Source organism: Peromyscus maniculatus, chromosome 5, assembly GCF_049852395.1.
Source record: "Peromyscus maniculatus bairdii isolate BWxNUB_F1_BW_parent chromosome 5, HU_Pman_BW_mat_3.1, whole genome shotgun sequence".
In the NCBI taxonomy this organism is placed as follows: Eukaryota; Metazoa; Chordata; class Mammalia; order Rodentia; family Cricetidae; genus Peromyscus; species Peromyscus maniculatus.
Window position 1 is genome coordinate 52,901,799 of NC_134856.1, and position 62,099 is coordinate 52,963,897.

General features: G+C 46.9%; 1 protein-coding gene across 2 annotated transcripts; it reads right to left on the reverse strand.

The window, feature by feature from the left end:
* Nucleotides 1–3,055: 3,055 nt before the first annotated feature.
* Nucleotides 3,056–58,904, reverse strand: Mbtps1 (membrane bound transcription factor peptidase, site 1). 2 transcript variants are annotated; one of them, XM_042277767.2, is made up of 23 exons: nt 58,717–58,904; nt 46,632–47,118; nt 45,183–45,440; nt 41,052–41,255; nt 40,078–40,188; nt 39,641–39,750; nt 36,499–36,615; nt 35,789–35,856; nt 31,469–31,571; nt 28,988–29,139; nt 26,691–26,852; nt 22,882–23,026; nt 19,834–20,022; nt 18,809–18,981; nt 17,372–17,487; nt 16,558–16,714; nt 15,688–15,812; nt 14,944–15,021; nt 12,545–12,685; nt 10,508–10,639; nt 8,645–8,771; nt 5,344–5,474; nt 3,056–3,883 (listed from the first exon to the last, which is right to left on the reverse strand). In XM_042277767.2, exons 2-23 carry the CDS (start codon nt 46,792–46,794, stop codon nt 3,687–3,689), a joined length of 3,159 nt encoding a protein of 1,052 aa, XP_042133701.1. In that variant the 5' UTR covers nt 46,795–47,118; nt 58,717–58,904; the 3' UTR covers nt 3,056–3,686. The 2 variants fall into 2 exon arrangements, with proteins under 2 accessions (XP_042133701.1, XP_042133702.1); XM_042277768.2 differs by lacking the exon at nt 19,834–20,022 and having other exon boundaries at nt 58,717–58,903.
* Between the last annotated feature and the right edge of the window lie 3,195 nt (nt 58,905–62,099).

Genomic DNA, 62,099 nt, shown 5'->3' on the forward strand with positions numbered 1-62,099 from the left:
TCACAGGCAATGCCGCTTTTCGTATCTGTCTTTTCTCACTCACGTGTGTGTTTAAGGTTTATCACAAGGTAGCATGAGGCAGAGTGTCCCTCAAGGCTAGTCTGCCATCTCACCGTCTACAGAGACTCTGCCTCGGCTGTAGTAGAACTCTGCACATCTATAGCTTTGACTCAGCCGCTTCTGGCCACGTCTAGGAATGGGGCTGCAGGGTCTCACTACTGCCTCAGACCTTCCAGGTGGATTAGTACACTGGGGGCAAGACCCCGGAACTCCAGTTTCCAGGCCACTCCTCTGTGCCTTCTAGGCACCAGGGAAAGAAACCAACCTTCTACTAGTATGCACTAAGGGGGTTATTTGAGGGGTAAAAATCAGGAACTTCTCTGGAAACCCCTACTTAATCCACACAGGGAAAAAGGACAACCTCCTGCAATGTGTGGCTCAGCAGATCAAAGGCCCAGTCTCCCTCACCTCAGTGGGCTTCCTTGCTCAGGCCAACCCAGCCCAACCTGAGGACAGCAAAATACTGCAGGCTGTAAGCAGCCTCGGCAGGCCTGCCCACTTTAACTGGTGCCCAGAGGTGAAGGCTTGGCAGGTCCTGTGCAGCTGATGTGGACCAGGGTCAGCTTTTGGAGGTACCCAAGTTCTCATTATTGCATGGGCCCAGTATGGACAAACGTGAATGTGTCAAGTCTGGATTTGGGCATCCCACACACAGAGAACAAGCATGGGTTCTAAGAGCACTCTGGAGCTGGAAGGGCTGGGCTTGAGGTATTCAAATGCCTAGAGAGCAGCAAGGGAGCCAGTGTTGGGAACAGTCTCCAAGGTGAAGTTTGCCCACGGCCAGCAACCTGGTTGGTTCTGCGGCAAGCTTGCTGGCAACAGCTATGCACAGGCAGGAGCAGTCCATCCCACAGCCACATGCTGTCATCAGAGCCGTGCTAGTCCCATGCCCGCAGCAGCTCCCCTTCACGTCATCGTGGAGGAGGTGACACTGGCCCTGTTTCACACAGGAACCAAAGCCCAGAGGCCTTACCTGCAGTCATGACAAGCGGCAGAGATGGGATCTGAACGGGAGGATTTCATATTCCACACTTCCGACTCGTTACCCTGAAACCTATGCTACCTAAGATGGGGCCGGACTGCCTGGGCCCCCCTGCTCTGCTGCCTCAGTCCTGGCCCTTCTCATTCCTCTGCTCTGCGGAATACTCACCCCAGAGGTCCTCTGAGCCGAGGGAGGATTAGTGAGTCCATACCCTTGAGAGTGACAAGAGGCCCCACATTAACCACTTTCCCTTGGGCAAGCAGGAGTTACATGCAGACACAGGGTCCTCTGTGTGCTGATAGAGCCAGGACTGCTTGTGACATTGTGAAGTACCTCCAACAGGGATCCAGCACTGCATGGGCCTTAGTAATACCTCCCAGACCCAACAGCAGCCATGAGAGCAGCTACGGTTAGGAGTGACTCGAGATCTGCCAAGGGCAAGATACCCAGGCAGTCCTGCTCTTCTCTCCCCAGACTTCCTTCTGCCCACGACCCACGGCAGCCCTGGTCACAGCCACAGGTCTCTAGGCAGCTGCCCTCAGCCATGGTGTACAGGGATCCCATGGGAAGCTGGGACTCAGCATGTTTAAAGAAGCAATTGAAGGAAGAAGCCCAAGTCTGACCAAAATTCATAATGTTCACGCTTCATCAAGAAAGTGAAAGGCCACTTCAAGTCTGATAAGGAGCTCCTACCTGGACATGGAAAGAAAGTTCACAAGTCAGTAACAAAGGTTCAAATGACCCATTAAAAACCAAGCACAGGCTAGAAACAGCATTTCTCCAAGGAAGATGCACAAATGGTCATTCCAGCTCAGTCTCTGGGAATACACAGAGAAACCACAGGAATGCCACTGCAGCACTGGGACCACAACAGCAGAGATAAGCACGGGCCAGGGCACAAAGACGACAGGATTCACACCTCCAGCAAACGTGTCAAATACTGCACGCTCTGGGAAATTGGACAGTTTCTCCAAAAGCATGATGGCATCATTCCTAGGAAGACAAACATGCTCGATCACCAGCACATGAATGACACTGTCTGTAGCAACTGGCAAGTGGTCTAGCCACAGCAGAGTCTTCAGCCATGAAAAGGAATGCCTCTGACACATGCACCACGAGTGAAGCTTGAAGACAAGACACCAACAGAAGGAAAGCAGCAAAGGACCACACGATGTGAATTCATGATAGAAACCACCACAACAGGCAAGTTAAAAAAAGCAGGCTGGCTGCAGGACGGGGGTGGGGGTGGTGGGGGGTGGGGGGTGTGCTGTGGGATGTTCTGTATGTCCTGTGGGAGCCCATTCTCAGGTTCTTTGTGGCGTTACCCAGCAGGTCCGTATAGAGGATGATTAGGACCATGGGCCTGAGTGCAGGTGTTTGAGATGGTCTGCACTTGGTTGTGCTGGGGGATGGTCTGTATGTCAAGTTGCTCTGATTGGTTAATAAATAAAACCTGATCGGCCGTGGCTAGGCAGGATAAAAGGACAGAAAGGCAGAAGGAGACGCTGCAGCCGCTGCCATGACCAGCAGCATGTGAAGACGCCAGTAAGCCACCAGCCACATGGCAAGGTATAGATGTATCGAAATGGATCAATTTAAGATAAAAGCACAGTTAGCAAGATAAGGACAGTTAGCAGGAAGCCTGCCACGGCCATGCAGTTTGTAAGCAAAATAAGTCTCTGTGTTTACTTGGTTGGGTCTGAGCGGCTGTGGGACTGGCGGGTGACAGAGATTTGTCCTGACTGTGGGCAAGGCGAAAAAATCAAGCTACAGGGGTGTACAGGCAGCTGCTAACAGGCCTAAGCTTTCTTTGGGAGTGACAGGAATGTTCTGGAGTTAGGAGTCAAATGGCACTGGCCACACTACCTAGTGAGAACACTGGAGCTCATGGGAGCATAGCCCGACATGGACATTTTTTACAGTGTGTGCACCAGCTAAGCCAGACCCCTCTCAGGGTTGACAGCGAGAACAGGAAGGTGGCAGGGGTCTGGTACACAACACGTTCCAGCTCTGTAAGGTTATGCATATTTATTGAAAATTTCCTTCACCAACAATGGTGAATCAAGACCCCAAATTACAAAACATGATGGCAGTTGATACTTATAAAAATAAAGCAAAGGCCTGCACTTCCCAGATCTGTGCATGTTCCCTTCAGTTCAGTCTGTCCTCTCATCAAAAAGGTCACGGAATCTGACTCCTTAAGATGTCACTGCAGAAAACTGCACTCAACTGACAGACAAAACAACAGGTTTGCTTCCAAACAGCACAAGTCTTTAAAGTGACTCTCCCCACAATAAATATAGAAAATAGCCTGGAACAAGCAAGTCTTCGCTTGGTCAGGGTTGCAAGCTTTATGTAGAAAGTGTGTCCCGACAAGCCCTTCCAGGCTCTGTGTCTTTGGTGCACTGTCACGGGGCCTGACGCCACCGTAGGCTGAGTTACTGAGCACCTCCTGTCAGAGCCTAGCAGTGAGGTACCTCAGGATGTACCTCAGAGATGCCTGGGGAGAACACACTAACCCAGCCGCAAGCTGGAGATGGGGTTCCTTGGAAACAGGCACCTCCCAGGATGCTCTTCTGATGCCCTGTGTGGCCATCAGAGTGGTCCAAGGCTTGTTGGCGTCTGTGGCTGGCCACTGTGATGATCACACTGACGGGGTCCTTGGTGGGTGGGTCTGCTGTGCAAGCTGTGGTCGCTTTGCTCTGGGCCTCCTCCGCTTTGGCCGGCTTTTGGCTTTGCTGATCTGTACCACAAAGAAGGCCAGGGCCACCATGGCTCCAAGGAAGGCAAAGACAGGGATGGTCTGGCCCACCTCTTGGTTGTAGCGGCCAGGCATGATCCCTGCAAGAGGACAGTCATTAGTCAATGGTGCCACAAAACTAGAGCTACAGTCTTTCTGAGAATCAGTTCATCAGAGACCAAATGCTGACTCTATTAGCTCAGCTGGTAGGGCAGACATCACTCCTGAGCCAGAGTTAAGGAGCCCAGGCTGCTAACCATAGTATTGGTGAGAGTCACGGAGCTTGTATTTATCAGCTGATCCCAAGCATCCCTATGTGTATGGGGGAGTGGTATCTCAGACTGTTTAGCCTCCTGGCTTGTGGGTGGCAGGGCAGGCCTCAATCCTATCACAACCAGCCTACCTCAGCAGGCCCAGAGTTTCCCAAAGATCAATGGAAGACATACTAGTCTCAATCTAGAGGAGAAGAGGACAGTGCTGGAGTCCTACTAGCTGAGGAAAAATAAGCAAGGCAGGGAGGTACTAGAGGCCTGTTGGTCATGTTCCCTAGGGGGCAATTCCTCCTGGAAGGGCCATCAGAGAAGCCTCAGACTAAAAGGCAATGATTCTGTAATGAAGGGATGCCAAGGGCTCCAGAGCTGACCATCATCAGCACACCCTATGACCTATACACTTCAGGGTCTTGGCTTCACCTCATGAAGTTCCCCCAGTTAGCCTCCGATGGCTGGGATACCTTTTCCCAGCCAATTCCTGAAATCCAGAGAAACCCTCCTTTGGGAGCTATAAATCCCTGAGGAGGCCACAGGAGTTTCCAGAATAAAGGGACCACACACACTCAGTTGGAGGGACCTGGAACCAACCTGGAAGTCTGTTCAGGCCAAAGGAACCTGGTACAGCTCAGGCAAGCGACAGTCCAGCTGTCAAGACAGGCCATGGAGGACCCAACGACCCCACGGGCCAGCATAACAGAGAAACCCCATAGAGAAAAGTTGTTTCCTGGAGCCCATAGTCCATACCTGCTTACAGAACTTCAGCAAAGAGTACCCAGATTACTGTTGGATAACTTAGTGTGCCATGTAGCAAACACACTAAAAACTGCCATTTAAAATCTGTACAGAGGAGCTGGAGACAGGGCTCAGTGGGTAAGTGTACTTGTTGCTCTTCTAGAGGACCTGGGTTTGAAGGCTTCCCAGAACCACATGGTGGCTCACAACCATCAACCTGTAACTCTAGTTTGGAGGATCTGAAGAGGGTGTCTGACTCTCAAGGGCACCAGGCACATTGTGGTACACATACATACATACATACATACAGGCAAACACTCACACATAAAAATAAACGTTTTAATTAAAATGTGTATATAGAATTTTCTAAGAGAAATGGCATCTTCATCTCTAGACCTCTTAGCCTTGCCAATTTGTACTACAAAGGCAGCCAGGACCACCACAGTTCCCAGGAATGCCTAGGAAGGCAGGAAGGCCTGGCTCTCCTCCCTGGCGAGGGGAAACACCTGGAAACCCACAGCAGGATCTAGCCCAGAAAGATGCCCTTGAGGACTCACCTCCAGGAATGTCCCAGGCACCACTTTCTCCAGGGGACAAAGGTCTCACTTGAGGGCGATTCGATCGAAAGTTGGGTAACACTACTTTGTCCAGGTCAATGGAGAGCAGCTTCTGATGTTTCCAAAGATTACTTCCGGGAATAGATTAAAACAAAAAAAAGATAAGTATCTGTCCTCACCTGGACACTTAGCTGATACACAACACACCGCAAGCAACATACTGGTCTCAACATACTGGTGAGACCCTCCACCTTGGATCACCTGACTGGGAACAGAGCAACCAGAGCAAGTGCCTGCTTCCAGGTCCTGAGAAAGGCAGAATCAGATCCATGCTCTGAGATCAGTGCCTGAGGAAGCGCTCTCCCGGGGACTTATAACACAGCCTCCCAAGCCCGTTTCTGTTCAGCACTGGCAACACTGCCAAGCAAGGCAAGAGGACAGTCCAGGCTGGAGCTCTGGAAAGAGCAGAGGATAAGGTGTCATGGAAGGCCTTCCTTCCTTCTTTCTTTCTTTTTTTTTTTAGGCTCCAAGTAACCACAGCTTGCTTTCTGGATGCAAAGCAATACAGTGGAGGAACTCCACAACAACCACACTCGGGAAATGGTACCAGACCAACCAGCCTGGTGGACTCAGACCAGCAACCGCAATGAGAATAGGACAGATTTGCAAATAATCAAGAACTGAAGAACAGGTGAGCAGGAAACACCTGCCTGCCTGGGGTGACAACCAACAAAACGTGTGCTGGAACTGTGGGCACTCAGGTGGGAGTAAGGCACTGCTCATCTCTGTTTCCTCTTTAGGTCTAAGGAACTCGGTTAGGCCAATGCAATTAGAGCTGAAGATCACAGTGGCTGATGCACTCTGAACAGCAATGCGCAGCCTGTTGACACCTTGGGGAGAGCCAAGGACACTAACAGAAGGAAGGTATCTGAAATGAAGAACTCCTAATCTTCCTGTGTCAGTCCACCTAGAAGTTGTTGACCTGTGTCTTCTTTACTGTAGCTGAAGAAAGGCATAGGCAACCAGTCCCAGCGGCAGCGGCAGGCGTGAAGCTTGTCACTGGAGGGGGTGGGGAGAGACCACCAGTGGCTTCGGCTGAGCACAGCTTGGCCAGCTCCCACAACTGCAGCCCCGCCTGTTTTGGGTGACTTAACGCTACTGCTCAGGGTCAATCTGTCTGAAAAGTTAACTGACAAAGACATGGGACCCGTGGCGTCTTAAGCTTTCCAAGTGTGTTGCTAAGTGGACATTCTAACAGTGTCCTACGTCCTGGAGCTTCCTGGGGGCTGACTGGACTTTCTAGTGGGGCACTGACATAAAAGCACTCATGTTACCACTGGAGTCTCACAGCACACTGATGTGATGGAGGGAGGGTCTGCCTTGAGTCAATGTTCCCACAGCAATGACACCTAAGGACACCTGAAGCCCAGCCAAGACCTGGGAAAAAGCCTCACCTCACAGAGATGGGAACTTGCCCTTAGCATAGCTGATGGCAATCTGCAGCTGTCTAACACAGACACAGAATCTTCTAGAGATTCAGAATATATCCCGATCTAAGTCTCTGAAGACTGCGAATAACTTCCCTCAATCTGTGACATGTGAGATAAGAGAGCAGCTCGGTGGTGTGGTAAGGAGAGGGATTGCTGAGAGCAAGTCACAATTCAATTCCAGGAGCTGAACATTATCAGCACCCTGGATGGACTCAGAGAGGGAGGGATTATCGGATGCGGCCAGCCAGATACCAAGGGTGCTGTTATCTATCTCAGAGCCTCCAGTGCACACTGGGGAGAAGAACTGGGCTTCTGGCACTCCAGCTATCACGGCTGCTCCTCAAGAAGGCACTGCGGATCATGTCTAGAATATAAAGTCTGGTCTGAATGCTAAGATAACAGAAGCTTCTAAATAAATAAGGATTCAGATATGGAAATATATTACAAGTTTTAAATGATGCAAGGTGAATGAAATGGAAAAGTACTCTTCAATTAAAGGTTCGGGAAGAACACTGCTGCTAAAGGCCAAGTGATATACGTAACTTTCTGTGGGCGAGTGCACACGAGTGCCGGGGCCACTGGGGCACAGAGGCCAACAGTGGTGCATCCCTCCCTCTCTACTTATTTAAGACAAAAGGTCTCTGGGCTTGCTGCTCCAACCAGACTGGCTGCCGGTGAGCCCCAGACACTCTTCTGTTCCCACTCCTCAGCACTGTGGTTACAGGTGCATGCTGCTATGCCCAGCTTTTTTCTTTCATTCTTCTTTCTTTCTCTCTTTCTTTCTTTTTAAACATGGGGTTCTAGGGAATAAACTCAGTGTGTGGCAAGTACTTTACTAAGCCATCTCCATGGTGTCAACTTTCTTGCTTTCTGTGACAGCTATTCTAAGACATGGTCCTTGAGCAGAACCCTGAGGACCTGCACTCGTGGAGCAGTGAAGTATGCAGGCGATCATAACAGGCCAGGCTGTCTCCTTCTCACAGAATGGGTGGGGGTCCTACCCTTGGCTAGGCCACATCTGTCCATCACTGAACCAAGCATAGTGGCAGCCACAAAAGGGGAGGAAGGAGGGAGGTGAGAGATTGTTTTAAAGGAAGCCTATGCCAGGAAGGGTTGAGAGAAGCACACACCTGCCCTGCAAGGGTATGTCTGCCAGTTAGCTCTGGGACACCAGGCCCAGTTAACTTTGCTCCATCTTGTCCTGCTTAGGCAAGATGCCAGAGAGAGGAAGTTGAAGGTGCAAGCTGGTGAGATGGCTCAGCATGGCCTGGCTGGAGGAAACCGCAGTGGTCACTCAGGGCTGAGAAACTGAAGAGAATGAGGCAGATGAAGATGTCAGGTGAGAGACAGAGGGGCAGAGCCACACAAGGCCGGCCACACACGAGTGCAGCACCTCTGGACAAAAGCCACAGCTAACGGCAGGCCCTTCTGGCCGGGCCACCATAGCAGAAGCCACACCTCCCAGGAGCGCTTCAGTGCTGGCTGCAGGAGAGAGGCATCTGCACTCCACATACAACATTTGGACAGGGAACACAGATGCAAACGACAGACCCCGCTGCAGCCTGAGCCGAGCTGCTGCTAAGACAGCACGTGGCGGGACCCCAGCTTCCTTCAAAGCACTCGACTGCAGGACACCACCAAAGTACGTTTCTAAAGATCAATCTGGGGTTTCTCATTTCCACAACTGTCAGAAAATGACAAGCTAGACTGGATTATTCACAGTGATGTCAGCAAAACTGCATTCTCTCCTATAAAAAAGGAATGGGTCACAGGCCCTGGGGATCAGGAGGAAAGCACAGGCAGACACTGACCTGGGCGCAGTCTCATTCAAAGGCTGTGGCTTGGCCCATGACAAGTGTGGACAGGCTGGAAGAGGCCGAGGTTTCGGGTCTCCCAAGTGGGCCTCAAGAACCTTGGAGTAGCGATGAAGGTGGTTTCCTGAGGTCAGCAGCAGCAAGGACAGAAAAGGTGACCACCATTATAAACTACAGGGGAGAAAAGGGGCTTTCTGCCAACAGCTGTAGTCTGTCAACTCCCCCACCTGCTTCAAGACCACACCTGACAGGAAGCCTGATTCCCCTCATCAGGGTCTCACTGGCAGTGAGACTATCAATCACACATATAAGGCCACCAAGGGCAGTGCCACAGAAAAACCTCTCTTCTGGAATACTTAATTCTCTGGCAAAGTAAACAAACCAATTACATTTCTAAGTTTTACTTTTTTTTTTTGTTTGTTTTTTTTTTTCGAGACAGGGTTTCTTTGTGTAGCTTTGCGACTTTCTTGGATCTCGCTCTGTAGACCAGGCTGGCCTCGAACTCAGAGATCCGCCTGCCTCTGCCTCCCGAGTGCTGGGATTAAAGGCGTGCGCCACCACGGCCCGGCTGGTTTTACATTTCTTAAATCTGTGCCCCCCACATTGCAGCCACCAGCTAAGCTACTCACTGCTACAGGGCAAATGAAATAGGTGTCCCACATCCAAGTAACTTTTAAAGCAGCAGACTGAAATGTATTGTGAAAATGAATTTTACCTTTTCTACTTTGTACGTGTGTGGAGTATACACGTGTGTGTGAGTGTAGAGACCAGAGATCAACGTTGGATGTCGTCTTACTCTATAGTACTCTCATGGAACCTGGAAGTCACAGACTCTGCTGGCCTGGCTGGCCAGGGTCTTATCTCACCCGAGCTGGGGTTACAGACATGCTCCATGCACTCAGTGTTTATGAGGCTGCTGCGGGAGGATCCAAACTGAGTTCTCTGCTATCTGGCAAACACTCTGTCAACTGAGCCACCTCCCCAACCCTCCTTATATTTTAATGTAGCTGCTGGGATTTTTCTTTCCCCAGTCTTGGCTTTCTTTATTTTGAGATGGGGGTCACTATCAACAGGCCAGTCTGGCCTCCATTTAGTCTCTTCCCATAATCACCCAAGTGCTGGGATTACAGGCATACAACACCATGGCTGGCTGCTACTATAAAATTCTAAACGACATCTGGGGCTCACAGCCTTCTGCGAACAGCACTGCAAGGAAGAGAACACTAGGTTCTGTGAGTCCATGAGCACCAATCCACACAGACCCTGGAGCAGAGAGCTTTAGACTCAGCTCACTCACATGGACCGAGTGACCTGAGGTAACCGCTGCTTAACCTCTCTGCCTCCTGTCTCTTCACCCGTACACCAAGAACACTAGCTCTTTTCACAACAGCATTCGTGAGCTAATCCTTACAAAGTACGCAGCCTGGCACCCGTGCCCAGAGAGCACTTGCAGATGCTGGGCCTTGGGGACAGAGATGGCTCAGTGGCTAAGAGTGTTGCTGTCTTGCAGGTACCAGTTCGGTCCCATCACCTATGTTGGGCAGCTTATAACTACCTGTAACCCCAGCTCTATGAGGTTCCAATGCCTTCTTTAGGCCTCACAGGGCACGTGCACATTCCTCTCATGTACAAAAATATTTTAAAGGATGCTGGACTCCAGGAGGGCACCTACATACAGGGCCCATAACGCCTATCCATCCTGGGAGCAGGCGGATGAGTCCACAGCTGTGCTACCAGCAAACCCTGAGAAAACTCACCACTCTCACTGAAGGGCGGGTCCCTGCACTAGCAAGTAGTACTGTCTTGATGCAGCACTGAGCTGGTTCAAGTCCCTGCTGAGGCACTGTGAGAGACACTCACCTTCCATCCTTTCAGGAGGGGCCAAGCCAGCTCCGCTGGGTGGGCGCTGCCGGTTCCCTGAATGGCTAAGGCTGGGAGGGGTCACGCCATATGATGTGTACTGAAGGAGCGCATCCAGAAGCCAAAAGCAGTCTGCAGAGTCAACAGGCACACTACTTAGGATCCAATTTGTAAAATGAATCCCTCCAGGAGAATTGAAGAACACTAGCTCCCATGAAGAGGGGGCAATGGAGGTTCAGAAGTCAGAAGTTTAGGTCAATGTGCAGCTGATACCCTCACCAGACTCTCCTACTCTTGAGAAGAATGCATGTTCCATAGGCAGGGTTCCGGCCCACCCAGGACAGCTGCTCCAGTGCCAGCTGACTGTAGGTGGAATTTACTCTATGTCTCAGGGCCCTGGGCACCTCAGCCCCACTGTGACCGGTTAGGACTACCTGCCTGAGTGTCATACAGCTCCAGACAGCTCATGGGCAAAGACAGAACAGTGTTCATTCAGAGATGGCAAGACCATGTGACACCCACTGAAAAAAAGAATAGCCTTCACAAAAGGAGCTCCAAGGACATGAGCTGCTGCTAAGGACCTGAAGTCATCCTGGGAACAGGAAATCGGTTTGAACTATGAGGGAGCAAACATGGAAAGGCGAGTTTAGGATTAGAGGAGAGGGTCTATTATTTGAGTCAGTGGTCCTAACCAATATGGTCAATTCTTTTCTGGACATCTCAGAATCCAAGTCTGAGAATACAAGAAGCTCCCACTCAGAGCTGCACAAAGCCCCCTCCTAAGGAGGCTGCAGATGTTCCCATCCCAGACCTGGTCTCTCTCTGTCCACTCCCTCCCTCCTACCCCCTATTTACCCAGCCCAAGTCCCATTAACACCTATCTGGACCACAGCAGCTTCATGAGTGGGAAAGACTGTTAAGTACTCTACTCTAGAAAGAGCATGCACTTCTGGCCAAGTGCCAAAAGTCCCCAAGGACCCAAAGAGCCGCCATCTGAAGCACATGAGCAGGCACAGACAGTCCCTTTAGGCACTTAAAATTTTAATAAAGACTCTTAACAGGAAAGCTCGGATCCTAAAGAGAATTTCTGTGGAAATAAAACATTAATCTCCTATCTGCTGTGACTTTAAACCTTATTTCTGGTTTTAAAAAAAAAAAAAACAAAAACCAATCATAGTCTAAGGACTTACATAAGCCACTGAAATCCAGTCAACATCAACTGGACATTGGGGAAAGGTGCGGCATCTGGCATGTGCCTACGGCCCAACTGTCTGAGCACCCTGAGGTAGAGCAGAGTCCGAGACGAGCCTGGTTTACCAGCATCTTCCCAGATCAAGACCTGCAGCGCTGTCACTGTTCCTTCCTTAAAGGAAGAAAATGAAGTCCACACCCAAGCATATGAGCAGCATACTTGGAGGATACAAGAGACAGGCTGCAAAGGAGAACTAACTCTGCCTTCTTGCTTCCTGTCCTCGAGAAAATGACAGTGGCCCCTCACTGGTAAACGCTCTCAGCACTCCAAACTCTCAAGTCTTAGGGGAGAGCAACAAGCAAGGCCTCCAAGATGCATGCATGGCTGGGAAGAGAGGCCAGACCAAAGAAACAACAGGACGTCACACAACCTAGCAGGAAGCCTGAGAAGGGCAGAATGTGGGTCACCTAGGTTAATGGACTCTACTAACAGGTGACATTGATTCATGCCCATGAGATGGGAAAACAGAGGTGGATACTGAGGTCTGTAGAGGTTTGTGTAGCCATGTGTTAGCCTTCAGGTATCTGCAGAAATATCCCAGCAATCCAAGTACCTGGTAGGCACATGCCTGGCTCCTGTGGGCAAGTACTGTTTATTTCTCCAGCTCTGGCCAGCGCCTCTCCAGAGACAAAGGAAAGAGAACCATGTACCCAAATCATTAAGCCTGTGTGCTGCTTCTTCTCTTTTACGGCCATGCTGGGTTTGAACTCAGGGTCTTGTACATCCGAAGCAAGTGCTCTACCACTGAGCTGCAGCCCCAGCCCGCCTGTGTGTTCTTTCCTTACCCTTCTGTCTGTGACTGTCATCCAGGCAATTGGAGTCTCCATACAACACGATCCGGCCTCCACCCTCAGCAGGAATCTGATAGAGCCCCAGAATGGGAACATTTTCAACAACTGCTGTCTCTTGTTTTAAGACCTCCAATCCTGCAGTGAACAACAATAGCAGAGAGAGGTCTCTGAGGGATGACTCATTTTCTAGTTGCCGCTTGGCCTGAGATTTGACCTACCTGACACAAAACCAGCAAAACACAACATTCAATCAAGACAGTGCAAATCTTCAGAACGGGGAAGCAGTGTTTTAAGCATTATTAATTTTAGTTTTAACAAAATCCAGCTCTCACAAAACTAGTGTCCACAAATGCAGCCTCTACTGACACCTCAGACTCTATGCTGTATTACAGGAGTGGGACAAACGCAGCTAACTTTTAAAATGTGTGTCCTTCCACATGCCACTCAGACGTAAGACTTGATGAAGCACACACCTTACAACAGCACCTCTGACCTGCCAAGCAGACAGCACATGAAAATGTTTAATGAATCAAGATATAAAAAAGTACCAGTGCCCTGGGCAGCTGCCAACAGCGTAGCCACATTAGTTTATGCTACGTACACTTAAGTTTACCCTACCAGGTGCCAGATGCCATCAGAATTTGAGACTGTGCCTATGGCCAGCTGTTATATGCCTCACCTCTGTGGAGTGAAGTAAGGGGTTTAAGAGGACATACCCAGATGGCCATGGATGCACTTACATTTAGTCCCAAGCTACCTAAGAATTTTGTTATTTTTTTCCCCTTTGCTTGCCCCGTTTTCCTTTTTTGGTGATACTGGGGCATGAACCTAAGGCTGGGTAAGCACTCTACCACTGAACTACACCCCACCCCTTTTCTTTCTAACTTTTGATCTGATGGGGTGTCCTGCTAAGTCACCCAAGCAGGCATCAAGCTTGTGGTTCTCCTGCCTCAACTGTGTCAGTAGTTAGGAAGACAAGCCTGTGTCACCTTGCTCAGCTTTGACTATAAGGCCTTTTCTGCTCTAACATGACATGCACCATCAACGTACTACCTTTTATATCCAAAGACTATCCAAGTTAACACCAAGCAGTTGACTTTTTAGACTATGCTAAAACACAAAATAAAGTATACATTATTAAATCTACTTTTGCTATCTCCTTTTCCCAAATACTGGACTATAGGAGGCAGCAAACAAGCTAGGAGGCCATCACTCTTACCCCAGAAGCGGCAAGCCTGTGAGAGCAGCATTTAGAAAGCACTGACTTACAATGAGCTAGGCCAAGGGGCTGAGAAGATAAAATCTGGTGCTTCAAGTGTCCACAAACAGTTGAAACACTGTATTGTATTTTCAACTGATAAAACTGTCTCTCGGTTACAGAAAAACAGCCATCTTGACGGTGGTGTGGCTGGTCACTCTGAAGACAGAACACAAGCTGTCACATAAGGCACGTCAGTCTCCTGGCACTTAGCACAGATGAGACATGTCTTACAGCTTGGAATCCCAGCTCTGGAGTGACAACCATAGGAAGAACATCCTGTGGTCCTGTCCTACTGTCCTGAACCTAACTTTCAAAACTAGATGTAGCCTGGTTTGTCCCAGCAGGTGGGTTCTGTGCACTTAGCAGACTGTTACCCACACTAGGGGCCTGGCCCAGACTTGAGGGATGTCTGCTATGAGTAAACATAGATAAATAGCAATGCCCCCTGGAAGGGAAGATAGTGTTTTTTGTTTGGTTTTGTTTAGTTGTTGGGTTTTTGTTTTTTGGGGGGTGGGGTGGGGGTGGGTTTCCAGACAAGGTTTCTGTCTAGCCCTGGCTATCCTGGAACTCGATTTGTAGATCAGGCTGTCCTCCAACTCACAGAGATCCATCTGCCACACTGCCTCCTGAGTGCTGAGATTAAAGGCATGTGCTACCTCTGCCTAGAAGATAGTGTTTCTAACCTGAATCTTCATCAAGCTAAGAACTCTCAAAGCCAACAAGACTATGCTATAGCTGTGCACCAATCACAGAAGATCAATCCTTAGACTATGACCAAGACAATGTTGAGCTCTGTCCTGGAGAAACCCCATTTCCTCTGCAGACTACACACACACATTCAAATTATCATCAAGAGTCTGTTTCGCTCATTTTGGAATCCCCCAGAGTCCATGTCACAGTAAACAAACACTACTACAGAGAGTTTTAGCAGGAAGCAGAGCAGAGGGAAGGGAAGGCCCGGACTACTAGTGGCATTCCTAACGCCCAACAAAGCATGCGGAAGTGGGCTGCAAGGTGCACACAAGGATGCACCGAACACCACTGAACCAGACACGTCAGAAGAGTGAATCTCTGGGAGAGGGAGAGGGAGATAGAGGACACTAGAGGCCTGTGACCAGTATCCTTTCTTTACCTTGGTCCTTGAAAGTCTGTGTGATCACGACACCATCTTCTGGAAACTTGGCGATGCTGCACCCCGACGCATAATACACTGGAAAACAATTGCTCACCATTAAGGGAGCAGAAATGCCCAAAACTCGACTCTCTGACCCATCATGCATTTCAGACCTGGTCTACATCACTTACATTTATTTTTAAAGGTTTTTTTTTTTTTTTTTTTTAAAAAAACCTGAAGAGACAAATAGCTATTGCCTGTCCACTTCAACTAGAAGTAATCACTTCAAACTTCAAGTAAAAAATGCTGGTGACATAGTTTAACAGATTTTTAAGAAACATACAAATAAGCTTTTTTTTTTTTGCTTGTTAGAAACAGGGTTTTGCTATATATTCCAGAGTGACTTCAAACACCTGTCTCAGGCTCTTGGCTCCCAAGTGCTAGGATTTACAGGCATACCACCATGCCCAGTTTATGTGGCAGTGAGGATGGAACCCAGGGCTTTGTGTAAGCCAGGTAAGCACTCTATCAACTGAGCAACATGCCCAGATCTGATGGGGACTGAACCTAGATCCTTGCACATGCAAGATAAGTGACCACTGACCTACGGTCCCAGCCCTAAATGTGCTTTTTGAAGACATTGACTATGTCTTTCCACACTACAGCTCATTTATGAGTGCCATCTCTCCTTCAAAAGCATGTAGCTCAAACCCTCACCCTTCTGCCAACTGCATGCCTCTACACACAGACACAGAGCCTTACTGTCATGGTTTGCCAGGGCAAACTCCCCTTCATAAAGGCCGTCACTGAACCCCATGTTCCACACAGATAGCAGCTCATTCAGAGCTGGGATGTTGGCTCCTCCAGTATCTGGCATCCACCACTGCCTGTAAAAGTGGCAGCGGGCACAGAGAAGGCAAGAATTAAAATCCTCCCATACACTTCCTCTTTCCTTGACAAAACATGGTGTCTTCTGTCACAATCCAGTCCACACATGCATAAAAGTGTCAACTGAAACAAGCTGTTTGGTTTGAGAAATATATAAAACCTACTGCTCCAGCAAATGTATAGAACACATTCAAGCTTTCTTTCATGAAATTAAAATCAGAACTTCTCTGGCATGCAACCCAGACAGACCTAGTCTAGACTTAGCCAGAACCAGAGAAGGAGAAGTGAGAAAGGAGGATAGACATGCCAAGGAAAATCCGTAACACACACACACACACACACACACACACACACACACACACACACACACACACACACACACACACAGCATTTATAGCATTCTAGCCCTCGGCAGCTGACTACACAGTTCTGAGGAATTCTTCCGTGGGTGCATATCCATTTTCTTATGTTCAGTCTGAAGGATGCAGGACAGAACAGCATGAAACAGAGACCAAAGCACAGGTATCTGGGCTCAGCAAGCAAAGACAATGACCCCCTAACTAGCACTGAGTCCAGAAGCCTCCGTCTTTCCACAAGGAGCTTTCTGACACACAGACAAGAGCTTTCTCCACCCACACCCACTACCTAGAAAGGCCACCCCAAGCTAACACAGTCGCCTAAGAGCTTGCTGGGGACTCTAACCCCAAAGCCATCCTGCTCTGCAAATGCCAACTGCAACTGTACCTCGTGTTCTCGTCGTAAAACTTCACTTTCCTCATGACCGACGTATTGTACCAGTCACTGAAGACGACAAGGGAAAGGCCATTGTCCACGTCCCTCCTCAGCTTGGCGATCTCCTCAGGGAAGTACTCTTCTTCACTGTCCACCATAAGCAAAGTGCCTGATGGAAGAAGCGCTGCAGTTTGAGAACTGTCCCGCCAGAGAGGCAGAAGACAATTCAGAAGCGACACCTGTCACTGGTGTCCTCCCTACGAGTCTGGTTGGTGCCACCCTGCTCCACTCCAAAGGGAGGTGAGACACACAGCCGGGGCCAGCAAGCCACGAGGACCGGCTAACTGTACTCTTGGTTTTCATCTGTGCTCAATGTAAAGATTTTTCATTACTTTAGGAAAGATTAATGTACAGTGATAGCATTAATTAAAAAAAAAAAAAGACTGGGCCAGTGAGGTGGCTCACTTCCACCAAACCTGAGTTCAATCTCCAGGATCCATAAAAAGGAGAAAACAGATTCCTCCAAGCTGTCCTCTGAGCGCGTGCGCACACACACACACACTAAATGTAGTAAAAATAGTTAAAAAAAAGAGTTTAAAAAAAGGCTACAAATTTCTGTTCACAACCAGTTTCGTACTCAGCTGAGAATTCCAACTATCACTACCTAGTGATTACGAACATCATGGAGAGCCTCGTTCTCCACCTCCACTTGGTCACAGAGCCTATCCTGGGCTCCCTTTATCTGCCCATCAGTGAACGTTGTGGCAACACTCAGCACATATATGTATGATGTGGGCTGAAAGACCTGGCCAGCAAGGCTGCTCACCATACTGTGTGGCATCAAAGCATGTAAATGGGGCACCGAGCACCTCCACGAAGTAGCCCATGCTGCGCAGATGCTGGTACATGTCCCTGAAGTTGGTGTGGACATGGTCGCCATTCCTGAAAAGCAACAACCACAGCGGTCAGTCAGATGACTCCTCTCCACTGGTTACCACAGGAGGCCAGAGCTGATCTCAGGAGTGGAGCCCAGGAGCCAGCCTTTCCAGGACTGCATCCTTTGGGTTAGACAAGCTAAAGTGGTAACAAGAGAGTGCATGGCATGTGCAGATGATAAAATGATGCCGAGACAAGGCTTAAGATGTCCTGAGCAGTACGTTAGAGGTGCACACTAACTTGTTAGGAGCCACCTGCATGGAACAATCCCACAGGGACACACAACACAGACTGGTGCACTCTGGCAGGTTAAGCACATGATTCCCTATCACCTTGGCTTGCTTTCCTTTCCAAACATGCTCAATTTCCCTGCACAGCTAGATTAACTGTTTAAATGCTGGCAGAAAAACCCAGAGCCCATTTCCTCGGCCATGCCCACTTGACAGGTTCCTGTGCAGTCCCTGATGTCAGTTTCCCCTATTGCTATCACTTGTCTGATTGGACCCACCACCCTCCCTTTCAGGAAAATGTTACTTTAAAAGGCGAATCTGGAGCTAGAGATAGCTCAGTGGTTAAACTGGCTGTTTTTACAGAGGTTCAATTTCCAGCACCCACATGGCAATGCACAACCACTTCCAGGGAATCTGATGTCCTTTTCTGACCTCTGCAGGTAACAGGCATGTAAGTGGTGCACAGACTTACATACAGATAAAACATTCACACATATAAAAGTTTAAAAAAAAAAAAAAAAAAAGACAAATCCAACCCTGTAAGAATTTTGGTCAGGCAGGGTATAGTGGCACACACCTTTAATCCTGGCACTCAGGAGGCAGAGGCAGGCCTGAGGAGGAGTTCGAGGCCACCCTGGTCTAAAAATTTCAGGACAGCCAGGACTATACATAGAAACCTGTCCCACACTTTCAAATGGAGCCGACAGGCAGTAGATGGACAGGCTGAAGCCAGGTGTGGAGAGGGCCTTCTTTCAGGTGATCATGGTGGCTGACGTAAGCCAGATGGAATGCAGAGAAGCAGTAAGAACAGAACCAAGACTTGTCCAGAGGACAGGGACAACACCCAGGCCTCAGCCAGTCAATGGAAGGCCACACACACACGGGAGGACAGGAGGACAGAGCCTGACAGTGGGACTGACCAGACTTGCCAGTTGACTCAGTGGTGGACTGGGAAATAAGACAACAGAGCATGACGTCAGTTTCTGCTACTCAAGTGTTGTTTAGAGAAGTGGTTGTCTTCACAACACGGCCCCAAGAGTGATATGAGCAAGGACACAGCCCTAGGGTGACAGGATGCAGGCAAAGCTGCTGCTCACCAGTCTAAAGGATCATTCTTCATCCGCAAGTTGTCCCTGGGGAAGTAGCCTGGAGGGTAGCGGAGGTTGTGATACTGGTCCCAGAGGACTCTCTTGCTCCGAGGAGGGGTGGGAATGATCTTCACCTTAATGGGAAGCTTCACTGTGGAAGTATGCTCAGCACCATTTTTTGACTAAAAAAGAAAATGGATAAAACAGAAACTTGAAATGCACTCTCTTTCTGAAAAACTCTTAGTTCAGGTTTTAAAACATTTTTTTCTTTTTCCTCTTTTGTTTTTGAGATAAGATCTCAAACTCAGGGGGCTGGAGAGATGGCTCAGTGGTTAGAACACTGGCTGCCCTTCTAGAGGACCTGGGATCAATTGCCAACACCCACATGGCAGCACACAGCTGTCTGTAACCTCAGTTTCAGGGGACCCAACACCCTCACAAGGACATACATGCAGGCAAAACACCAATGCTCAAAAAAAAAAAAAAAAAAAAAAAAAAAAAAAGATCTCAAACTCAGGATCTTTCTGCCTCAGCTTCCAGATGCTGGGATTACATACAACAGTACCAAACTGTGCTCACGAAGCTTGTTTCTATTTACCAATCTAACCCACACAACTTAAATATAAGAATATATGACAATAACCTATGTTCATATGTTACAATTAATTCTGTTCAAACTCAAGAACTGACTTAAATTCAGGCACTTTGTTCCCTAAAAGCCACTAGAGCAACAAGACCAACCCTATATTTGTTTCTTGGGAGACTAATTTCAGACGCACTAATTTTGAGCTTGAAATTAGGCCCAAGAAGGTCCTGTCTGCTGAGACAACAGCAGAGCAGAAGCACAGAGTGGGTTAAACAGAGCTGCTCTGGAGGCCTGGGCCACGGTTCATGGCCTATGAGGCTAAACCAGTCAACCTCGTGGTCCATTAAATGGAGACCCTCGGCACTGAGGCTGCCCCCCACCTCTCCTTCTCCTGGCAGGAGCTGGTGAAGGGTAAAGAAAAACAAGCTACTTCCTGGTGTACCCTTACTTCCATCTCTGCTGGGGAAGCCACCGTGATCATGATGTGGCCCTGCGCGATGCCTTCCCAGGAAGCTGCCTTCTTGGTCACAGAAATGGAGATGGCCAGGTAGCCTGACCAAGGCCATAACACCGAGGAGTAGGAGAAGGCTACTTCAATGTTGTCTCCATTCTGTGGTAAGTAGGGCCGCCACTCAGGCTGCAGGAAAAAGAAAGCAGGCCAAGGGTGAAGTGAGCTGTATGGATTGCAAGTGAACTAGCCTGGCTGTTGAGGACTATTTCAGTGCACTGGGGTGGAGTCCTGGACACAAACATGATGTCAGCAGTCCACAACACCACTGCTGTGGATGTTCTACCAGGTTATCAACTCCACCATTCTCTAGGAAACGGGGTGCACTTGTCAAGAGTTCTCCAAGAACGTGCATCAGATGAAGAGAAGTAACACAAGCACAGACCCTCAGACTTGTCCTCAGAGAGCCACACGACTAAAGTGTCACAGAGGCCAACTGTCACCAACCAAATCCTGCAGCTAGTGAGGGGCACCTGGAGGAAGGGCTGTGCACTGGCTGTAGGTACTGCCCTGCTGTGTAACATGCACACCCCACCACGGACCAGAGGAGAGAGGAGAGGCAGGCAAGAAGAGAGCACCTAGAAACCATACAGACCTAAGTCACTGACGCCCTCACAAGCCACAAAGCTTACAGAGCCAGGGCAGCTGCCAAAGTGACTCAGCATAGCTAAATAAATAAATAAAGTTCTGGAAAAGAAGCTCCTGTAGGACACACCACCACAAATCCCAGTTAATAGCTACTCTTGGAGCTACTGGTTGGCAACTGAGAAAAAAAATTTAACTTCCATCCATCTCTTATGCAACAAACACTAACTGATGAAGAAACTTAATGTTTAATCATATAAACAAGAATTAGTGTAAACATAAAACTGACTTTATCATACCCCTGTAGGGGGTTATAATTTTTCAAACAACAGAAAATAATCACAAAATATGAAAGTTCAACTATATCAAAGTACAAACCTTTTATAGAGGAAGTGAGAGTTAATAAAACAACCACAGTAAGTCATATCAGAGAACAAGAAAACCGGGAGTGGCATAGCGGGGAACACTATAAAAACCATAGCAACAGCCGGGTGGTAGTGGTGCACGCCGTTAATCCCAGCACTCGGGAGGCAGAGCCAGGTGGATCTCTGAGTTCAAGGCCAGCCTGGTCTACAGAGTGAGATCCAGGACAGACACCAAAACTACAACAGAGAAACCCTGTCTCAAAAACAACAACAAACCCATAGCAACAGCTATCTTTCTAAGATACAGACACTGTAAGAGCAGCAGGGAAACAAACCTCCAATTCCAGTAAAAACTAGGAAGGAAACACAGAGGGAATTGGCACTGAGGGACGATAGATAATTAGTAAACACATGCAGCGGTACCCAACCCATATAGTTGTTTTACAGTCTTCCCTAACCAGAGCACCTACCTCTAAAAAACTCCCCCTCCCCACCACACACATACACACTTAAGAAAAAAAACTGGCAACATCCATACTCTGGAGTATCACTCAGCAATAAAAAGGAGTAAATCACTGAAAGATGCATGAGGAACCTTGAGAAGATTTCAATGAGAAAAGCCAGTCATAGCAGAACACACACACACACACACACACACACACACACACACACACACACACACACACACACACACACACACGAGTCCTATAGTGTGAATAGTTCAGAGCAGACAAACCAAGAGATGAAAAGCAGACTGAGCCAGGTATGGTAGCGCACGCCTTTAATCCTAGCATTGGGAATTAGAGGCAGGCGGATCTCTGGGAGTTTGAGGCCAGCCTGGTCTATATAGCAATTCTAGGGCAGCGAGGGCTACACAGAGACAAATACAAAAATGAAAAAGGAAAAGTGCAGATTTATGGACACAGGGACGTGGGGTGGGGGGTGAGGGGAAATTGACAACGACCACGAGGACAGAGTAAATGCTGATGGGTGTAGTGTTTTTAGGGGTGACAGGAATGTTCTTGGATGCAGTGTTGACGTAGTTGTGTGACTACTAACAACACACTGACAACTGAAAAGAGCCTCATGAAATATAAAACTGAGAAAGCTATATCATCCAGTGCAGGCATGGTACAGGCAGCCATCAACAGCAGCAGCAGCAGCAGCAGTCTGGTGGACACAGCTCTCTTGCAGAGATTTGGTGTCTGCACCAACAACTGCAGTACGTCCACACCCTGACTCAAGAGTCTCATCTACGGACCACACACCAGAAATAACTCATAAAAGAAAACTCTGTGTGTAATAGCAAAATATTTACACAGAAAAGCCACACAACTGTTCAAGCAAGAGCACACAGTGACCAAATGATAACCCAACACCCCATCATGCTGACACACACTGACAATACACTGGTGTATTTTCATATGCTTACAGTGGAAAAACTAAAATAAATTTTTGCCCACCACACAACAATAAACGTGACATCCTGTTGAAATAAGATCTGGTAAAGAATATGTTTTAAACAATAGCTGGGTACTGGAGGTAGAAGTCAGTTTTCTATGCTTTCTCCTCTATCCCTTATCACTGAGTGATATAAAGGCCTAAACATGAGGGCCTGTTCATGTTCACTAAGGAACAAAGTCATTTTCATCAGTCAGTGGCTATGAAAACTAAAATGTGCTCTGCCATTCAGGAGTCAAAGCCACAGAATAAATTGAGGCTCTGACTTTCCTGTATAGGAGCAGGTATGACTTTCTGTATGAGAAAGAGCTGCCCACCAACTCTCTGAAGCGTAAGCAGGGGAAAGTAGCAGCCCCTCCCCCTTTTCTGAGACAGGGTCTCACTACGTAGCACTGGCTGTCCTAGAACTTGCTATGTAGACCAGGCTGTCCTCAAACTTAAGAGATTCATCTGCCTCTGCCTCCCAAGTGCTGGGACTAAAGATGTGCAACACCACACCCAGCTCAGCCCTTTCTTAATTTCAGGAGGGATAACTAAGGTATACAAGTCTGGGCCATGTCACACAGAGGAGTTTCACCTTATCCACAATTCTTCCTGTGACTCCCATGCCATTGAGGATGGTGACATTAACGATTGTTGGCATTCCTCCATAGTAGATGGGCTGGGAGCAGTAGGGCCACATGTAGGGACACTCAGTCAGGTCGATGTAGCTAGGACTCAAGCTGAAACAACGAACAGAGTGTTAGTGTAGACCACATCAGAAAGCAACGGGAAGCAGGCAGCAAGCTGGGCACAGGCAGTACAGTGGAGCTGCATACTGCAGGGCTGCCCTGGCCAGCACTAGGGTGTGCCCACCGTGCAGCTCCCCGACTGCTGGAGTAAACAGCGCAGATCCATAGGAAGCACCTCCCGCCTTCGGTAGCTAGGGGCTCTGTCAGCTGCTATAGCAGCAAACCATGGACTGAAGTTGCAAGAAGCTTTCTTGTGCAGAAATCCACCCACGTACCTATGCAGCCTGCTGCTTGGTCAAAAAGCCAGCTCTATAGAACCCTGCTTGGGGGCGGGGCAGGAGGGGGAAGGTGGGAAGCCCAAGTCTGGATTCCTCCAGATTCCCTGCTCACCAGCTGCCTTCCTCACTTACAGCAGGTCCCTCTGTATTCTTGCTCTGCTGTACCCGACACCCTCAGCTGAGACCCATAAAACCTTCCAATAAAATGCTGAGCCTGGAGAGGTTGCGGCCTGGCTGAGATGGCGCAGAAGTGCTGACACAATGATGCTGCACTTCCTTTCATTCCTAGTGTCTGAAATGCATCTGTGTCAGGTTAATACTATTCCTAGCAAGCATTGGTGTCAGAGATCTGTGCAAATGTGAAGACACACAGGAAGTGGATACGGCAAACAGACAGTGGGCATATAGCTCTGTACTGTTTCATCTATCTCATGATGGCACACTCACCTTGAACATATGTGGCAAACTGAATTACTGCATAAAATCCTAACATTATCTTTGTGTACATGTTTTCATGTTTAAGCACGTATGGACACCAGAGGTCAATCTCAAGTGGTGTTCCTCAGGATAGACGGATGTTCAACTTGTTCTGTAGGGTAGGATGTCTCACCAGAACATTAGTCTCATAGATTCAGCTAGACTGGCTGACCAGCAAGCTCCAGGGATCTGCCTGATTACGTGAGTGGGCCACTGCATTTAGCTTTTATGTATCTATTCTGGGGATTGAATTAATGATCTCATGCTTGAATAGCAAGTAGTTTACAGATTGGGCCATATCCCTAGCTTCCCAAACAACATCTTTAGGGATATTCTGCCATCTATGGAGAACTATAACCAACATTTACATTTAGCCATTCTAATAGATACCACCTAGTCTCACTCCTAGTGGCTGGTTGTACGGTTATCTGAGTCAGTAAAAGTACTTATTTTAACTGCTCCATGAACAGTTTAAACCAATTAGCATCATTCAACTAAGAATTCCTAAGCAAGCACAATTCAATACCCCACAAAGAAAACAGCACACCAAGCAGCACTGTCCAAGCAGTGGTAGTTTCAGGAACGAAAGACTGATTTGATGTCAGGAAGTCTAAACTACAGGCTCTTATTGATGCTGAACAGTCTACAAAACTCTAAGCATGGTCTTGGTGTGAAACAATAGAAAAAACCAGCAACTAGAAAATCCTACCGTGATAACACCTACACCGAGTCCCAAAAGCAGCACTGACTATAGTGGTGAAACACTGAGGAGCCACGTGGGGATGCCACTGCTCCCAGCCAAAGCTATCAGCACTTCGCTGGAGACATTACCCGGTCCAAGTGGACAGAACAGTCAACAAAGGCTTTAAATTTTTAAAAAAGTTTTAATTATGTATTATGTGTGTGAGACTATGTGTGGGTATGTGTGCCAAGTGCAGGTGCCTGCAGAAGCTAGAGGCATCAGATCCCTCTGGAGCTAGCAATTGTCAGACACCCACTATGGATGCTAGGAACCCTGCTCAGGTCTTCCGTAAGAATAGTACATATTCTTAAACACCGAGCCATGTCTCTAGCACCAAAAAAGGCTTAAGAGTTGGTAAGAAAGACAGAACTACCTCTGTTTCCAATTACATGATATATTAGTATATCTGGAAAACTAGAGAATCAACAAGCAAACTGAATCAAGACATAATTCACAAGACAGCAGGATATTAAATTATAAGAATTATATCAACCAGCTAGAAGCTGTAACTAAAGAGAAACGCCTGGCAATCGTGACAATAAAAAGATTAAACACTTAAACTTACCAAGCAACATGTGAGACCTACAGGAGGAGTGTGTAAAGCCTCTTGGGAGACACAAAAACCTTGAATAAATGGCATAGCCATTATGAGCAAATACTGGGACGAGATGTCTCAACAGCTGGAGCATTGGCCGTTCTTTCAGAGAGCCAAGTATGATTCCCAGCACCCACATGGCAACTAACAAAGGTCTGTAACTCCTGTTCCAGGGGACCTAACACCTTCTTCTGGACCCCACAGGAACCACACACAGGTGGTGGACAGACATACATGCAGGCAACACACCCATCCACATAAAATAAAAAAAAGAATGGTTTTGCAAAGGTCCCAAGTTTGGGTCTCAGCACCCATGTCAGACAGCTCACAACTGTCTATTAACTCCAGCTGCAGGGGACTGGATGTCCTCTTCTGGCCTCTGTGGGAACTGCACTCACATGTACAGCACCTCCACTCTCCACAAACACAATTAAAAACGTATTAATACAAACCATCCCTCTTCAGCTGATTTAAACTTGTAACCCAATAAAAATGCTAACAAGCTCTCTTATGGAAAGCCAAGTTACTATGAAAAGCCACACAAAGAAAAAAATCTCCAAAAAAGAGCCAAGAAGATGAACAATGGGAACCAGCCCTCCTGCACATAAAAACACAAATAGAAGCCCTCAACAGAACAGAACAGAGTGGCAGTGGCATATGGACAGAGCAGTGAACTGGCACTCAGAGCCCAGAGACAGGTCCAAATCTATATAAAGGTCAAATGAAGGACAGAGAACAAAAATATTCCAGGGGGTCCTGGACCAGAAAGGCCTGTGTGGGACCCAGTATACAATGTTGTCTAGGTGGCACTCCAGACTGGGCAGCTGAGCTGGTGCCATTAAGATGCCAACATTAGGAGAAGTTGGGAGGAGAACTTCTGGGTTCTCAGTACTATTTGTGAAACTCTGATATAAATCTAAAATCATCTCAAAATAAAAGGTGAAAAAAAAAGTTTTGGTGAAAAACAGCCTCAGACCAATCATGAGAAAACAGAAGATAAAACCCACTGGAGACAATCTGTAATGTAAGCAACCAGCTCTTTGCTCCGGGAGTCAAAGCAGAAATGACAAAACACAAACAGACTGCAGGGGCCAGAGGCCAGGCTAACAAATGACCATGTAGGGCCCGGAACCCCAACAGGACAAAGAACACAAGGGTAAGCACAGAGTCTGAGTGGCTACAGAGACCTTATCTACAGAGCCAGTGCCACACATGACTTCAAATAGTTGTGTCAGGTCAGCTAAGCTGTTACCGTTCTCTCGTCAGAGAAGCTGAGCGAACATGATAGACAATTTCATTTTTTGCAAATTTTCTGCAAACCTAGGTTGTTTCAAAATTAAAGAAATGGAAACCATTCTTTTTGTCACATTCATTAAGGTAACATAGTGTCACCGTGTCAAGAGAAGCCAGGTTTTTTGCAGGCAGCCCCTGGTAGAAGCAGCTCTCATCCTTACAACTGAGTGTGGGGGCCATCACTCCCAATGTCAGGCTACTCTTACATGCAGAGGGGGCCCAAGGGCCCAGTATAGGCAAGCCCTACTGAGGATGCCAGCACATACCCACCTCGCCTGTGGTTTATAGCTGCTGAGGATCTGATAGGCTCGCAGCAGATCCAGCTTGCCATGGCCTTGCTCAAACATGTTGACACCAGGAAGCCTCCGGGCTGATGCAATCAGGGCTTGTTTCACACTGGCAGGATTTACCAGCTCCCGCTTCTGCACTGTGCTGGGGAATGAGAAGCAGTATTTGCTCACTTTTCTCTTAGTGCAGAATGAAAACCAAACTGCCTCCAATCTGCAAAAGGGCCAGCATGTAGCCTGCAGTTTGTTCTCTATCTAGCAGGACTTCTGGTCCAGTGGAGCCAGGAGATGAGAATTCCATGAACTCCACAGGTCCCTGTGTCAGGCCTGACCACTCAGTAAATCTCCACACAACTTTTCTCAGCAGTGAATTTGTAGGCTCATGCCTATTTATACAAAATGAATGAATAATAGTTTCCTGATAATCTGAATAAATCGGTCACACAGGTTACAGAAGGCAAAACCATCAAAGAGGTGCAGGGTCCCCAGAGAGGGACACCAGCTGGCTGGCTGGGAGATGGAAAGGAACACAAGTGGATATTGGAGAGAGACCCAACGAGAGGTGGGCAGGAGTGCACGGTGAGGGAGGACCATTGCCTCCAGTGCCAGTCCTTGTCTTTGGTTTGGGATTTGGAGGCCTGAGGCCACTGTGAACATGCCATCATTAGACTGCACCTCAACACACTAACATGTAGCCTTGTTTGGCCAGCTTGGCTCACTATAACTGAAATGTTCATGTTTTCTTATCTATGTATCACATACAAATAAGTTTTAGTGACTAGATTGTGGGGCGGTTGGCAGGCAAAAATGGAAAATTTACTTTCCACTTAGATCCCTAAATATTAACACAGATGGAAGCTGATCTGAGAGGCAAGCAAGTTTTTTAATGGGTAGCTAGACAGTAAGAGACAGCAGGACAAGCTCTTCCTGAGGAATGAGAGTACTACTAGAAATTACAGGTCAGTAGACTCCACTTCCTCACTGAGCAGCATCTACCACACCACAGGCTCCTGTACCCACAACTGCTGGACTACCACAATGGCATCTGATGTGGAGAGGTGAGGTGAAGGTTCCCTCAACGCTGAAACTGCTTGTGTTGAGAGCTGCTACTGGGAACAGTAAACACAGCCTCCTCACCTTCCCACTCACTTGGCAGAGACAGATGGGCTTTACAGAGAATTGGGAAGCCCGGCTTCCTGCTGACAATTATGTGACAGGCAAAAGCAGACCAGTATTTCCTGCTTCTAGAATCCACAGTACTAGAAACAAGAGCCCGCACAGAGCCCTTCACTCAGCACATAGAAAAGCGAGAGTGAGTCTGTCAAGGGCAAGGCTGCCTGCCTCTTCTGCTGTTTCACAGGGGAGGGAAGCCCTGTTTCCAGGAAGCACACACTTATTTCTGGGCGGTGCTGTCACTTTCAAAGACCTGCTCTGACTTATAAGGGAAGATCAGGCAAAAGACAGACTGTTCCCATCAACATTATTAATAACACAAACCAACTTGCAATTTGCTTTGTTATAAAATGAGCACAGAATACAAATTTCAAATATGTAGAGGTTTGCGTTATTACAATATGGTCCCTCAACCAAGACCTCAACTAGAGAAGGAGAAAGCCTGGCGTCAGGGGATGCAGGCATTCAAAGACACAACTGGGAAGAAAGGCGACGGCCCCTCTGGGCACGGCCAGGCAGGCGTGCTTTAGTTCTGGTCTACCACATTTCAGAAGCTGCTTCTAGTTTCGTCACCTGCAGGAGGAAGGGCCGAGGACTAAGCTCCACTCCAACTACAGATGAGATTCAACACGACAGAATGCGTGGCACAGACACTCATCAGTCATCAAGGAAAGTAGCTGGCTGTCAGGACCTAAGTGGCTTCACAGCTCCTTAGCTAAGAGCATGGAAACAAAACGTGAGGTGACGGCTGTTAACTTGTTTCAGCAGAAACCAGTTATTCTCTGTGTCCCATGACAAAATGGTATATTGTTAAATTTGCACAGAACTTATTTAATAAGAGAAAAATATTTCTTGCTAAGGAAATGGGGTTTCGGCAAGGAAACTTGCACACTGTGTTCTTGCCCGACACACACATATTGCAAGAACAAAGCCCAGCCCATCACACAAACACATCTCCATCACGAGCCTTGGAGGGCAACAGATACGTGCCCTGCCCTGCAGGGCTTTCTGGTTTACTCCAGCTTCCGGCCAGCACACAGAGGGGATCCTGCCTCCTGTGGGGGATGAGGGAGCAGAGGAAGCAAAGGTCAGCTGTGTGATACTCACCTTACTAACAAGGTGACAGCCCCAGCAACCACTGGAGAAGCGACACTGGTCCCCGAGAGTGCCCGGCAGCCCCCTTTCACACCGGAACCCCGCACTCCGGCACCATAGGTGACAATGTCAGGTTTCACACGACCATAGCCTCCTGGTAGTTCCTACAAACAAGGGTAGCTTGGTTTCTTCTCACATCTATAGCCCTTAGCCATGGAAGGTTATGTGTGACTAAAACCAGATAGATCGTCGTCCGAGAAGATACTGGTTTGAGTCTGAAATACACAGTGAACTGAAAACAAGCTTTAGTGGTAACACAAAAAATAAAACTGCTTTAGTATGTTCTGTAATACTAAAATTAGCCAGGTGGCAATGGTACATGCCTTTAATCCCAGCACTCAGGAGGCAGAGGCAGTTGGATCTCTCTGAGTTCAAGGCCAGCCTGGTCTAAGAGGTTCATGAAAGCCAGATTACAGAGAAACCCTGTCTTGAAAAACAAAAAACAAACAAAGAAGTATAATACTAAAATAACAAAGAAAAAAAGTAATTTTGCTGATATTTTAATAACTGCTCAGATCAGAAAGCAGTCACTGACTTGTCACTGAGAGAACCAACAGCCTGCTCTACCTTCTGATAATCTAAGTAATACATCAGAGAACTAAGAAAACTAAAACTGAAAAATATTTACAAGTGTCTTCATAAAGAAAACCAGCATGTGGTTATGATTTGCTATTTCAAAGGGTAAGGCATCACTGAAGACAGGCATGCCTTCAGACATCAGTCTTCAGATCCCTAAAACGTGGGCCTGTATGAAAAACACAAAAGGATTTTAAACTAACTTTCTCCCCTACACCCTTTTCTATGGATTTCTAGACATGGTTTTGCTGGGTAGCTCAGACTAGACTTGACTTATTTGTAATCTCTTATTCTAGTCTCCTTAGTGCTGGGATTACAAGTATGTGCCACCATGCCTGGCCAAGAATACTATATTCTGTTGAGAAAAAGTATACCTGACCTATTTGAAATGAAAACCTTTTCCAGTCAATCAGTCATAAAAGGAGTGTAGAAGCATGGGCAAAGGGTGAAGACACTGTTTGCCACAGCTTCACAGATAACTCAAACATTTCTTGGTATCACTGAAAAATGAGCCCTTGAGGAAGGCCACGGACATGGCACCATGTACAGTTGGTAAAGGTACTTACCCAGGGAGCTACAGACTGATGCTAACAGATGCTCTGTTTTCTTGCTATCTAACAGCACAAAGGACATGCTAGGGAACACAAAGAACACACAGCAGAGTGCAGGCCTGACTCAGAGTAGGCTCGACCAGACAGAAGTCAAGGCAATGAATAGGTCAGCTCCAGAGAGGGCATCCAGTGTGTGAGGGACAGAGACTAGCATCTGAAAGAGCCCACACTGTACAACAGAGGCTGGCATGGAAGATTAGTCTATAGAGTGCTGTGGAGGGTGGGGTGGGGACAAGGCCTAAACGTTCCCAGGAAGCTGTGAATCTTTCTGGGCCCTTCTTGAGATCTCCCAGAGCTCAGCACAAACTAGAGCAATGAGACATGATCTGACCCCAAAGAACACTATGAACAGGTGCTCCCCAGTCATCTCTTGAAGGATAAAGCAACTGAGTGCTGCTCTGGGGAACCTCTAATTTTGAACCAAACTGAGGTAAAGGAGGGTGAAGTGATACACAATCATATCCCAAGCAGCTCAATCACTAACATTCTGATACTGATTAATCACTAACACTAGGGACAGTGAATGCAATGACTGTTGGAAGAACAGACATTAACTATTCTCACTGGGTTTTCATTTTCACTTTAGTGGAGTCTGGCACTTGTCAGCCAGTGTTCTCCCATGGAGCTAAATTACCAACCTTGGAATTTACTTCTTAAGGCCAAAGATCTATCTGAGCTTGTATTGAGGAGAATCGCTGTCTTTCTCGCAGTTTAGACAACTGAGCCTGAGTCTACCTCACCTACATGTGAGCTTCAGAAGACAGTGAAAGATTGGGACTGGGAAAGGCCCCTCAGAATCCACCCAGGATCTGCATGGCAGCTCAACTCACTGGACTAAGGTGGCGAACACCAAAGGAGCCTGACCTCTTGTCCTCATGGGGGTGGGTGGTGGTGGTGGTATGTTTGCCCATGTGCATGCGCGTGTGTGTGCACGTGCACATATCCACAGCCCGGGCTATTTTTCTGACGGTGCACTAACAAATACATGTCAGAGCTGATAGACCAAGGGCTCCGTGAGTCACATTAGGCTAATATAGAAAAGCATACCCAGGGCTGGGCAGTGGGGGTGCACGCCTTTAATCCCAGAACTTGGGAGGCAGAGCCAGGTGGATCTCTGAGTTTGAGGCCAGTCTCGGCTACAGAGCAAGATCCAGGACAGGCACCAAAACTACATGGAGAAACCCTGTCTCAAAAAACCAAAAACCAAAAACCAAAAAATAAAAAGAAAAGAAAAAGAAAAGCATACCCAGGTAGTCATTCCCCTGGAAGAAAAGCGGGCGATGTTATCTTCAAAGTCAATGCCACCCACTCCAATCACATCCATCTGATCAGCAGGGTTATTCAGAGTGCTAAATTGAGACATATAAAAGAGGAAAAAAAAAAAAAAAAGGAGAAAAATAATTTAAAATGAATAATTCAAACCAGGTCAAGCACTCTCAGAAAAATTTAAGGCAATATCTTAGGTTCTTCTGTACAAGATATGTATAGCTTTGACGGAAGGCTGTTCCTCAGAGCTGTCCTGTGAAATGCCACATTCCTGTACCTTCACGCGATAGCCTCTTATCTGGAAGGTCATTTGTTTCTTCTCTCATTTTCCACCTTATCATGCACAAATGGGGCCTATCTTGAGGATTTCTCCTCCCTGGATTCCCTGGATCTGTCCTGGCCATGGACTTCCCCCGAGCATACAAATCAGTTTCTCACTCACCTACATGTTCCCACACCACTTTGGAGTCGATTATTCTGCCTCTTTCATCAGAACAGATACTACCTAAGATGAGCCCAGATCCATAGTTGTGTTGCTACAGTCAGACCTACTGTATGCATGCCACTTCCTTAAGAGAATGTGAGGATAGCTACCGTCACCCTGAAATCTTGAGCCCTTAGATGACAAACACATGCCAGGACCTCATGGCAGTAGTTCTGCACAAAAAGTTATAGTAAAATGACTAACAAAAGGTTTGGGTCCTAGCCAGGCATGGTGATGCATACTTTTAATCCTAGCACTCAGGAGGCAGAAGCAGGTGGATCTCTCTAAGTTCAAGGCCAGCCTGGTCTATACAGCAAATTCTGGGCCAGCTAGAGCTGTCTAAAAAGATTTACATTTCGAAGTCAAGGTGAAGCTGGCTGGAAAGCAGGAGCACTTAAGAACATATGCAGCTCCACACATGACAGCTCTGCTCCAAGAACCCTGACAATGCTGTAAGCACAACTGATTCCCAGGGGTTTCAGGGATGTGCAGCAAGAGTCTAGAGCATGTGCTTTCAGAGGCTCAAAGCACACTCAGCCAAGACTACTCTGTAACCAAGTAGCCACTCAGAGGCAGCAGAAAGGCTTCTCCCCCAGTGATGCTGCTGCACATCTGCACATCTCCATGAAGGTAAGTAGCAGAGACTAACAAAAGCACATGGCAGAACCTCCTACTGAAGTCAACAGAGGATCGCCATTTCCTACCTCCCTCCATGTGTCAATCCCCAAATCTTAACCTTTAAGAAAATACGGGAGGCACCCAGAGGGCCAAGCCAGGAAATAAAAGAAGCAAGAAGCCCTGTTAGGACTGCAAAGGAGAGTGGCTACAGCTGCAGACTAACTTTCATCAGTCTCAGGGCCAAGGGTGCAGGATCCAGAGATCCTGGTAAAGAAAATAGGGGCTGCCCACCTCACTTTCAGGGCATGCTTCTGTCCTCTGACTGGCACTGGGAGCACTCCTCCCATGCCAAGCTGTAAAATGGTAACTTTTCATGACCTAGGACACAGGGATGGGCCACATGCCACTTGCCACCACTGCAGAGAGAGAAGATGCCCAGGTCTGTGAGTACTCTGAGCACATCAACAAGCCTACACAGGGCCACTCCTCAAGATTTTCCTTCTCAGCTCCACTAACTTCCCAACTCTCAGCTCAGAAGCTCTCAGAGGTGATGACTCACTACAACAGCAGCGGTTCAGGCAGGGCCTGTGTCAGAATGTCAGAACAGCACAATAAAGGACAGGCAGTATTGACAGGAGAACCTTCAATTGCTTCTACTGGAGACACAGGTGGGAATCAGACCCAAGGAGGATGTGCACAGGTCAAAAAGTTCTGGCAAAGAGCTGGCAAGTTGCCATGTTTGCAAATTAGGTGCCACACCTGTTTTTGTACACATAGCTTTAGTAGGACATGGCCAAATTTATCCATTTCTCCATCTCCCTGCTGCTTTCTCATCACCAGGGTAGAGACCTTCTGACCACAAAGCCTACACTATTTAGACTCTCTGACATCTGAGGAAGTTTGCCAATCCCAGCTAGAGTATCAGAGAACAATGTGTATTTGCCCACTAGGCACATCTGTCTATTAGAAAACTGCTGCTATGTTGGCCTGCACAGCAATCAAACAGACCAAAGGAAAGAAGGAACAGCTGCCAGTCAGAGCTCTCCCTGTGTGTCAGCATCACCTGCACAACACCTGAAGAGCAGGCCCAGGACCCTGAGACAAACAGTAAGGCTAAGGCTCAAAAGGGAAGGTCCTCAGCCTGAATAGGCCCCATCACACCTGTCTGGTCATGCCTGGTCCCACTTCTGTTCATGCTAAAACAGCCAGGGTAAGAAAGCCTAAAGACAGGAAGAGAGGAACCTGACAACCCAGCTGATTCTGAATTGAATAGGGCTGTCAAAAATGGGAGAAGAGGCATGAGGGAGAACACATAAAAAGGAAACAAGAAAAGCTGACATTGGGCTAGAGAGATGGCTCAGCAGTTCAGAAAACTGGCTGTTCTTCCAGAGGTCCCAGCAACCACATGGTGGCTCACAAACATCTGTAATGAGATCTGGTGCCCTCTTCTGGCCTGCAGGCATACACGCAGACAGAGCATTGTATATATAATTAAGGAAGGGAGGAAGGGAGGGAAAGGGAGGGAGGGAGGGAAAGGAAGGGAGGGAGGGAGGAGGGATGGTTTGCACATCAGACTGTACCATAGGACTGCCATATAAACACCAACTTCACATCATTGGCCTTGTCCTATGCTCTGGATGCTTTGCATACACTTGCCTCTCCTCTAGACAGCCTGCCTTCCCTCAGCAAGAGCTCCAAGGACATCTCAGCCAAATGCAGTATGAACAAATGAATGTGTATATACAGCTATACATACAACCAGTCTCTCTCCTTATTGCACATGACATGTAAAACACATTCCCCTGGCAACTTCTCTTTTCTCTGAGGTCACCTTATACCCTTGGTTCCAGGACTGAACTGCACTCATCCTGATTACTCTGTGACTGAGGGTGACAAGCATTCTATTCCAGAAGTACGCCCAGAGACTGCTTATGAATGGCATCTGTAGAAGGTAAGCCAGAGCTACAGGGAGAGAACTGAGACCCCCAGGTTGGTTTGTTTGGGTTTTTGAAAGAGGGTCTTTCTACACGGCCCTAGCTGTCCTGAATCTCACTATGTAGACCAGGCTGGCCTCAAACTAGCAGAGACCCATCAGTCTGTGATTAAAAGTATGTGCCACCACACCCAGCAGGCTGAACTTTTCAGTGGGAAGTGTTTCATGCCTTGCACTGTTTTAATTTCCAAAAACTGGCATAAGGCACACCTTGACTTGTCTTCTGCTGCTCTCCTCACCGACCCTGTCAGCCCCAAAGCACCATTTATGAATGCATCATGCACCTAACACATGAGTCTCACTGTGTTTACACCTGCTCTTTTGAGACAGGCAGACATTCATCCATTTACCTCTTAATCACTGTGCCATACACAGTGACTCTCAAAAAATACTCAGAACATACTTGTCCCTAACAAACCCACTATTCTAATTACTGTCTTGTTTTCTTTGAAATAGGGTCTCATGTAGTCCACGCTGAACTTGAACTCCTGATCTTCCTGTTTCCAAAACCTCCCAAGCACTGGGATTACAGGTATATGATACCATGCCCAGCTTCCTGGTTAATTTTTGTTTGTGTGTGGGGCATACATACATTTTGGTATATGTAGACACATATGTGGACACACATGCTCACATGTGTTGGCAGAGTGAGGGCAACACTGAGGGTCTTCCTCCACTGTCCTCTAACTTATTTTTTGAAGCCGCATCTCTCACTGAACCAAAGCTCATCAACTGGTTAGACTAGCTGACCAGCAAGCCCCAAGGATCATCCTCTCTTCATTCCTAACCCTAGTGCTGGGGTCACGGGTACATGCAGCCACAGCTGGCTTTTTATATGAGTGCTGGGAATCCAAATTCAGTTCCTCATGCTGGCATGGCAAACACTTTGCCAACTGAGCCATCTCCCAAGATCCGTTCTACTTTGGAGGGAGGGGAAGGGCAGAATAAACTTTCAGGTCTCTAAACTATAGCTAAGTTTTTTCTTTTAAATTAATATAAAAAAAGATTGCCTTCTACTTACAATTGTTGAAGCAGGTGGTAAGGACTTGGGGGTCATTATGCATTCTATTTTTTTAATGAAAAACCTAACAACAAATTTTAGATAGATATAAACAAGAACACATACAAAGACACATGGACTGAAGACACAATTTCAGTTACTTCAGGGGACTAAGAATCCCTCAAGTTATCCTGGGATTACTTACCCATAAAGAGGTCCATCATTGCCGATAGCAGAAACCATGATCACATTGTTAGCTGTTAATTCCCACACCTACAAAATAACCAAGCATTTCGTTAATGAATGCTACTATCAATAGGTCACTGTCCCACAAACTGGAACTTCTCCAAGTATGTCCAAGAACAGTCCCCTCTAAGGCAGTAGTAGGCCCTGTGGGATGGGCACATGGGATAAGGTTTTGGAGCCAGACAACCCAATGAACTTGGGGCTGGACAATGCATAGCACATTGGCCCAGTGGCCAGGCTCAGAAAAACAGAGTGCAGGTTTAAAAGAAAAGCATCAAGACACCAGGGAGGTTGGGCTGGAGAGATGGCTCAGAGGTTAAGAACACTGCTGTTCTTCCAGAGGTTCTGAGTTCAATTCCCAGCAACCACATGATGGCTCATAGCCATCAATAATGAGATCCGTTGCCCTCTCCTGGCGAGCAGGCATACATGGAGGCAGAATGTTGTATACATAACAAATAAATAAATCTCTTTAAAAAAAAAAAAAAAAGGCCAGGGAGGCAGCAATGCTCCTTAAAAATACTTGCTCCCAGGCCAGTTTCTGACGTTCATGTGATTAACCCTGTTTCACAAAGCTGTCATTACCTAGCAGAAATGACACACACTTCAGGTACAAAAGCACAGGAGCTGTCACCCAACATACTGCCCTTGCACAGTGACTTGACCAACCTTGTCAACAAAGGGATGATCCATGAAGTCAGGCCCGCCGATGCTAAGGTTTAGAACGTCAATCTTCTTTAGGATGGCATAGTTGAAGGCGTCCAAAAACCAAGATGTGTAAGACACCTGGTTAAATCGAAACAGTCCTCTGAGGGCCTCAGCAGAAGTGTAAAGAGCTGTGACAGCTCTGGTTTCTAAGGACAAGCACATTCTTCAAAGCATGGGGACAAATCCCAAGTAAAAATGCTTTAGAATGTAAACATTACACCCACAAACTAAGTCCTTGAACTAAACCCAAAGAAGAGGACTGTGCTCTATGCTGTGTCTCTCCTCAGGGGGCATCAGGCAACTGTCTACCTCATAGCATGCCTTCTAGGACCAATCCGAGCTTCTAACTGCCTCATAGAAGGACTCATTCTAAGATACTGCTGTCACGTTAAGCATTTATACAGTTTAAGGCATCTGTGTAACACCCCTCATTCCTAAAAAGACTGAAGGACAAACAGGAGCAACCACAGCCACTTCACAGTATCATGTTACCAGTGTTGAGCATCCTCTACTTTCCTTATGTAAATTACATTGCTTTTTGAACTACTTCTGTTTTTTGATTATTTGTTTTTTTACACACAAGCTAAGCCAGGCACAGTGGCTCACAACTGTAATCCAAGCACTTTAGAAGCTGCAGCTGGAAGGCTGCTGTGAGTCTGAGGCCAGCCTGGGCTACATAGTGAGTTCCAGACTAGTCTGGAGCTACAGAGTAAGACCCTGTCTCAAAAGCAAAAACAAAAAACCAAGCAACAACAAAAACACAAAACCAAGCTCATAGTAGGCAGAGTAGTACAGTAAGGAAGAGTATTTTGAAAGGCTTTTTAAAAAAGCTAAACTGCATGCTGATATGCAAAAGAAATCCTAAGAGGCAGCATAGGCAGCAAAGAACTATGGGGAGTGAGCTGAAAGCCACTGGAAGGAACAGGTAGGTGTCATCACTGTGCTTCTTTTTGATGTGCTGGAGCTCAAAAATAAAATTTAAAAAATATGGGCTGGGGGGGTGGAGGGGTAGGGGCGGTAGGCAGTACGAGAGATGGCTTAGAGGTTAAGAGCACTGGCTGTTCTTCCAGAGGTCTCAAGTTCAATTCCCAGCAACCACATGGTAGCTCACAACCATTTATAATGAGATCTGGAACCCTCTTCTGGCATACAGGCATACATGCAGTCAGAACACTATATAGATAATAAACAAATAAATCTTTAAAAAAATAAATAAATAAGGGCTGGAGAAATGGTTCCGAGTAGTGACCACTAGTGTCAACTGTAAATTTGAAGAATCTAGAAACAACTGGGACATGGGCCTATGGCCATGCCTGGGGTAGGGGTTATCTTGATTATATTAATTCACATGGGAAGACCCATTTTAATTGTGTGTGGGTCCACAGGGCAGAACACTCAGGGAAAAAAGCAACGAGCACTAGTTGGCATTCACTGCTCTTCTGCTTTGTGATTATGGATCCTTGTGATCAGCTGCCTCAAAGTTCCTGCCACCCAGATTCCTGATCATGATGAACAAAACCTTGAACTGTGAGCTAGAATCAATTCTTTTTCCATTAAGTTGCTTTTGACAGAGTATTTTGTCACAGCAACAGGAAAAAAATTAAGAGAGTCAAGTACTTGCTATACAAACATGAATGAGTTTGATGCACACATAAAAATCTGGATGTGGTAGTGCATACTTGAAATCTCACAACTGAGTAGGCAGCTCCCTGGGGCTTTTTTGCCACCCACACTAGCCTAATGGACAAGTTCCAGTTACCTGAACATGGGCCTACATGTTTAAACAGGATCCTCTAGCCTGAATCAGGTTAGGCCTCCCTGCAACTCTCTCTAGAACAAAGTCAAGCAATCTATACTGTGACTTGACAGCTCTCAATTTATGGTACCAAGCTCTTTGTTTTGTATGCTACAGTGAACTAAATCACATGATATGAAACTTACTGCCAGCTTGATAATTTCTTTGTTCTTGGGATGTGCTAATTATGAAAGTGCTTAAGCTGCTTTCTAAAGAGGCTCCTCTGGCCTCCACCCCACCCCTAATAGTGATCTCCCCCTCTTTCCTCATCTCTCTTAGTCTCTTAACAACATTGCTCTGCAGGCCTTAAAGGGAAGAATCTCTTTCCTTCTAAGGTCCCATAATGCTTAGATCTCTATAAATGGTACTGTTTCTGTCTAATGCTCTCTCTCCCACCATAAGGCCCTTTCTCCTAATGAATGACATCATATGAAGGGACTGTGTTTCAGTCCCTTCCTGGACCAACTGCTACTGCTCTTCTCTCTCTTTATTTAGTACCAATGAGAAATTCTGTCTCAAGAAACAAGGAGAAGTCAGGTGTGGTGATGCATGCCTTTAATCCCAGCACTCAGGAGGCTGAGACAGGAGAATCTCTATGAGTTCATGAGTTTGAGACCAGCCTGGTCTACATAATAAGCTTCAGGCCAGCCAAGGAAAGACAGTGAGACCCTGTCAAAAACAAAACAAAAAACAAGGTGGATGATGTTCAGGCTGACAGATAGCCTCCACACACAAACACACATAAATGAGTATCACAAATAAAACACACACACACGCACGCACGCACGCACGCACGCACGCACGCACGCACGCACGCACCTACAGTAGCCTCTTCCTGTTTCCAGACAAAATGAGTAAACAAAGCTGTAACCCTTAGGTGCTGGGATACTAGGATACAGAGTTCAGCAACACAGTCCCCATTCTCCAGCAGTGGGAACGAAATAAATGGTGGCAGGGGGTGGAGGGTGGGGTGGGGGGTATGTAAGCCATGAACATGTCATTAGTCCATCATGGAAGACCTACACAGTAGCCCAGAGTGTCCAGGCAAGCCTGATTGTGAAAGACAAACAAATCAAGGAAGTACAGTAGCCTTGGAGGAAGGTCAGTCTTGAGGACTAGGGCAGAAGGCTGATGAATGCAGTGCTGGGGAAGGACACACAGAAGACAGGACATGTGAGACAGCGAGGCACCCATGACAATGAGGAAGGCTGGTACTGCAGTGTGCCATCTGTCGTGGCTGTATCACAGTGCTTCATGTCAACCTCAGCTCTGACCACTCACATGTGTCAAGGCCCCTCAAACACCTACCTGATTGTTGGTAAAGACCCTGAAGATGTGCAGCTCTGCATCTGGGGCAAATCCCTGGCACTCCCTCATGCTGGCAATCACACCGGCGACAAATGTGCCATGGCCCAGCCCTGCAGCCACAAAAAAGGAAGTCCCATGAGACAGCTGAGGTAGAACACTCCAAACCAACAACCACGCACTCCTGGTCTTGGACACAAGCAGCCTCTGCTGTGGTCTGCCCTCATACTCCTGACACCACTGTTCCTGCTCTCCTCTGTGCGACTCCACAGGCAACCTTTCTCAGCACGTACCTCCTTCTCCCAGCCTCTACTTCCCCACATCATCTGAGAGGCTCAGCAAAGCTTCTTAGTACTTGGGCTTGTCTGTGCAATCACAGGGTAACTCACAAGTACTGCCTCCAGACCCAAGAGCCTTGCTCTCATCTGACTGGGACCTACCATCATCCAGGGTCCGCTCATTGGTCCAGTTGGTTCTCTCCTTCACATTCTTGAAGTGTGGATGCTTCTCACTGAGCCCAGTATCAAAAACAGCAACCCTGACATTAGCACCTTATCCCAAAAAGAGGAAACAGCAAACAATCACATTGGGAGAAATAATCTTTCTTGATTTTTACCCATAAAACACCGTTCCTTTGAAGGAGCCACAGAAACAGGAAATCAAGGGCAGGCCCCTGGGATAGGACACAGTTCACAGGTGAAGTTCACACACTAGTGAAGACACAGCTGTTTTGCTCTCGTCAGCAAAGGAAAGGGACTCTCACTGATTCTGAGTTTCATTGTGTAAGACACGGTGTTTCCTGAATCAAGTGGCCAGCTAGTGGGATGATCCCTCAGCTGCTCCACAGTTACAATTAGTAAATATGACTAACTGTCCAAATCCAGGTGTCCATCTTTGAGTGCTATCACCTTCTTAGAAAAATGCAGCTTTGCAGATGTGATGTGGTACTGCAGCACATGATGACAGCCATGGGCTGTGAGTTCTGCTGTTTTGTGTAGTGAAAACAGGAAAGAAATGTTCAAGCCCAAGGTCCTGCATTCCATTCCCAGGTCCCACATAGTACGAGAGAAGAGACGCCTACAAGTCATCCTCTGACCTTAACATGCATACCATGGCATATATTCACACACACATGTACATATGAACTCATGTATATGTGCACACACACACACACACACACACACACATTCCTATACTTACATGCACATGTACTTGTGTTCAAGCACATACACACAAATTTTTAGATGTGAAACACATGCTGGGCTTAAGAGGCAAATACCAGGAAAATTCACTGTACCCAGCTCATACACGGTAGGAAGGATAGAAGTATGTGTTGGCAGAGCTGTGGCAGGACAACCCAGCAAACTGCCTCCCTGGATGCTGACTGTCCAAGTCCCTGGTCTGCAGTACACACCTGTGTATCCCATCTGCCACAGCACATCTGCCTGCAATGTCTGGGCAACCTGCCGAGGAATGGCTCTTAGCAATCGCCGACTTGAATGTCTTCCTGTGGCATGCCAGAATCCAGAGCCCAGGGAGAGGCTGGCTCTTCTCAGGGGTCGTGATGACTGCCATTTCTGACTCCACCGGGTTTCATTACATGGCACAATGGGGTCAGCTGGAGTCAAGGAAGAGCATGATCAGAGACCATGAGGACAAGTGCACACACTGTGCTCTAAGGCAAGGCCACCCTCCTGCAAACAGCAAGGTCACCTTGAACTCACGTTTCAGGACTTTCCTCAAGGCAATCACAATTATGGGACAGTATTTAGTTGCTATATTATACCCAAATGACTTACAATTCTGTAACCAAGGGAAGCCAGAGAAAGACTTACAGTGACTTTTACAGAAGTCCTGCTGGGGTCACCATAATCAGGAGGATCACGAGTTTAAAGCCACCTAGGCTATATTGCAAAACTCTGACTCAAATAAATAAACCTTTTGTGACACTGAAACACTAAAGATAAAAATCATTCTCACCAGTGGCCTGCCCTCAAGAGGCCAGAAAAAAAGGGAAATGACCCAAGAGCTGGCCATTGGAGGATCAGCAGCTTTTAAAGGAAAAAGCTGCCTTACCTCACTGAACATACGTCTGGCCAGACTTTAGCAGGGACTTTAAGCTATGTACTGCCCAAAACTCAGAGATTTTCTTACCTTTTCCAGTTTCCCCTTTCAAGAACTGAAAGAACCAGGAGGGAGAGAGGAGGGTCTGAGGCGAGAGAATACTCTGGACCTATTTTGTGTACTTTTGCTAAGATCTGTCAAATTGTACACTTAAATAATGAATTTTAATACCTGAAAAATCCCTTCATTAAAAAATAATTGAGGGAAATAAAAGTAAAATATTATTATGAGTTTTCATTTTACCTCTCAAAGTCTATGTTATAATAAAAAACAATCATATTTTAAAAAACAATTTCATTTATTAGTGTGAGTGGGCACATACAACTTTGAGTCAATTCTTTCCTTTTACCTTTACATGGGTCCCAATTGAACACAGATTGTCAGACTTACATGGCAAGTACCTTTACCCCCTGAGCCACCTCGCTAGCCCTCAAATCAAAATTAATAAATAATATAGTGAGGGACACAGACCATGTCATATGACTAACCACTGAAAGAACTGGGGATCATTGGCTTGGACAGAAGAAACTGATAAAAAGAACAGCAAGGCCTCTGCAAATAACAGAGATGATGTCTCGTCAGGGTTCCTATTGCTGTGATGAAACACCATGACCAAGCAACTTGAGAAAGAAAGGGTTTATTTTAGTTTACACTACAGCTAACAATCCATCACCAAGGGGAGTCAGGACAGAAACTCAAACAGGCAGAAACCTGGAGGCAGGTGCTGATGCCGAGGCCATGGAGGGGTGCTGCTTATTGGTTTGCTCAGCCTGCTTTGTTATAGAACCCAGGACTACCAGCTCAGGGGTGGCACCACCCACAATGGGCTGGAATCTCCCACATCCGCTACTCAATAAGAAAATGCCCTACAGGTTTGCCTACAGTCTGATCTTATGGAGGCATTTCCTTAATTGAGGTTCCCTCCTCTCAGATGACTTTAGCTTGTGTCAAGTTGACATAAAACTAGTCAGCACAAGTGGACATCTTCATGATGTCATTAATATCTCATATGAAAAGATGTTAGCTTTGTCTTAGGGCCAGTAGAGAGAACCCAATGGGATCCAAAGCAAGACAGATTTCAGCCAAACATCAACATCAAGCAAAATGTGAGTTACAGTGCTACCACATGCTATGAGCACATTGCTAAGCACTGCACTCTGGCACTATTTCACTTCCTCCTCTGAGAACCAGTGAAGTGATGGTCAGTACCTCTCTATGTTAGGAGAGAAAATGAAGCTTCTAGTGAAAAGGAGCTTCATGCTCAAGGCTGTAGCTAGCCACAACACAGTACAGACGCTGCAGAAAGGAACCTCATAAGAATGGCCTAGGCTTCATGGCAACTCTAAGTCTCCAAAAACATTCCAGAGTTCTCAAAGACGAAATGAACCAAAATGAACAGGAAACTGAATAAAATGACAGTGTATGCACCTGGGTAACTGTACCAAGTTTGACCTGATTTTCCTGAGTTGTTTGGGCACTGATGCTCTTTAAGGAGAAAAAAATACAAGACATCTGGGATAACAGGCCAGGCCCTTAAGAAATCAGATCCAAAGTCTGCAGGTGACTCAAAGTCCTGGTCTGCTGCACTGCAGAGGTCAGCCTTTCCAAAGACAGCACAACCTCAGAGGCTCTGGAGCCTAGCATATAACAGACAAAGCAGTGAGAATAAAATGTTCTTTTATTTTTTTTTTTTTTTTTTTTTTGGTTTTTCGAGACAGGGTTTCTCTGCGTAGTTTTGCGCCTTTCCTGGAGCTCACTTGGTAGCCCAGGCTGGCCTCGAACTCACAGCGATCCGCCTGTCTCTGCCTCCCGAGTGCTGGGATTAAAGGCGTGCGCCACCACCGCCCGGCCAAAATGTTCTTTATTTAGCCTGCCCAATAAAACAAACAACAGGGCTGGAGCTGGAGCTCAGTTGGTAGAATACCTGCCTAGCACTCAGAAGGCTCCAAGTTTTGTTGGTAGCACCACTTAAAACTGGGTGGGATGGTGAGGGCCTGTAATCCTCACACTTCAAAGGTGGAAACAAAAGGATCAGAAGTTTAAGGTCACCCTGGACTACACAGTAAGTTCCGGGTCAGCCTTGGCAGCGGTGGCACACGCCTTTAATCCCAGCACTTGGGAGGCAGAGACAGGCGGATCTCTGTGAGTTCGAGGCCAGCCTGGTCTACAGAGCAAGTTCCAGGACAGGCACCAAAACTACACAGAGAAACCCTGTCTTAAAAAACCAAAAAAAAAAAAAAAAAAAAAAAAAAGGAAAGAAGGTCAAAAGAAATGATAGCAAATTATTAAAGTTAGCAGTGTGCTAACCTGGTTTGATGAATAGAAAAAATGTTCTCCGGGTGGCACGAGGTCCTCTATAATACAGAAAGCACTACATTAAGTTTGTAGTTTGTTACTTGGGGATGGATTCTACCTCCAAAAGCCCAACTGTAACAAAACTAGGCGCAAGAAAATGAGAGCCAGACTCCATAGGCTCACACCCAAAGGCCTGCCAGTACCCATAGATTACAAGAGTGTGCTGCAACATCCACCTCTGGTCCTGGTCAGGGAGCTCAGAGGGAAACAAAACAAAGCCCAGGAAAAGATCTTTTGCAAGAGGGCTGTAAAGATGAAAACATGCACTCAAAAGGAGCAAAACCTAAGTACAGAGGAGACCCAAAGACAAGGTCTACACAAGGGTGTGGTGGCATACCTCTACAATTCCAGCATTTGCAAAGAGGAGGCAAGAAAACTGTCTCAATTCCAGCCTGGCTACAGAGCAAGACTGGTTTGGGGTTTTGTTTTTTGGGTTGTTTTTTTTTTGTTTTTTGTTTTTCAAGACAGGTTCCTCTGTGTAGTCTTGGCTGTCCTGGAATTCACTACATAGATCAGGCTGGCTAAACTCACAGAGATCCACCTGCCTCTGCCTCCTGAGTACTGGGATTAAAGGCCTGCGCCACCAGCGCCTGGCATTTAAAAAAAAAAAAAAAAAGCCAAGACTTTCCACTCAACACACAAAGGGCTGGTAGACTGTTTGTCAGAAGAGTCCCAGATGAACACAGAAACCAGCTTCCACAGAGATACAGGTCACCACCACGGTCTACTACAGACCCTCAGTGTTCCTCCCAAGACAGCATGAAGCTGCTTTTCTCAAGAAAATGCTGTCCACTGGGCATGGTAGTGCATGCCTGCAATCACAGCACTTTGGAGGTGGAGACATAAACACAGGGAAGGTCAGGTGTTCAAGGCCAGCCTCAGCTTCAGGAATTTGAAGCCTGAGCTACAGGAAATAGGTCTCAGAAAACAAAACAAGGAAATCACCTGTCAGGACAACATTCTCCACTGGAGAACTGTGAAAAAGGACACAGGTGTCTCCCAATCAGCCTTAGCAACTCTGTGGTGAAAGCCAAGCAGTGGTGTGGCCTGTGCTCACCATACTTACACTCAGCAGACTTCAGGGAACGAAAGACTTTCCGCTGAGGTGTTACTCGCTTGATGTTTGGATGATCCTCAAGTGTGAGCAGCCCGGCCTTCTGCTTCTCTTTGATCTGAATCACCTCAAAATCACTAGGGTAGTCACTGGATGGGTTGTTCCGAGGTATAATTCTCCAGTTGTCCACTTCACTGCTTTTCAGAGCACTTGAAATAAATGAGTTTCTAGCTTTGGCTGTGAAGTATCCGTTGAAAGCCACAATATATTCTGAAATCAATGGCCACAGTAAAGTAAGTACTTACATACATAACAGAGTATACCTAATTTGAATCTTCACTGGCAAAAGAACAATGTACCTCAAAAGCCCAGAGCAAAATAAGAGTAAACAGAAAAATAAGTGTAAAATGCCATAGCACCCAGGCAGCGGTGGCACACGCCTTTAATCCCAGCATTTGGGAGGCAGAGACGGACGGATCTCTCAGAGTTTGAGGCCAGCCTGGGCTACAAAGTGAGTTCCAGGACTGACACCAGGGCTGCAGAGAGAAACTCTCAGTCTCAAAAAACAACAACAAAAAAAGCTCTAGGCAGCAGTATTCAGAGTTCTGGGTAAAGCTGACTTACATAAATCTTAATCACACAAAATATACAGTTCAAACCCAGACATCTATGTATTTTTTTAAATGTAAGTATGGGTCTAATGAGATGGCTCAGTAGTTAAGCTCTTGCAGAGGACCTGACTTCAGTTTCCAGTACCCAAGTTAGGCAGCTCACAACCACCTATAACTCTAGCTCCAGGGGATCTGATAACTCTAGCCTCCATAGGCTAGGGGTGGGGGGTGGGGGGTGGAGAGATAGCTCAGTGGTTAAGAGTGCTTACTGTTCTTAGAGAGGACCCTGGGTTCAGTTCTCATGACCCACACAGTCGCTCACAACCATCTGTAACTCCAGTTCCACAGGATCTGAAACTCTCTTCTGGCTTCCACAAGTGCCAAGCACGCATGTGGTCCACAGACACATATGCAGGCAAAACATTCATCCACATAAAATGTTTGTAAATTGAAAACAAAATAAAATACCCCCCCCCCCCCCATCTACAGAAATCTGACTACAGTAAAGAAAGGTAGTTCTCCAACAGGGACAGGAGTTCAGGGAATGTGTACGGCTGTTTGTTCTACAGAAAGTGAAGACAAAGATCAGATCAAGTCACGTATTTCCTGCTCAGCCCTTCTGCCTGGGGCTTGACTTCCAAAGTGATGCTCAGCACCTACATCAGCATCTCCCAACTGTTGTACACAGTAAGTTCTACTCCATTACTTAACACCTTAAGCAAATGCTAATGCCTACATGGTGCACACTCATTCCATCTGAAATTTACCACAGAAGTAGAATGGAAGTGAATATTTATATTAAGTTTGAAAACAAAGACGGGAGGGCCCAGCACTGAAGACAGTTCATTACCATATTCCACCACAGTTGAGGAGAATTCCACCTTCAAAGTCAGGTGGGAACAGCTAGGGCATGGGGCCTTTTCAAAGGCTCTCTTCCCCAGCCTGTCACCCAGATGCTTCTTCCCACACAGCAAAACCACCAGCAGAAGAAGCCAGATGTTGATGAGCTTCATGGTCCTAAGTGAATATGGTCATAAAATTGCATAAATTCAAATCACACTAGGTTCTTCCTTGATCAGAAGTGAATTTTTGTTTTGGCTAAAAGCTGCAACCTTACTGATGAGCCATCCTACAGACTTGTCCAACGTAAAGAAAACCTCAGTCCCATGGTCACCCACAGCTTGGCCCAAAAAGAGGCTTTCATTTCTTTCTCCGCTTCTTCTCCATCTTGGACAGGGGCTTCTCTCATTAGGGCAGAGTCGACTGAGTCCTAAACTCCATTTGCACACAGACCCAAATCTAGCGGGGACGCCCAAGCAACCACTCCGTGGGCCGATCTGAAATAAAAACAGCACACAGAGACATCAGAAGCATCCCGATGAAGCCAGATATGACAGTAACAGCTGTAATCTAAGTGGAAGGATCAGACACCCCAGTCACAAAACAGACAAATGGGAATATTACACAAAGTGCCCGCTCTTGTTTAGATTTACTTACACCTCACTGCTTTCCTGGAAACATTTCAAGACAGCTCTCCATGAAGTAAAGGGAGAGTAAGTGAGGGAAATAAGGAGACTAAGAACAACAGCTAAGCAGAGGGGCACGAAGCAGGCCAGCCTCCATCCCACCCTCACTTCTGCTTCAGACTGTGCTTCCTGACATGGGTAGCTCTCCACAGGCCAGGGCATGGTGCCAATCAGCATCTACAATTTTTCAGTCAAAGCATAGTTATAGGACCTTATTTTCTGCTGTAAATTATACCTAAGTACGAACTATTATCTAGCCAAGTCATTTTAATAGGTTCTTTAAGAGACACTGCTTAGCCGGGCGGTGGTGGCGCACACCTTTAATCCCAGAACTCGGGAGGCAGAGCCAGGTGGATCCTGTGAGTTCGAGGCCAGCCTAGTCTACAAAGTGAGTTCCAGGAAAGGTGCAAAGCTATACAGAGAAACCCTGTCTCAAAAAAAAAAAAAAAAAAAAAAAAAAAGAGAGAGAGAGAGACACTGCTTAAATGTACTCATATTTTAAAATATTTTCTGCCAATTTTATGAAAAGGGTACAGACGTTTTCTGCAGCCATTAAATTTATTTTACCTGAAACGTCAAACTTAAATTAAACCAGTTAAATCTATTATAAAATCAGATTAGCCCTTTACTGGAAGTGGAATAGAGAACAGTTTGTGAAGCAAGCTATTTCTAAAGAAAGTATTACATATGAGTATAAAATTTCTCTTAGGCTCAGATCTCTCTCAAAATATTTAAAGTACAGAAGAACAGCTGTTCTTCACAACAGCGGCAGCAAGAGCTGAGTGCCACAGCATGACCGGCGAATGCAGCTCACCATCACATCTGAGGGGAACAATCCAGCCAGGAGAGGGAACATGGAACAAGTCAGGCCCTTGTATTGTCACGAAAGAAGATGAAGGGGGGGGGGGGGGGGAGGAACAGACACCATCAACCAAGATGAATCGGTTAATTCATCCTTCTGGAAGAAACTGGTCCTTTAGAGTATTAAAGAGGTTTTGGTTTTGGCAACTGCCTGTTGGCCCTTCTAAAACAGGAAAGGGATGAAACAGGACTGAGGGAGAAGGACCTAACAGCTGCTTAAACTTCACCAGTAGGACCTTTCCTGCTGCACCATCCAACAGTCTGCAAAAGCAGCCAGTCTAGAACCCACACCAGAGACTGGGGCTGCTGGGATGTACTCAGAGGAGAAATAACGATGTCTATCTCAACAGAAGGACAGTGAGAATGTCAATCACAAGAGCAAAAAAGTAAAGCAAAGACCCCCTAGAAAGACCAGAGGTCAGTTAAGCCACCTTACACACTCTGCAGAAGCCAGAAGCCCTATCAGGGCTATCAGGGAACAGAGTCTCAGAGAACAACAGCCCTGGTCAAAGAATATACAGCTAGTCACTGAAGTAATATAATAGTTCCAATGCTGTAGTAAGTGTGCACTTTACAAAAGGGGCTGGACAGTTGCTCAGTGGTTAGAGCACTGGCTGCTGTTCCAGGGGATATGAGTTTGATTCCCAATACCCACATGGCAGTTTACAACCATCTGTCACTCCAGTTCCAAGGGATCCAAGGCCCTCTTCTGGCCTCCCTGAGCACTGCATACACATGGTGCATAGACACACATGAAGGCAAAGCACCTATACACATAAAATTTTAAAAATGAAAAAAAAAGTTAACAAAAATAATCTCTTAAATCCTTCTGCCTTAAGAGAAAGACTCTATAAGCTAGTGTAGATATATAATGTGAATGTTAGTGAGCAATACTTGTGAGAGCATCATAGGCCTTACTGCAATAAATCACTTTTAACGATGTCCTTGATAACTCTCTCACAGGTAGACAGTCAATTTCTATTATAATGTATTCTATGTAGAAGAGAGAGTTGATGTTTACAAATTAGGCAGGGGCCTGATTCTCTGAAAACAAAGAAATGGAAAGGAACGAAATTAAGTTTTTCAAAAGAAAATAACCAGCCAAGCTTTGTGGCACAAGCATTTAATCCCAGCACTTGGGAAGCAGAGGCAGGAGACCTCTGAATTTGAAGCTAGCATGATCTACAGAGCCAGTTCCTGGACAGCTAGGACTACACAGAGAAACTCATAAGGTAGTCAACTCTACTCCAGTCAGTTCTGGGGAATAGGACAGACACACACCGACAGACAGACACCCCCAACATCGCAGCACACTCTGCCTTTATTACTCACTATGCCATGCCATTTTATAGAGTGCTTACCCAGTAAAATACTGCCAGGTGTTAGGGGAGGGAGGGGAGAGACAGAGACAGAGACAGAGACAGAGACAGAGACAGAACGAGGGAGGGAGGGAGGGAGGGAGGGAGGGAGGGAGGGAGGGAGGGAGGGAGGGAGGGAGGGAGGGCGAGCACATGTAAGCAGGTCACACACTGCTGCACGTGTGAGGAAGCAAAGGAGGGCAACCCCAACCAGCCACCAGGCCAAAGGCAGGAAGGGAAGGTATCAGAGTAGAGGTCCCCTAAACTGACAGAGTCCCTTTAAGGAGTGACAAAAGGAAGCCTTTAGCTGCACAGAAGCTGAGCTGGGGAGAGCTACAGAAAGGCACTGTGGAGGGAAAGTAGTGCATCCGGGGACAAGAACACAGAACATGCACAAGGGCATCCTGTCTAAGGAGGAAGGGGATTGGTGCAGGACACTCCAAAATGCAGACATCAGCCGCCAAGGGGAGTGAGCATACAGAGCCAGAGAACACTGCTGCACTGTACAGGCAGGAGGGTCAGAGTACTGGATAAGGCAGAAACCTCTGACCTCACAGAGCTTATCTTCCAGTGTGGGGACGCAGATAAGAAGTAAGTAAATGCAGCTTGGCTGACAGTAAGTGCTGTGCTTGGAAAGCAGAGCAAGGAAGGAAACAGGACAGTTAAGAGGGACGCATCGCCAACTTGAGTGCCACAGAGGCCGGGAGAAGGGACCTGTAAGAGGACACCTAAAGGAAGTAGTTTGGAGTGAATAGCAAAGGAAACAGGCCTGCATGGCTGAGCAGAATGCAGAAAGGGGAGGGAGGGGAGATGAAAGAACTGGGGACAGACCAGGGACAGCCCTGAACATCAGAGAGGACCTCCGTTCTTATTTTGAAAGGGAAGGGAAGACACAGCTGACCACTCAGGCTTCTAGGAGAAATGAATTCAGGGGATAGGGGACCCAGTGGAAGATCATGGGTATAAATAACCCGGGGAGAGAAGATGCTGACTTGGACCTTAAGAATAAAAAGGTAGAGTCAAACTTTCCTGATGACAGATGTGGGAGAGTGCAGGTGAGGAGTCAAAGTCATAAGGGTAACTTTTGCCTCTTCGATGAAGACTAAAGGGAAGCTGGCTCAGGGGAACACCCCCATGGAAACTAAGTTGTGAACACCTCCGTTTAGGATGCTCATGGGGGGGGGGGGTGCGGGAAGAGAGGGGGATTTGTGATTGGTATGTAAAATGAATAAAAAATTTCTTTTTTTTTTTTTTTTTTTTGGTTTTTCGAGACAGGGTTTCTCTGTGTAGCTTTGCGCCTTTCCTGGAGCTCACTTGGTAGCCCAGGCTGGCCTCGAACTCACAGAGATCCGCCTGGCTCTGCCTCTCGAGTGCTGGGATTAAAGGCGTGCGCCACCAACGCCCAGCTTAAAAAATTTCTTAATAAAAATTAATTAATTAGAAAAAAGGATCCTCATCAACACAGGGAGGCAAATCCTGGGCCACCCAGCACCTCTTCTTTGGGGAAGATGACAGGAACAGGAGAGACCAAAAGAAAGCCAAAATCAGACTTCCATAAGACGAGTCTGGCCACTGGATGAGTCTACTGGCTTAGTTTTTAGAGGGAGATGGCTCAGCAGAGAAGGCCACTTGCTGCCAAGCCTGACTACCCGAGTTCTATCCCTGGAACCTACATGATAGAAGGAAGGCGTGAACCAACTCCCACACATGTCCTCTCTGATCTCCACACTAGTGCCCATCCATACAACAAAATAAATGTTTTTAAAATGTTACTGATCTCTTCCAGAAAAAGGTCATACAAGTGAATGAGTGGCCCTGGTCTGACTGCACTCCACCAAGCCCCGTCTACTCCAGAAACTTGCTCTCCACGCTCACAAGTGCTAGAAGGAAGTAAGGAAAGAAGGAAACGCTTCAGGTACAAAGTCTCCTGGAATAAATGAACAAGCTGGAAATGACAGAAAACGAAAACAGCTTTGCTGTGTAGACCCAGGTAACCTGTTTATTGTCCTCGAAGGTGAAAAGTCCAGGCTTTTAAAGACATTACTGTGACAGGCCTGTGGTGGAAAATTACAGAGCCTAAGGTTTCTACAGGTTCCCAATCCTGGAAGAAGGCTCAAATCACTTTCCTTTATGGCTTCTAATTCATGACTCGACTGTTAGAAGATAGTGCCTGGGGCCTGGCACAGAAAGCCAACCATTTACCACTAACCCCTGCGTTCTTGGGCCTGTGTTCAGAAAGATCCTAACCCACAGACATGTCCAGTGGGGCTTTTAAAAACAGACTGTACTTTGAGAGCTGGAACAGACCTATTCACCTGTATCAACAGCCCATGGTGTCCAAGCTACAACCCCAAGTCAGTAAACAAGAGCCACAAGACATGCTCACTAGCTAGTGGCAAGAAGGAGCACCACATTAGTTAGACAGGTATGTGTACACAGGCTCACACACAGGGAGAAAGAAAGCCACTAACTTGTCCTTCACTTTCTGAGTTAGTATGCTGAGGACAAGGGAACCACAGAGACCCAGTTAGGGCTGGAGTGAGGCAGGTAAGAAAGTGTGTGGAGAAGGCCACCAAAAAATAAGATGAATGAGCCATTTAGTATTGAGCAGCAATTGAAATACTAGTAGGAACTCAAGGTTTTCAGATGTACTCACAGATTAGAAATAAACAAGTACATATCTGAATACACACCCCATCCACTAAGAGGACATAGCAGCAGTGTCACGTGTTGTACCCCCAAGAAGGAAGGCCACCTTGTGTCCAGATGGCTGAGTATCATTCTCCAGGGAAAGAAGCTGGGTTCCTTGAAGAACAGCTCAGGGAGGGTGGAGGGGGTGGAGGGAGGGTGGGACCAGATGAGATGACTGTGGAGCCCCTTGTGCCAGACAGTGAAGCAGTGCTCACTGGGAGAATATGCCACCAGAAGCCAGGGTGGAGAGACTTTCCCTAGCAAAATCTGGGACAATCTCAACCTCACAATATATAATGAGTAACAGATCATAACTCCTTGAAAATTAAATGGGAAAAGAGTCTCCAACACAAATAAAGTGGAAGCTTAAGGAAAACTCTGCTGTTTACATAGTTTCAAATGCCGCCCACTAAAATACATATTTACAAAGGGGAAGAATGACTTCATCTCATGATCCAAGCCAACCGGCCATAGACAAAGGGGCCCAGCCAGCCCCCTCTCCCAGAAGAGGCACTGAGAAGAGCCCTGCTAATTTCTGAGGCTGCTTCCAAAGATTCAGAGCAATCAAATCATGAGGAGGCATTAGATGAACCCCAAGGGCCATTTTATGAGGCAACTTAACACTCACCAGTTGTACAGTGATATCTAGAACATAGCCCTAGACAGTACTGACTAACATGAAATAGGGAATGTACCTGATCATGGGGATATACTGAAGTTCCAGCCCTCAACCTCCTGAATCTAAGCATATACAAATCCTTTACATAAAATAGCACATCACTTCTACAGAAGTGGAATTGTGCACATCTACACTTTAATTTATACCAGATTACTTATAATACCTAAAAAGGCATAAATACTAAACGGTTCTGCCATATCGTTAAGGGAACAAAGCACGCTCAGTACAGACATGTCCTAAATACTTTGGTTTTTAAAAAGACTTCTTTTATGTTGTTTTATGTGCATGTACATGTGTACTATGAGCATGCAATGCCCACAGAAGAGGGCGTTTGATTTGTGAGCGGCCATGTAGGAGCTGGGAACAGAAACCAGGCTCCTTGTAAGTGCTGTTAACCAACTAGTCATCTCTCCAACATCCCAAATAATTTCAATCAGCTATTGGCTGAATATGTGAATGTGGGACTGGGATACTGGGGGGCACACTCTATCTCCCACTCTACAAAGCTGATATGTTTTCTGAAAGGCTCAGTCAAAAGCATTCTATTCAAACTAGCTTTAGTATTTTTACCATCTACATTGCAAAAACAAAAACAAAAAACAAACACAAAAAACCAAGTAACTTTTTTTCTGAAAAGCTGAGGCACCTAAAATACAACTCATACTTAATAATTCAACAAACCCAGTATGCATTCTCATGTTATTAAGGATTTTTTTAAATCTCAAAACCATTTGTCAATACTACGCACTAAAACCCTTAAAACTGTACAGGAAAGATTCCTGACCAGGAATAAAAACTTAACACTAAATAAGCATTCCTTGGTGGCAAGTGAGATCAAATTCACTGTCTTGAAATAACTCACATAACCGTCATAACATCCTGTTATTACCCCACTTTGGGGTGAGAAAACTGATTCCTAAAGGAGGGATGCCCTTGCTGCCCCTACACCCTGTTGTTGAGTGGGAAAGGTGTCTGGGAACCCCAGTGTCTGGCTCACATTCCTCAGAGGGAAAGAGCCTACTGTTTTTAAAATGTCCCCTAGGAGTTCAGTCCAACATGCATGAACCTGAAGCACACTATTTACATCCAAGGATCTACAGAGCAAGACTGTAATGGGGGAAATTAGAGACTATCTAAGCATACAATAACAGGGACGGGGAACTGATTATGGTTTGTTTGTACTATAGAATGCCCTGCAGCAACTTTTCAAACTGTGTCTTGAGCCAGGGTGAATCATGGTTCCCCACAGATGTCCACATCCTAAACCCCAGAATCTGTTCGAGACGTGATGGTATACAGACAAAGACTCAGTTGGGAAAGGCACCCTCCACCCTCTCTAGTCACTGTAAGATCTCTATTCAGCCAGGTGGGTGCTTCAGAGGGGGGAATGACAAAAGCCGGGTTTGGGTTCTTGTCAGAAAGAAATCAAGGAGCCAAGGAATATAGGTGGCTTCTATAAACAGAAGGAACCAGGTTCTCTCCTGAGCATCCAGAAAAAAACAGCTGTCAATATCTTGACTTTAGCCCTGTGAGACTCATTTTGGACCTCTGCCCTTTAGGATGGTAACACAGGAAGTGAGTGTCAGTTTGTGCTAGTGCTAGGAACAGGAGAATGTGCTAATGAAGTACTAAAGAAATCAGCTCATGTACAGAAAGCACTAAATTCTGCCCCCACCCACACTCCATTTTTGGAGACAGTCTCTCTACGTACCCTGGCTGTCTTAGAACTCACTATGTAGACCCAGCTGGCCTCAAACTCAGAGATCCACCTGCCTCTACCTCCCAAGTGCCCACAAACTGACTTTGAAAATGCATCCATGGAGTTGGAGAGACAGCTCGGTGATGAAGAGTGCTTGCTATTCTTGCAGAGGACATAGGTTTGATTCCCAACACCCACGTAATGGTTCACAAACAATCCAAACTCCAATTCAAGGGGATCAGTCTTTCTCTTCTTACCTCTGTGGACACCAGGCAAGCACATGGTGTACACATACACACATTTAGGCAAAATAAAATAAAAGTTAACCTAAAAAGTGTTTTTAATACATCTATGTATACAGGAAAAAAACCTGAAAGATAACAAGATGGTAACAGTGCTTCCACCTCTAGCAGGATGACTTATCCTTTTCCATTTTATTACATTCTCTTCACAGTGTGGAAAGGATTCTTATTATTTTTATAATTAGATAAGTCATAGTATTTGTTATTTTTAATAAATCCTTTAAAATAAATTTTAAACAAGGAAGTTATATTTTCTGGTAAGACAGCAGCACAAAAACTCAACTGTGTGCCAGGCGTGATCTCTGCAAGTTTGAGACCAGCTGGTCTGCACAGTGAGTTCTAGGACAGCCAGAGACACACAATGTGACCCTGCAAAAATAAAAACAAAACAGAACAACCAAAATCAACCATGTCAGACGTACTTATTTTGATACAGAGTGATCTTAAACTAATTTTCTCCAAAAAGCTGTTCCCACAAAGCTGTCTACAGTGGCCTTCCCAGCTAAGGGAGATCACTACTCCTTCCAGAAACTTCACAGGCATACCGCTTACTGGCAGGGTCTCCTGGGGCTGTCCCTGGATTCAACAAGTGCTGATCAGACTAAATTCCCAGGCCTCCTTGTAGAAGACATAGTTATCTTCTACAAAAAGCATACATACCCTAAAGCTGGTCCTTCTACCCATGGCTTACCATAAGTGTGACTACAGCACTCACAGAGAAGAGCCTGGCATCCAACACTAAATGGGGAAGACACCTGCACATCAAGACCGGACGCAGAGGGGCGCCTGTGTAAGAGGGAGCAGGAGAGCAAGCAGCAGGAGGCAGCTAATGCCCCTTTCAGCTCTGAAATTCTTCTACTTACAATGTGCACAGGAAGAGAACATCACCAAGATTACACTTCTGGGTGTAATTTAAATATATCTGAAGTTATTTGCTTGAATATAATTTTAAAATCTAATTCAGGTGAAAGGAAATGACCCATATCACAGTCATCTAATTATGCCCCCATGCCCTGCCTCTTAATAAACTAGTTTACTGAAATAACTCCGGTGAAGGCTAACTGTTTAAGCGATGAAAGGGTACTATTCAATTTAATTAAAAGTTGGCTGGAAAACGATCTCTTTTGTAACTTAATTGCATACTTGGCTGTATTCCCACTGTTTAACAGGCTAACAATTAAGCAGTGCTAGAAGATACTCTCTTAAAATAAAGGTGCATATGGAGGTCTCAATGAGCCATCAGTCAGTGTTGTGTGAACAGAGAACCCAAGGCATTTACTGTCCCTGCAGAGTGTGCTCTTGGCTTAAAGCAGTCTCTCCTAGTGCCTAGACATCTAAAAGGTACCAGCCAACCACAGATTGTGCCACTAAACTTCCCACTCCTCATTTTATCTGAAATTCACCTCCTTAAGGAAAAAAAAAAAAGCCCACTGTCAAGATTAATAGGGCCTAAGTCTGGAGAGATGACTCAATAGTTAAGAGCACTTGCTGCTCTTCCAGGGGACCGGGGTTCTATTCCCGGTATCCACACGCTCACAACTGTCTAAAAATGCCAGTTCCAGGAGATCTGATGCCCTCTTCTGGTCTTCTCAGGCAAGTGGTGCACACATATACATACAGGCAAAACTCTCATGTAAATAAAATTAAAAATGATTAATAGCGCTGGTCAGATGGTCCCGTGGGTAAAGACAGGCACTTGCTATGCTGGCCTGATGACCTGAGTTTGATCCCTGCAACCCTCATAACGGTGAGAAAAGAGGACCAACTCCACAGTTTGTCCTCTGACCTCCACATGTGTGCTGTGGCGTGTGTGCACCTACACATAGCATATGTACATGGGTTTGTGAAACATCAAAACAGACTGCACCACTAGGAAAGAGAAGAAACTCATTTGTCACCTCTTTAACCTGCCTCGGTCTATCTTAAAGTCTGTCACCTCCCAAACCACCAAATGTTAGGTCTGGACTCCTTAGCATTTCAGATCACTGGTTCTGATCCCATCTATACCACCCCTGAAAGACTAGAGTAATTAACAATCAAGAGTTGCTAAGAGGGGCTAGAGAGATGGCTCAGTAGCTAAGAGCAATGGTTGCTCTTCCAGAGGACACAGGTTCATTTCCCAGCACCCACATGGCAGCTCACACCTATCTATAACTCCAGTGCCAGGGGGTCCAACACCTTCACACAGACATGCATGCAGGCAAAACACCAGTGCACATAAAATAAAAATAAATAAATCATTTTTTTAAAAAGTTGCTAATAATGTACAACTTCCTCCCCAGAAGAAACCACTAAAAACACTCCTTGGAGGAGCTGGAGAAATGGTCCGGGGGGAGGGGGGTGGCACAAGGACTAGAATTCAGATCCCCAAAATTCACACAAAAGGCTGATCAAGCCAGTGGACACCCATAATCCCAGCCCTGGGAGGCAGAGATAGAACCATCCCTGGAGTGCACTGACCTGTTAGTCTAGCTCAATCAGTAAGCTCCAGCCAGAATCCTGTCTCAAAAAAACAAGGTGGTGCATGATCATTGACACCTACAGAGCTCTGGCCTCCACCCACAACTGTGCACACATACACAGAGAATTCCCCTCCAGGGAAGAACTGTCTACTGTCAGGCAGAGAATCGAATCAAAGAATATGAGAATATGATGGCAACGAGAAAAAAAATCTGACTAGAAAACACCCTCCTTCATTCCTAGGTGACTACAGGGAGGGGCCTGCCAACACTACCTCACCTTTTGAATAGGTAACAGCCAACTCTAGGTTACGCAGGATGTCTGAGGGCTGCAGGAGAGTCCTAATAGGTAAGAGTGCAGCTCAGGTAGCCACCTCCCCGAAAAACAGTTCTGGAGCCAAACGTGTCACATACCGGAAGATAAAACTTTCTTAGCAAAAGGTGTTCCACGTGAATGGGGGTGGGGGTGGCTGTTATACAATGGAATGTCATTTAGCCATGAAAAAGGATGAAATTCTGACTCATGCTACAACCAAAAAGTACTGATTCATGCGACAAGATGAATTCTGGAAAGGAGGCACCAAGAAACCAGACACAAAAGGCCACACGGGACCCCTGACTGACGACTATTCCCAAAAGGCAAATCTAAGGAGACAGGTATATTGATGCTAAGCAGGCTGAAAATGGATACTGACCAAAAAAGGGTACCAGGGGTCTTGGGAGTGGTTCTCAAAGTGGGTGGCGGTGCTGACACTTCAAGAAAGTGGCCCTTTGATATGGACATGCTATAAAAATGAAGTTCCTACATTTACAAAGTAACGGTAAGGCAGCGTGGTTTTAAATTCCAGCACCAGAGGTGGAGGGGGGAGGATCCGGAGCTCAAAGCCAGCTGAGGCAGAATTAGACTCTGTCTTAAATATTAAAGGTTTTGTTTGTTGTTTTTTTTTTCCATGTCAAAACTAGTTTTGCAGATTTTAGTGGAAGGAACTGCTTTTCTCTCTGTCCGGCTTTCCTTTCGCTTCCTAACCTTACAGAGGCTGGCACCCAGAATCAGATCTTCAAGTGGGTTCCTCCTGTCACCTCAAAGCGCCACTCGAAAAGCCAGTAATGCAACTACAGTAAATGCAACGACGAGCCTTAATATGCACGGACCCGCAGGCCCGTTCCCCGGGGCTCGCGACCGCAGGACCCTGCAGAGGAGGGCGGCGCGTGCGCACCGCGGCGCGCAGGCGCAGGCCAGGCCGCTGCTCCGGGCCAATTGCTGCCGAAGCCACAGCGGTGGCCCCCGCGGCCCCGACGCGGGGAACGAGCGGCCGGGCCTAGGGCGCGGCCAGCTCTCGCCCGCGGCCGGCTGACGTACCTGCGTCCGCCTCAGGCTCGAGGCCGGCGGGCCCGGGGGAACGGCGCCTCCGCCGCGAACACGCCTGGACTCTCCATTCGGGGGGGATGTTTACTCGCAACTCTCGCGAGACCACGGCGCTGCAGGGACAGGAGCAGCGGCCTGGCGTGCCCCGCGCGCCCGCCCGCCCGCGACCTGCGTGCGCGCTCCTGGGGTCCCGGCACCGGAGGCGAGAGGAGGGCCAGGGATCTCGCGACATTTGAGGCCCGGGGGCGGGAGCGAGGGCGGGGCCAGAGCGGCCTCCAGCCGTGGGGAACGCTGGTTCGCGGGGCTTGCTGGCCTGCAGAGGAGGGGAAGGAGCACGCGCCTGTGCGCAGCCCCGTGGAGCGACTCCTGTCCAGCTTATGCGTGCACGCCTAAGCTACCTCCGCAGCCCCAGCTTCTGGTGGCCAGGGTCTGTGTGTCCCGCGTGGCGCCAGCGGCTGAGGGCCTCCGATGGCCTGGCTCTATGCACCCATCTAAACTACCCCCCATGGCTGTGGAGGTGAACCCAACATGCGTTCTCCTTAACTAACCCCATGGCCCCAGCTGCTGAGACGGCCTCTGAGGAGGGCCGTTTCTAACTACTGCCAGGGGCATCTGCACCTTGAAAAACAGGAAGGGCTTTTATAACAGCAAATATTTACCACTTTGAACAGTCAACGTGAAAGTCTGCCTGGCAAAACGTACTTTGGGCGATTTAGAACACCAGAAGGATAGGCGTATTCTCAGTCTTAATTTAGTGCCGAGTCGGACCAAGTTGGCCCTGGCACAACCTAAGTGTGGGCAGCAAGCATGCTTGGGTAATGTGACTGAACCAGACAAAAAGATGGAGGACACAAGCAAACCTAGACTCCTGGGCCCACAATTTAGGAGATGGACCTTGACTACCAAGCCTGGTATAGAAATTGGGTTACTCACTGGAACCTGCGGCTGAGCAACCTCTTCCTGAAAGAGGATCTGGAGGTGAGCAGGGTGCAGAGGAGACCCTGTGCAGGGCTCTTTTGCTATGTTCCTCGGGTGCTCAGTCAGAAAGGGCAGTTTGGAAGAGAGAGATATGACTCCGCCATTAAGAGTTAACTTAAACCGGGCAGTGGTGGCGCACGCCTTTAATCCCAGCACTTGGGATGCAGAGACGGATCTCTGTGAGTTCGAGGCCAGCCTAGTCTACAGAGTGAGTTCCAGGGCAGCCAGGACTGTTTCACAAAAAAAAAAAAAAAAAGGTTCACTTAAACCAGGCATGATGGTGCACACCTTTAATCCCAGCACTCAGGAGTCAGAGGCAAACGGATCTCTGAGTTTGAAGCCAGCCTGATCTACAAAGTGAATTCTGGGACAGCCAGAGCTACACAATTAAACCCTGTCTCAAAATACTGGGGAAAAAGAAGAAGAAAATGCATGTAAGAAGGCACACTACTAGGACCCAGGTTTAGATCCAGCAAACATAATGGGCAGCTCACAACCAGCTGTAACTTCAGCTTCAGGGGGATCTGATGTTTTTTACCTCTGTGGGTACCTGTACTCCTATGCACATACCCACACAGAAACAAATTTTTTGAAAGGGCAATATTGAGGCAGATGTGTGGTCTGTGGATGTAGCCCCACACTTTGCAAATGGTATACTGCATTTGTTCCCAGGTTCCAGTATATCCCATGGGCGGCCCGTCTTGTGGAGATGCTATGGAGAGACCCTACGGTCTGCCCACTCCCAAGAACTCCAGTCTTGCTCTCTAATGCAGTACTCTTGACTACTTCACTCTCCCAAGCTGTCAGTCACTCCACGCCTGGATCCCAGTAACTAGAAGTCTCTTGCTAACACAGGAGAAACTAGGGGCAAGAAGTTGATGGTCTAAAGGATCTGTTAAACCTGCTTAGAAAATATTAGGTTTCACAGTGTAGACTTTAGCCAAAGAAGTGCTCAAGGCTGAGCAGTGTGCTTACCAGCCTGTAGAAAAGAAACATTTGTATCTGGAACATAATTACAGTTTAGGTTTGCTGAGTGTTTCTGTTAAGATTCGTTCACTAAGAATGCTACCTATTAGGGCCATAACAAAAGGAGACACCCTGGCTCACAGCTGGCCATCAGGAACATTCCCACATCAAAGAACATGCCTCTGTTGGATGTCCAAAGGGAAGAGCACTGGGTCACAGCGCTACTGAATCCTATCCAGGTACTGGTACTCTTATCTGAAAGAGCAATTTTCTGCCAAGCAAGCAGGATGGCCCTGGTTAACAGCAGCCTAGGGGCTGTCTCGGGATAACTATGACAATTACTTTATTGTACTGTATTACTTACTATATTGTTAATCTCCTTCATTCATCTGGATAGCCAAACTTTGGAAATGAAGTGTAACTGTGGGCCCTGACTACTAAACTGAGTGGGGATTTCTGTTCAGGGCTGTTTTGTACAGTAGCCAGAACCAGTCCCATGCTATTATTAAAGAGTTTCCTTTATTAATCTCCAAGTGCTGGAGTGACTTCTCCCTGGGAAAACATATTCAGTCTATAATATACTGTGTTTATGTAGGGATGGATGTTAGAATCTAGAGAGGACTTCAAGTGTACAGAGGACCTGTGTGGTTACATGCAAACGCAATTTCATTTGATCCCAGGGATGTAAGCATCAGCAGATTTTGGTGTTCATGGGGCTCCCAGGACTGATCCCACACAGACACCAGGGGATCACTGGGTAACCATGTGACCACACCAGAGCTGCAGCTGTCCAGGGCTGAGGGTATTGCAACTGAACATACCCCTCTCCTGGAGACACATCAAAACTCAAAGCACACAGGAGGCACACTGTCAGTCCTAAGTCAGGGACTATCAAGCTCACTGTGGGAAGATAGGAGAGACTGAGGGCACAGATTGTCAGGTCTGAGGAGACACCAGCAAGCCTCCAGTTCTCACAAAGAGATTTTTACATCACTGAGGTAAGCAAAAACAAAAATGGCTGGTCAGGGGGCTGGAGAGAGTTCAGTGGTTAAGAGCACTTACTGCTCTTGCAGAGGACTTGAGTTCAGTTCCCAGCAACCACATCAGGTAGCTCACAACCACCTGTAACTCCAGTCCAGATATCTGACTCTCTTTTCTGGTCCCTGTGGGCACCTGCACACATGTGGCATACACTCACACAGATACAAGATATAAAGAAAAATAAAATCATAGGGGCTGGAGAGAGGTCTGGAGGACCCAGGTTTGATCCTCACCCACATAGTGGCTCATAACCATTTGTGACTCCAGTTCCAGGGAATCTGATGCCCTCTGGCCTCCAATGGCACCTGCATGCACGTGCTGCATACAAACTCACACAGCCTCACATACATATAAACAAACTTATAAAGATGAATTTTCAAAGAACTTCAGAA

What these genes read in the sequence shown, in the direction of transcription:
- Mbtps1 (XM_042277767.2), bottom strand. Translation starts at nt 46,794, where the DNA reads ATGAAGCTCATCAACATCTGGCTTCTTCTGCTGGTGGTTTTGCTGTGT. An exon ending in ATCATCCCTTTGTTGACAAG is followed by an intron (nt 35,857 to 36,498) that starts GTTGGTCAAGTC and finishes GTTATTTTGTAG; the next exon opens with GTGTGGGAATTAACAGCTAA. An exon ending in CTTTGATGCCACACAGTATG is followed by an intron (nt 16,715 to 17,371) that starts GTGAGCAGCCTT and finishes TTCTTCCATCAG; the next exon opens with GCACTTTGCTTATGGTGGAC.